The sequence below is a fragment of the Miniopterus schreibersii genome (assembly GCF_964146895.1).
Source record: "Miniopterus schreibersii genome assembly, chromosome: 11".
Classification (NCBI taxonomy): Eukaryota; Metazoa; Chordata; class Mammalia; order Chiroptera; family Miniopteridae; genus Miniopterus; species Miniopterus schreibersii.
In genome coordinates, this window is record NC_138111.1 from 46268944 (window position 1) to 46341032 (window position 72089).

The following is a 72089-nucleotide window of genomic DNA, read 5'->3' on the forward strand; positions in this document are numbered from 1 at the left end:
AGTTCTGCCTGACTCTTCCCATTATACCACACGAAAAGGCAAGTGTTAATTTTAGTATTTGTGATAAAATTAAACATATATAGGCAAGTTTTATATTGCATAATTTGAGGAGTCAGGAGGATCCATGCTCCAAATTCTACCATTACAGATATATTCCTCTGGGTCACATGATAATTTTTTATGTTACCTGGAGAAAACAATACTAAGTCCCTGATGTTTCAAGATTTGATATTTAGTGCTCTTCTAAGAAAGGATCAAGTTTCATATATCCCAAATCTTGAGAAAACTAGTAGCTGCTAGTAGTTGGAGATGGGATGGGAGTGGGAGGGTGATGCCCACCAGTGATAAGTAGAGGAGGGAACCTGCCACCATGTGACTTTTCTTAACTCCTGGAAGTCTCAGTAAATCAGGTTGCTACATGGAGGTAGCAGTTCTATAACTTCCTGTCACAAATTGCAGGAGCTCAGAGTCCAGGCCTAAAGGAAGTGTCTGAAATGCTGGCAGAAAGAGGGAGAGGTGAGAATGAATCCCATTGTGGGCTCAGAATCAGTGTGGGGGGTGGGGGGAGGAAAGGGTTAGGGATGAACTCATCCTCTCTCCTACAGCCCTCTTCTGAATTCCCCAGTGTTTGTTTATGTCACTAGCATCCTTCCAGTCACAATCAGGCCCAGAATCTCATTCATTTATTAATTCTCCTGGTCTATCACTTGTCCCCTTCCCCAATACACACACACACACACACACACACACACACACACACGTACACCTACACACATACACACACATCCTTCTTTACTGATGACATGTCAAAGTCTACCAGGATCTTGCACAACTGATTGTTAATAGCTTTCTTCAGATTTTTCAATAAATATTTAGCACTAAAGTGTCTGTAGGTGGCACTCTTAGCTCTGATTACAACTCTCCTGGCAGGAATTTAAGCAGGCTGTGGAGAAAGTACAGATGGAAGCTGAGTTTGGCAGGTTGGCTGTAGGACAGGGAGCCCAAAGTAGAGTTCAGTATCTCTTTGTTACCCAGTGGGAGCTGTAGATATTTCCTCAGGCAAACTCCTTTCACCCCATCTCATTCACCAGTACTATAGACTCTTCACTCCCTACTTCTCAGTCATTGTTAGAAGTTGTATGTTATTGTGGTTTGATCTCAGGGCCTACCCTACTAGGCTACCCCTGGTAGAAACCGTAGGTGGTCCAGTGCTCTACATTGTGATTTTGGTTTCCCAAGGAGACCCTGTGCTGGCACAGTCCCCTGGGTACACCTCTGTTCTTAAGAGAAAAAGTTGAGTAAGCACAATTGTTGTGACTCCATACTCCCAACACCACTGGTGACTGGGAATATTTGACAAAACCTTGGGGGAGGTTAGCTCCCTACCTCCCCTTTGATAACAAACAAAGAGCACCAAGAAACCTCAGAAAGGAGAGAGGAAGGGGGAAAAAGCCATTTTTTTCCAGCTGCATTTGTGGTTCAAATAGAAGGAGGGGATGCTATAAATGTTCTGACAAGGATTTGGGGGTATTTTTACGTTGACAGACTCACATATGGGAGCTGCCTGTGGTACCACTTAAGAAGGAAGGCTCCCAATTGCTCAGATCATTATAAAGCCAGGTGTTCCTTCTTGCTTGAGTCTTAAGCTCTGTTTGGGGAGGAAGCTTACATTCTGCCCAGGCCAGATTGGCCCCACTGGTGAGAACAGGCTTGTGCTTTTTTGGAAAGAAAGATTTTCCAGTTTAAAAAAAAAAAAGCCTGGTGTTTATTGTGAGCTGACGACAATGGATGTGGCCTAGACCCCCAGCCCTGCTTCTGGGGGCCCGGAAGACTTTGAAATGGCTATAACAGTTTATACAAACTGCCAGCTTCCCAGAGGCCGGATCTGGAGGAAATGACTGGAATGCTGAGTGAGACAGGGTAGTGGAAGGGAGTTGTTTTGTGAGTTCAAGTTCAACATAGATAAATATGAACATTTCTTCTCCATATTTTCTACTTTCCTGATTTCTCTGTTTCTGTTTCTGCTACTGAAATTTTCTCCAGTATCTGAACTTCTGTGCCCTCCTTCACCTTCATTTCATACCCATCCAGTCGGCAGTCACCTCTTGCCAGTTTTACCTTGTCCTGTGAATGTTACTTACGTCTGCACTTCTTACACACACATATACATGCACACATGCACACACATATACACGCATGCCCCACATTTTTTCATTCTTTATCATCACCACTTTAGCTCAGGCCTTTATTAAATGGCTTTCCCACTTCAGGTATCTCTTTCTGCCAGTTCATGGCACTCTCCAGTACAAGACTGATGGTCTTATCAGGTTACTCACCTCCTCATAAGTCTTTGGTGGCCACTCAAGGGACAATAAAGTTCAGACTCCTTACTTAAGGACTGTATGCCCATTGAGGGAATCCATATTTAATTCATATTTTTTCTTTTAGGAGTGCCTTATACCTCAGAATATCTACTGATTTGAATTCAGTTGAATGGAATGCAGTCTTTGATGTTACCTCATAGTTTGGTGTTTTTGCTTTGCTCCCTGTAGCAGATGCTGCTAGTGGCTCACCTTGTCACCAGCAACTTCAGAGTCACCAGTACTGGTATACTCAAAGGCTTCTTGCCTCAAGCTCTTGTGTCTCCTCACCTGAGGGGGATTTCTCTAGCTATAGGAGTATGCTCAGCTGGAAGTAGAATTAACATCCCTGAGGCAGTAATCTTCAACCATTGATGGATTGTAGTTGGTGGATAATTACCTCAGCTTTCTAGTCCCTTTGGAAGACAATTCTGAACTGTGTTCTACTGGGTCTTTCAGTAGGTCTCCAGTGGGAACCCATTAACTCACCCTTCATTGGCTTTTCCTCCCTGCCCTGGCTGATTTCCCTACTCCCTTTCTTGGGTGTTCTGGAATCACTCCAAAATAAACTATATAAACCCAAATTCTTGTTTCAGGTCTGTGTTTAGGGGAACTCAAGTTTCCCTAGACAAGTCTAGCCCCACCTACTGGGCTACAAACTATTGTCTGAACAAATCTCTTGATTTTTTTTCCACCACTGCCTGAGTTGTTCCCTCTGCCTGGACCACCTTCCTTTTCTTTCTGTGGATGAAAATTCCATTTATTTTATCTCACAATTTATACTTTAAGATGTGAAATATATCCTCCCTTATATGATAATATTTATGAATTTTCTTTTTTCTACTGTACTAGCAGCTCATTGGAAATACGGTGCCTTTATCTTTGCATTCATCGTAGTGTCTGGCACCAGTAGGTGCTCAGTAAACGTACATTAACTAATACTTAAGTGGGTCGTCAGGGATGGAAGTCTTTCAGTCTCCACATGTCTGGTTTCTTACAGTCTGACTCACTGCAGCTAGAGCATTTCTAATTTTCAAGACTCCAGTGGATCAAGATCTGATTCTCTTTCCGTTGGTGTAATGATTCCAAGCATTTACTGAATGCCCCTGCTCTGCAGTTCCAAAAGCAGAGCACCAAAGTCTGATTATTTTTTCAGGCTTTGGACCAAGTAATTGCTACACCTTCTCCGGTGCCCGTAGCCCCCTGTGTAATAGCCAGAGCTGACCTGTAGAAAATTTATTTTTAGTGATCTTAGTGCACATTACCACCTCATCTTTCAACTATAATTCTTTCTTACCATCTTGAGTGATCCAGAGTGATTACTAAAGGTATTAAAGAGGGAAAGCTAAGTGGGGTTAGATAAAAAGGGCTGATGGGATACGTGTGACCTGTGCATGTCCCCAAGGGATCTGTCGTTACAGATACTGTCCTTCCTTCTAAAAGCTAGGATCACGGATGTGGCCCAAAATTGCTGGGCTGCAATATCTCTTGCTGGAATAAATGTCTTAGCTGGGCCCCTGCCTTGCAGTTTGGGCTGCATTAATCACAAATGGTAGAGTGGAGGTCATACTCTTAGGGTGAATAGTCAGAACACAGTAGCTAACTCTTTATAGGGTCCCAGATCCCTCAAGTTTGGGGGGAGGTAAACTTGAACCCTTGACAGTCTATCTCCAGCTTTTGGTGTCTTCCATGTACATGAAGTGAGACTGTGTGTATGTGTATGTATGTGCACACGTGTGTATTCAATGTGGCATATGACCCTAAAGCCTGTTGAGACATAATAGGGTTATAGTTCTAAATTTTCTCAAAAGAAGTAAAATGATGTCTGTAGTGATTTTTGTCCACACATCTACATACCAGTGCCAAGGGGAGGCACAGTTTTGTTTTGCCTTAATTAAAAAAAATTTTTTTACTTTAACTTACGCATGTATACTTCTTAGGAAGTGAAAATTTGATTCCCAGCAAGAGTAGGAGAAGAGTAGGAGTCTTTCTTCTACCTAGACTTGGACCCTGTAGCCAAAAAGTAGTCTTCATTTCATAATAATGGGTCTGTTCCCTTCTTCTTGAATATCTGTAATTTAATTTATAAAGTCCAGTTACTGCATCATGGTCTATGCAACCTGTATACCCCCCTCAACTTTATTGACATAAAATTGACATATAACATTGTGTAAGTTTAAGGTGTACAACGTGATGATTTGATACATGTATATAGTGCAAAATAATTACCATAATAAGGTTAATAATACATCTATACCTCACATAGTTACTCTTTTTTTGTGGTGAGAACTTTTAAATTTAAAGTTCTCTTAGTAACTTTAAAATTTAAAATCTCTTAGTAACTTTCAAGTATAGAATATGGCATTATTAACTATAATCAGCATGCTGTACATTATATCCCCAGAACTTACACATTTCATAACTTTGTACCTTTGACTAACACCTTTTTACTCTTGATGAAAATCTTCCCATTTCTCCCAGCCTTCAGCCCCTGGTAACCACCACTCTACTCTTAGTTTGTATGTGTTTGGTTTTTAAAGATTTCACATATAAGTGATATCATACAGTATTTGTCTTTCTCTGACTTATTTTACTTAGCATAATGCCTTCAAGGTTGATCCAGGTTGTTACAAATGTCAAGATTTCCTTCTTTCTCATAGCAGAGTAATATTCCATTGTATATATGGCACATTTTCTTTGTTCATTCATCTGAGGAGGAACACTTAAGTTTTTTTCATATCTTTGATACTGTAAATAATGCTGCAGTGAGCATGGGGGTACATATATCTCTTTTGAGATAGTGATTTCACTTTCTTCTAATTATACCTAGAAGTTGAAATTGCTGGATCATATGGTAGTTCTCTTTTTCATTTTTTGAGGATCCTCCATATTGTGTTCACAGTGGCTATACCAATTTACATTCCCATCAAGAGTGTAGACGGTTCTCTTTTCTCCACTTTCTTACCAACACTTGATATCTCTTTTTTGTGGTAGCCATTGTAACAGGTATGAAGTGATCTCATTGACTTGTATTTCCCTGGTGTTTAGTAATGTTGAGCCGTTTTTCATGTACTTGTTGGCCATTTGAAAATCTTATTTGGAAAAATGTCTACTCAGGTGCTCTGCCTATTTTTTAATTACATTAATTGTAGGTGTTTTTGTTTTGTTTTGTTACTGAGTTGTATGAATTCTTTTTATATTTTGGATATTAATCCCTTATCAGGTATATGATTTACAAATATTTTCTCCCACTTGGTAGTTTGCCTCTTCATTTTGTTAATTATTTCTATTGTTGCGAAGCAGCTTTTTAGTTTGATGTAGTCCCACTTGTTTATTTTTGCTTTTGTGTCCTTTGCTTTCGGTGTCAAATCCAAAAAGTTATTGCCAAGACCAATGTCAATGAGATTACTGATAGTGTTTTCTTCGAGGAGTTTTATGGTTCCAGGTCTTACATCCAAGTTTTTAATCTATTTTGAGTTAGTTTTTGTGCATGATATAAGACAGTGGTTTAGTTTCATTCTTTTGCATGTGGCTATCCAATTTTTCCAATACCATTTATTGGAAAAATGAAGAGACTGTCCTTTCCCCATTGTATATTCTTGGCTCCTTTGTCATCAATTAATTGACCATATATACATATGTTTATTTCTAGGCTCTCTAATCTGTTTCATTGATCTAGGTGTCTGTTTTCATGACAATACTGTACTGTTTGATTGCTATCAATTTATAATATAGGTTGAAATCAGAAAACATAATGCCTCCAGCTTTGTTCTTCTTTCTTAGGATTGCTTTGACTATTCAGGGCCTTTTGTGGTTCCATATAAATTTTAGAATTGTTTTTCCCATTTCCTCTAAAAAATGCTATTGAAATCTTAATAGAGATTGCATTGAATCTATAGATTACTTCAAGTAGTATGGAAGTTTCAATACTGTTAATTCTTCCAATCCAGAATCACAAGATATTTTTCCAAGTTTTTTGTGTCTTCATTTTCTTTCTTCAATATCTGATAGTTTTTAGTACATAGATCTTTCATCTTCTTGGTTATATGAATTCCTAAGTATTTTGCTGTTTTGATGCTATTGCAAATGAGATTGTCTTTTTTATTTATTTTTCCAATAATTCATTGTTAGTGTATATGAAGGCAAATAATTTTTGTATGTTGATTTTGTATCCTGCAACTTTACTGAAATTTACAAGTTCTAACAGTTTTTTGGTGGAGTATTTAGGATTTTCTATCATGTCATCTGCCAACAGAGATAATTTTACTTCTTTCTAATTTGGGTGCTTTTTATTCCTTTTGCTTGCATGATTGCTCTAAGACTTCCAGTGCTATGTTGAATAGAAATGGTGAGAATGGCACACTTGTCTTGTTCCTGATCTTAGAAGAAAAGCTTTCAACATTTCACCATTGAGTATGATGTAGGCTCTCGGTTTGTCATATATTGCTTTTATTATGTTGAAGTATATTCCTCCTATACCTTAATTTGTTAAGAGTTGGTGATTTTTTTTTTATCATGAGTGGATGTTGAATTTTGTCAAATGTTTTATTTGCATCTACTGAGGTCATCATATAATTTTTATCTTTTATTATATTAATGTGATATATCATATTTATTAATTTGTTATATTGAACCATCCTTGCATCATAGGAATTAGTCCCACTTATCATGGTATATGATCCTTTTAATGTGCTGTTGAATTTGGTTTACTGGTATTTCGTTGAGATTTTTTGCATCTATATTTATCAGGCATATTGGCTTGATGTTTTCTTTTCTTGTAGTGTCCTTATCTAGCTATGGTAGCAGGGTAATTCTTGCCTCATAAAAGAAGTTTTAGAGTGTTCCCTCTTCAATTTTTTGGGAGAGTTTGAGAAAATGTGCCATTAATTTTTCTCTAAATGTTTGGTAGGATTCACCTGTGAAACCATCTGGGCTTTTCTTTGTTGGGACATCTTTCATCACTGATTCAGTCTCCTTACTTGTTATTGGTCTGTTCATATTTTTATTTCTTCATGATTCATTCTTGGTAGGTTGTATGTTTCCAGGAATTTATTTTTTTTTAGGTCAGCCATTTGTTGGTATATGGTTGTTTATAATAGTCTCTTATAATCCTTTGTATTTCTGTGTCACACACTGATGTCTCCTTTTTCATTTATAATTTTGTTTATTTGGGTCCTTTCCCTCTTTTTTCCCCTTTTTGTTTAGTCTAGCTAATGGTTTGTCAAGTTTGTTTATCTTCTTCAAAGAACTAATTTTTGGTTTTGATAATCTTTTTTTATCATTTTATTATTCTCTACTTCAAGGATTTCTGCTCTAATTTTTATTATTTTCTTTCTTCTGCTGGGCACTCAGTGAATGCTAGCTTTCTTCTTGGACATGAGGGAGACAAAACCTTGAGAAGATATGACTATGATCTGAAGTCCTGGGAGAATTTTGAAAGTCATTTGAGGATTAAACTTTTCTAAAAACTTCACAAAATGATTCTATAGAGTTAAATAATATGGACTTCATATTCTGACCACAAAATGCTGTTTTAGGCCCCCAAATTATCAAAGATGAAAATGTTGCAATTTATAATGGGATTTTCTGGTTGAGCTGGAGCCCAACATTATTTTCAAATGACAAGAAGCAGGAAAAAACTGACATTGTGAAAGTGTCAGCAATTTTTTGTTTTTATAGAAGCGTAGATTTGAATTTACCTTTGAGCACAGAGTCCTTTCTTGTTTTAGGAGAACACCAGTAACGAAAACAACAAAATCAGCACTCTCCTGGAACTTGATTGTACAAAGGTAAATATCAAAGATCTTTTTCAGATATGGAGAGGCTCTAAGTCAGAGGTCTCAAATAGATAGACCACTCCCATAAATATTTTTGATCCATTGATGATGTTTAAAATATGTACGCAACCTATAAAAACTAGGAGATATCAAATAAAGGTCCACACTTTTTTCTGAAAAATCAAACAGTTTGCTCATATATCCCAGTGCTCTTACGTGGAAACAGGGACCATGAATCTGAGTAGGGGGCCACCCCCATTTGGTTGCTTGCTAAGGTTGCATGGGCATTACCATCCTACTTCACTGGTTTGTGTTATCTGTCTTGACTTTGTAAAAATGTGAGTTTGGATTTTAGATCTATACAAGAAGTAGCTAAACTGTTTTGTACAATAATATAAAAGGTTATCAATTAATTCTGCTGAAGCATAGCTCTAATCCCTCTGAAAACCCTCCAAGTATCTCCATTGCCTATCAAATAATGCCTCAAACTCTGTCTCACCACGCCTTCAATGTACTCCATGATCTGGATCCTTCCTTCCTCCCCTCCCCTCCCCCCCCCATTGATCCCCTCCACCGTGTATCCCTCCCAGGCCTTCACCATCACTTTTCATATTTTAATTGAATTCCAAATGTAAATATTATTCTGGTCTATAACTATACCAATTTATTTAACCATTCCCCAAGAACAGAGTATTTAGAATTGTTCCAATTTTTCATTAGATTAAATAACTTTGCAATAAATATCTCAGCTTATAAATCACAATCTCTTTTCCTGAGTATTTTCTTAGTATTGATTCCTATAAGTGGTTACTGGAAGGGGAATGAAGGAGAGTTCTGAAATGCTAGTAATATTCTGTTTCTTAGTCATTATGCTAGCTACACTGGTGTGTTAATTCTTTGAAAATTCCTTGAGCTCCATGCTTAGGATATTTTTTTTCCCTTTTCTGTATATATGTTAAACTTTAATAAAAATTTACTTAAAATATTATTGGGTTATAATTTTCATATTCAGTTTTGTTCCTTTTGAGACTTAGCAGTGTTTTATGGGCTGATGATTTAAATCAAATCATTAAACTTTTCTGTACTTCATTTTTCTCATCTTTAATATGAGACAGTGAACATCATCACATAATCAAGTGAATGAAATGAGATAAAACACTTGAAAATATTTTGAAGATTTGGAAGTTGTATACAAATATGGGTAACATTTTTAAAAACATGTTCGTATTGATTTTTAGAGATAGAGGAAAGGAGAGAGAGAGAGAAACAATCAACTGCCCCTTGCATACCCCCTACTGTGGACATGTGCCCTGAGTGAGAATCGAACCTGCAGCCTCTCAGTGCACACCAGTCAGGGCAATGTGGGTAACATTTTTTTTATACTTTGTGTCAATTTGATTCACACACAACCCTGGGTAACATGAAACATCTGCAAAAGAATGAGTCCCCCAGAGAGGACAGAAGCATTTGAACTTTGGGAAAATCTGGAACTAAACATAAGAGTATTGACGCGGCACAGTTTTGCATCAAAATTTTCATTTATTGTCTTTGGTATCTCGGAATCTCCGTCTGACTTCAAAGCCAATGCTCTTACCACGCCTCCCTGCTCCTTATCTCTAGCAGAGAGGGGTCAGTCTGGAACAGCAGCTGCCCTGACTCCTGAGTGTAAAGTGCTGCCACTTTATTCATTATTATTTTGTTTGCTTCTTGCAAAATGGTGGTTTTATTTGGCACATTCACATTGGTTATTGGTAAAAATGAATATAAACATCAAAATCCTGGTAAAGGGGTACACATAGGAGTAGGTTAACCTTTCTTCTAATGTATTTAATGATCATTTGTAAGGAATTAGAATGAATAAACCCAGGTAAAATTATCAAGTGCTACATCTGGCACACCTTTCACCTTAAGTCAACAGGAAGTCAATGCTCTTCTTTTCTGTTCTTTCCCAGGATCACGCTTACTTTTGTATCAGTGGAAATATGCTTCTTAGAGCTCTCTGCCTAGCCTCCCTGCCCTAAAAAGAATTCCTGCCAGTTAACTAACCATGGGGGAGGGGCAAAGTAGAGGGTGCCTGGTAGTACACCCTGCTGGGAAAGGACTATGTTCTACAAGCTGGTAAAGTACTTTTGAGCACACTCTTCAGAATGCACAGTGCTGAGTGTAAGGTATCATTACTGTAAACTCGAGCAAAGTATAGCCTAATCACAGTTTACAAAGGAAAGGGGAGGAGAAGGCTGCAATTCACTTTTTAAAAATCGATGGTGTTTTCCCTGAATGACACTTTTTTCTTGCCAATCTTTTCTTGACTATACTACCTTCTCAGGGGCTGCCACCAACATTATTAAATATCAGAATCTTTGCTCTAGAAGAATATTTAAAATTTCCTTTAGGCGAGTTTCTTGACCATCTGTTTATAGTAATGGAGATTATGTTGTCTACATTTGGTGGCTTGATAATGTTTACCAACCTTCCAACTTTGAAATTGCTTCTTGGATTCATAAATGAGAAGAGTTAGAACCTTTGAGATGGTTTAGTTCAGTGTCTTCATTCTTTAGATGCTGTACCTGAAGTGCAGAGGGTTTAAGTCATTGATCTAATGCCTCTGAGTCAGTTGGTGCCCAGGTATAGAACTCAGGTCTAAGCATTTCTGATCTGGGGCATTTTCTTGGACTGGTAAAAAAAATGCAGTCACTTTATTGGTGATTATATTAGTTGGCTCAGGTTGCCATAACAAATTACCACAGACTGGGTAGTTTAAATAACATAAATTCATTTTCTCATAATTCTGGAGTCTGGAAGTTCATGATCAAGGTGCTGGAAAATTCAGTTTCTGATGAGAGCACTCTTCTCCGTGTGTACTCACATGGCCTTTCTGCTGTGTGTGTGTGTGTGGAGAAAAAATTTGAGAGCTCTCTCATCTCTCCTCTCCTCTTATTAAGGACACTATTCCCATAAGATTGGGGGCCATCTTATAACCTTATTTATTCCTAATTACCTTCCAAAGGCTCTATCTCCAAATACCATCAGATTGCGGTTTAGCGCTTTAACCTGTGGATTTTGGGGGACACAATTCAGGCCATAACAGTGATGAAAGGCCACTGTTTTTGTCAAAGTGGAAATCTAAATGCTACTGTACAAGGTGAAGGGCCTGGATCCCTAACCCACAGACTCCAACTATGGAGGGCTAACATGAGGTTGGGTATTAGAAGTATTTGAAGGATATGCAGGCGACTCTGAAAAGAGCAATAAAAGTGTAAAATGAAACAGAGAAAAGGTTAATAGACAGAGAACTGTACAGCAGGTCTAGCAAATGATTGAAACAGATGCATGCCAGTTCTGACTTATATTCTGACATCTCTGGACAGCACTACCTCATTTTCCTTGGTTTCCTTCCAGTACCACTGGTTACCCACCTTACACACTTAGAGAACTGAGGCTACCCAGAGGAATCCCCCTTTTCTACCTCCAGTTTTGTTTTCTGTTCTCCTCTGATTGTGCTCCTTCTTGCCAAGATTAACACCTCTACCTATATGCTATTTTTATACTTATTTGCATTTCTAATTTTTCTCTAAACTAGCCCTTCCCTTTTGTCTGCTCCATCTAATCAAATGTTTGCTTCCTTTGCTTCCCATTTCCTTACAAGCTTAGAGCACCAGCAGTGAGTTAAAGACTGGGAACCCAAAGATGGACAATGCACAGTTACAGCTCTTGAGGCATTCAGGGGTGAGTGTGAGATCTTCATATGAAGACACAGATAAGAAAGCTACAGGTTGTAACAAAACCGATAAGAAAAAGCATCAGACTTTTCTAACCACCAAGCTAATTTACCCTTTCATTCTGCTATTATCTTTCTGTTAAAAATTTCTCTCACATGTCACCAGATGCCTTCATATCACCTCATAGAACAGGCTTTTCTCACTCTTCATTTTACTTAACTGGCAAGCAGCATACCACATGCTTTACCTCACAGCCTTATCTTAGAATACTTGCTGATAGCTCCCGTTAACTTTGCTTATCCTTCTGATTCTCTGTCTTCTTGTTCATAGGGTGTAGATGCCACCTGAGGTTTTGTATTTGGACCCTTCTCATCTCCCTCCACTCTCTTACTCTCTCCCTGGCAAGCTCCCATTGATTTAATTCTCACCCCTCTCCCAACTCTCACACCTGAATTCTAACTGCTTGCTGGGAGTTTCCATATAGATGCCTTAGAATTTTGAAACTGAACTCATTTATCTTTCTCCTCAACACCTTCCAACCAACTCCCACTCCTGTCTTCTCAGATTCTGAGTTATTTTCAACTTTGCCTTTATTTCCTGCTTATGACCAATCACTCAGAAAGTCCCATAGACTGTACCTCCTCCATGTTTCTATTGTTGTTTTCCCCTTCCTGTCACCCCATCAAATTTAAGGCTTTAGTGCATTTCATCTGGTGTATTACTTTCGTTACCTAACTGATCTCTTTTCATTCCAAACCATTCTGAAAATGGTTTCCAGATATATTTTTCTAAAGTAATTTTCTTATTATTGTTTCTTTTTTGTTTAAAAAAACCCACTTTTCAATGATCTCCAGTCAACTAACGAATTAATTTCCTTGCCTTGATAGTGTGGCCCAAACTTATCATTATTATTGTTTCTCCCATTTCCCTTTACATCTACGTATATTCTAGGCTCCAGGCAGACTCAGATACTCACACTTCGAGCTTTTCTCCCTCAGTGCCTTTATTCTTGCTTTTTCTTCTTTCAGAATTGTCTCACCTCTTCCCTTTTTTGTGAAATCTTATTAAAGAGGTATTGTTGTTGACTCTCCAAGATCCATTGACCCTATAGTATAGCAAGGAGAAATGTTTAGAATAGGTGGAATGGAGAGTAATTGGTTCAAGGACAAAGGCTGAAGTTGACCATAGTGGGTACAATGTGATCCACAATGGCCTAATAAGAAGGAAATAAATAATTTTGGCCTTTGATTGGGGTAAAAATACGTATCTTCTACTGTGAACAAGAAAGTGTATTACCCCAATTGCTGCTAAAATTATATTATGGTCATAAGGGGAACCAGATTTAGAAAGAAATGATAGGGAAGGCTGTGGAATAGAAATATTATTGAGCAGGAGATATCATTGAGCAACAGCCAACCAAGTGAGAAGCCTGCTTTACTTCTGGATTTTTGTTGATGAATGAATAAGTTTCCTGACTGTTTAAGCCAGTTTGAGTAGTGTTTTCTGTTGCTTTCAGTTAAAAATAACAAAAATATACCTATCTAATCTTTTAGTCTTTATTGCCTCTTTGTCCACAGAACATCTCTGTGTACAACTAAACTGAACTCTTTACTTTAGAAACTCATAGTAGTATTTATTTTTTGTGAGATGGCACATGTCTTGGTATACTTTTAATTGTAGCCATGTGAGTTCTTGATATACTCATGTTCAAGGCCCTGGGAGTTAGGGAACATGTTTTTCTTATCCTTGAGTCCCCTGCAGGACCTATTGCAGTACCCTGTGACAGTTGTTTAACAGGAGAGACTTTGGTGCAGCAAAAATATCCCTGTATAACCTTGGGAAAGTTGCCCCAATGTCTCTAGGTTCCAGTTTCCTTATATGTAAAATTAAAGGATTATACTAAATGATCTCCAACGTCCAAGATTTTCTCATTTAATGAAAAATTTTAAGCAAAGACAAGAAAGAACAAAAGAGTTCATTCCTTTTTCTGATTATTCATATAGATTAAGATATAGCTATACATTTCATAAACACTGCCTCCCCCTAAAGAACAATTATTTTTCTCAAGAGGAATTCTTCTGTCTTCTAAGAACAACTGGTTCAAGGAACAGCCAGCTTTTAAAACAGCATTTTCCCCTGTGTAATGTGAGGAGGATAATTGCTATAATGTGGACTCAGTATAAGGATTAAATGAGATATCAGTAGTACTAGCCCAAGTGAGAGAGCAGGTCAGATGGCCATGTAGACTTTGCTCATAAACTAATGAGACTCTATCAGGGATTAAAAAAGGATACCACAAGTGCCAGTTACTTTTTGGCATGTCTGTGTAGTTCTGCCATAAACATTGGTGAAATTTTGTGTGTATACGATTTACTAATGATAACTTGCCTTTTCTGTAAAATAGAGATTTGCTTTAGAACTATTGTGAGGATTAGATGAGGTAACTTATATAGTGTTTAATACAATGGCTTGCATCTAGTAAATGCTCAATAAATTGTGATTACCTTTTTACTTTTACTGCCTTTATACTTGAAGGAAGGGGACAAATGAAAAGACTGAGATGGAATCAATAAGATTCAGAACGCAAAGAGCCAATATGATGCCAAGAAGCCACCCAAACAAATAATCCAACCTTAAATCTGCCTCAAGGAAAGGAAGAAAAGAGAATATTAGGAAAACCTGGCTTAGGATCTATTGCACGGAATGAATCATGGTAGTCAAAAGGCTTTGTATTTAGTAATGAATGGAAATCCTTGCTGAGTCTGGCAGATGATCAAGCATAGCCTGAAACTAAGAAGCCACTTATCCATCAAGCAGCTGATGAAGAACCCAAACTCATTCCTTGAATGGGAAAGAGAAATGTTGGTGAACACATGTGACTTATTTTACACTTTACAAAGCCCTTCCTTATTTCATTTTGAGTTTCACTCAGCTTTGTGAGCTAGATAGAGAAGGCACTAATACTATCCTTTTGCCATGCAGCAAAAGTAGCTATGAGAGGACAAGGGACTCTGCAGTTTTCATATGCTGGTAAAATATGTTTGATCACAAAAGTCAACTTGTGATTTATTGGTAGACACTGTTCTTCATCACTTCTGGTTCCTGGGACTTGCCTACTTTGAACAGAGAAGGGAGACCCAGTTGTTTCATCCTTTTTCCCCCTTCCCTTGGCTACCTTAAAGTTCTGGTTGAACTTATAACAGCTGTTGGGGGTAGAGTGTATGTTTGCGTGTGCGATTTAGAGACAAGCTATGCCATTACTTCCCATAGATACTAACCCAATCCATTTGTTTTTTCTTCTTGTTTTCTCTTGAGCACAGGGACTCTTTTTCTCATGTCATGGTCTTTAAATCTTCAAGGAACAGCCCTGCCGAGAGTGGCTCAGCGGTTGAGCATCGACCTGGATTCCAGGCGATCAGGGTTCGATTCCCAGTCAGGGCACATGCCCGAGTTGTGGGCTTGATCAATGACTCTCTCATCATTGATGTTTCTATCTCTCTCTCTCCCTCTCCTTTCCTCTCTCTGAAATCAATAAAGATATATTTAAATAAATAAATAAATAAATCTTCAAGCAACAGACAAACTATCTCTTCCACTATTCCTTTTAGGAAACTTCCTAATCTTTTTTAGGAGAAGATGCTTATTCCCTAACCATAGATTTTTCTTCCATGTGGAAAAATCTCCACTCTTTCTAACCCTGTTTATTCTCTGTAACACCCTCACTGACTTCTCACTTGGTAAGGTGGAAAAAGGCTGACTTATTCAGCTGACGATTTTAGAAAGAGAAACTGGACATGTAGAGCCCAGCCTTTTCTTTTTAGTAGTGAGCTTCCCAAAGTATACATGTCACTTGAAAGCAGCTGATCATGTGGGGGGATATTTTCAGTAGGGTTGATGGCCATAGGGTACAGGATATATCTTGAAAGTAAGTCATATAGGTATAGCTGAGATCAATATTAGTATATATAGAGAAGCATCTTTTCAAATTCAGACCTTTTAGGCATTGGAAGCAGAACAGTATTTGCTGTTTGTAAAGCAAAAGTCAGCTGAGACTATATGTGCTGAGACTACCAAAGAGGCTGGCTTCAAACTCTCAGTGCCCGTATCTAGGCAGACAGCACAAGACTGGCTTCCCAAAATTTCATTCTGAATTTAGGGCTGAGAAGAATAATGTGATAAGACTACAGTTGGATTCAGGTGGTTTGTATTCAGGCTCCAGTGTCATTGACTATCACTGTGTTCCAAGTTGATTAGGTTAGTTAATTACAAGTGAAGGAAAAGCATTATCTAGCATTGTGTTTCTTAGGTCTAAGAAATTCTTTATTAAGAGCCAGATTTTATATCTCCCTCTGTGTGTGTGTGTGTTTATTTACTTATTTGAAAACCAGTGTGATACAACACTGAAACTCACTGCTCACAAGAAACTGTAGGTGCTATAGCACTAAACAGAGCCTATACTCAAGGCAGTCCTGGGGTGCCAGAGTATGGGGCCTAAAACAGGAAATGGAAATTAGGAGGCTTTAAATATACCATATGGAAGAGAAAGCTTCCTCAAATAACATCTGGTGACAGTAGTTTCTGCTTTTCAAAGAAAACTGCATTATTCTCTGAGGGAAAATACAGTATATTTTTTTCCTTAAGATGTGGTTGAATATATAGTGCCAAAATTAAAGTCTTGTTGAATTTATAGTCCAAATGTGGTTAAGTTCATAGATCACGTACTCTAGACACCTGGTATAGATTAACCGGCATCTTGGCAAGACCAAAAACCAGTGAAGAGAGCGTGGTGGATAGGAATACATGCTCTTGGGACAGACTGCCTAGGATTTGCATCTTGGTGCTTCCTGACTAGCTACGGTGTATGATGTTGGGCAAATTACTTGAGGGGACTGGCTTGTTTTCTAAATGTGGTGGGTTGCAAGTCCAGTGCACAATTGAACTTTAAGAATTCAAGTACAGTCAAGACTTAGCCTTGAACTAACTTAACTTTGGAAGTCTTGAAGAAACTACATCTATTCCAGTGAGAGACCACTGTGCTATTGCTGTTAAAGGACTCCTAACTCCACCCAGGCATTGAGAACTCCTCTGAGACCCAGCAGATCAGAAGAGGAAATTGGGGAGAATGAATTTAGACTTTAGCTTCTTAGAATTTTTAACTCACAAGGGAAAGATAATGTAGCTTGAAACTTTAATTACTCATGGCTTTAACTTCCATAGAAATTTAATATTTGAACTCTAATTACTCCTTAATAATTTGGTAATGGGAGTTTGTATTAAAATTTGGGGCATATTATTGCTGGCATTTTGATATTGTAGTATTTTATTTTATTATTGGAGTATCATGCTAATAGGACTTGGGGAGCAGGAAGTGGCAAGTGTTCTGGATGCTCTGGTCAGACACATGCACACAGCTGGGTGGGAAATAGACCCTACCCAAATGATTGGGTGTACTTCCTACCTCTAAGTGATAAACATGAACTTGGTAGGCAGATTTTAGAGAGAGCTCAGACTACATTTGGAAATATTGTTCCAACTCATTTATCATGTGACTCATAGCTTACTGGTTTTGAATGGGCTACAAAGAGGTTTCTACAAGAATATCAGTTTTCAGTACACGTTCACTATGGTTGATTAGGCCATATGACTCAGCAGATCCCAAATTATTAGAGGTGTCTGTGATGGGGTCTCTGGCAAGCCCCAGTAGGAGATTCACAGCATGGACCCCTGGAGCAAAGCCCATGCCATCTGCAGCAGACAACTATTCATTGTTTGAGATGCAATTCCTGGCATGTTCCTCAGCCTCATGCAGGACATTTAGTGATTATGTATTGGAGCTTCTCATGATGAGTTGGACATTGTCAGACCTATTAAGTAATAAAGTTAAAAGGACACAGCAGCAGTCTATTGTAAGATGGAAATTATATGCTCAGAATTAGTCCTGAGTGTGTCCCAAGTGCACAGCTGAGTGAACAGGTGGCCCAGACTCCCATGTCATCTATCCCTGTTGTATTAATGTCTCTTCTTTAGCTGATGCCTGGCTTCAGGGGGTTCACAATGACCAACTGACGGAGGAAGAAAGTATCCAGACCTGGATTACAAATGTGTTGGTGCAGTATGGGCTGTTACTGAACTGTACACTTGGGTAACCCTGGAAAATAGTGGGGAGGGGAAATTCTCTCAGTGGACAGAGCTTTGAGCAGTATAACTGATGACCAGCTTGGTGGGCAGGGTCTGAAGTAAAGATATACATAAATTCCTGGAAAGCGGTTAATGGGTTTGCAGATTAGTCAGGAGCCTAGAAGAAACAGGATTGTAAGACTGGGGACAAAGAGAAGTAGAAGAGAGGCATGTACATAGTCCTATGTGAGTGGGCAGATCTATGTGTCTCACATTGATGTCCACCAGAGAGCATCCACCACACAAGTGTCACTGAACAAACAAGTCGAATAGATAACTTGTTCAGTAAAGGTCAGCAACATTTTGTCTTCTTGGCCACCAGTACTTGCACAATGGACTCATGACTAAAGTTGCCATGGTAGTAGAGATAGAGGCCCAACAACTGCTTCCTTTTACCAAGGCTCATCCGAATGCTACTGAAAATTGTCTAGAAAGTCAGCAGTAGAGACCAATGCTGAGCTCTCATTTTGATACCATTCTTTGAGGAAATCAATTAGCCACTTGCTGGCAAGTTGATTACATCAGACTATTTCATCTGGAGAGAGCAGCAATTTATTCTTCCTTGTATTGGTGCATATTCTAGGTATGGGTTTGCCTGCTGTCTTAATCTGTTTGGGCTACTATAACAACATACCACAGATTGAGTATTTTATAATCAACAGGAATTTATTGCTCACAATTCTGGAGGCTCGAAGTCTGAGATCAGAATGCCAGCATGGTAAAGTGAGAACCCTTTTTTTGTTCATAGCTGGCACCTTCTTCCTTTGTCCTCACATGGTGGAAGGGGCTAATGAGCTCTGTTGGATCTCTGTTACAAGAGCATTAATCCTATTTATGAGGGATCAGTCCTCATGACTTAAGTTTTTCTTAAGTTTTATTAGTAGGCCCCACCCACTAATAACCATCACTTTTAAAGGTTAGGATTTCAACAAATGAATTTTGGGGGGACACCTTCCCTGCCTACAATGGCTTGGTTGGCACGTCTTTCTGAAGCTCCAGAGTGATCATGTGCATACTGTGTGCTTTGATAGGATCCTGTATCACCTTGCACCAAGCAACACATTTTTTAGGGAACAAGATGTTAAAATGAGCATATGACCACCGTGAGATCCCCTGGCCTTAAAATATAACACCCATTCAGGACATGCTACCTGGTAGAGTTATTATAATGGTCTCCTAAAACACAGCTAAGGAGCCAGCGTGGTACTGGGCTACTATCTTTCATGATGTGATATATATTTTGAACTGATGTCCATTATATGGTTTTGTGTCTTTGATAACTAGAGAGCATGAGTCTGGAAACCAAGATGTGGAAGTGGGAATGAGTCCCTTATCATCACTCCCAGTGATCTATGTGGGACATTTGTGCTTCCCATCTCCACAAATGTAATCTCTACTAGAGTTTCTGGTTTTCCGTGAGAGTAGGTGGGAAACACTTCTATTGGGAGATACACTATTGGTTTCACTAATTCCAAGGCCATAATAGCAGCCTGGACATTGTGGGCTTCTCATGCATGTAGCCAAGCAGGCCAAGAAATGAGTCATGCTATAGTAAGTATACTATACTGTATTGTCTGTACTATACTATACTATACTGTACTGTACTGTACTGTACTGTACTATACTACAGTAGTTTGTATGGAAAAAGACATGCAGGTTATGACTATTACAATAGCTTTATTAACTCAAAAGAATGTCACAAAGGCACAGTGCACTTAGGTACAACCTCACAACTGTTTAAATTGCTGGCCTTTATTATTTACACATTCTTGTAGTCTTTGAAAATCAGTTAACAAACCTAAATTTCAGTCACCAGGGTTAGCTCCACTATCTCCTGAGGTGGTTGAATTCAAACCTACTTTTGCCCACCCCTGTATATATACTATACTGTACTATTTAACTGTGCTATACTACACTGTTAAAGATAGATGACTCTGATTATCGTGTAGAGATAAGATTTCTGCTATGTAATGGGAACAGAGAAAAGTATGTCTGGAACTCAGGGAACTCACTGAGTTGTCTCTAGGTGTATTCAAGACCAGTGTTGATTGTGAATGGGCAGGCAATCCTAGTAACCACAGCCTGTCAAGGGTATATTTACCAGGAGCTTAGATTCTAGAGAATGAAAGCAACCTAGACCAACAAAATGCTAGCTAAGGGTGGGGAGGCTCTACTGTGGGTGGTAGAGGGGAGAGATGAAAATATCATTTGTGGAAGTAGAGACTTTGGTTTCTCCTCCCAACTCTCCTGTTGTTTTGTTTTAGAAATTGGATGGAGGTGTTAACTAATTCTATGGTAGTGATCATTTTGTAATATAAATGTATCATATCACCAGTTGTTCACCTTAAACTTAGTTAATGCTATATGTCAGTTATATCACAATAAAGCTGGGGAAAAATTGTGACCACCTTTAAGAAGTAGTGACAGTATGATGTTCATTTAAAATGTGGGCTGTTACAAGGAATGGAATATAGCAGATGTTCTCAGTGCCCACCAATATCTCTTCAAACGACTGACATTTACATATCTTTGCCTGAAGGCTTCCTCTAATGACTGGAGGCCACTCTGCTGGTATGTCCACAGGCTGGAAGTTACAGAATTAGTTTCTGGAAGCAGCCCTCAACCAAGTTTGATGGGGTTTGATGTGTCAGTTCCCTTCCTCCCTCACCTTACATGTGGAACAGTTCTGAGATGCCTATGCCATACTGGGTGCAGCTCTCCCGAAGGTTGAAAATTTACCCATAACAGGAAACTTGTATGATACATCCTGTATTGACTGCTTCCTGTCTTATTCCCCCACCCCCTAGTGTTTGCTTGAATCATCTCTTAAATAAACCTCTTGCCCGTGAATCTTTGTCCTGTGGTCTGCTTCTGGGTGAACCCAAATTAACTCAAAACCTGAAATATATCTCAAAATAAAAAATGAAACAATTTTCATCCATTTTATGTTTTGTTGCACTGTAATTTGTCTAAGGAAAGATAAATGTTAACTGTCTTTAGACACTTGATAAGGACCTAAAACAATGGAGAGATGTCTATTTGCCTAGATGAGGGGTTGGCATATTTTTTCTGTAAAGGGCCAGATGGTAAATATTTCAGGCTTACAGGACATATACATTCAGTGTCACATATAATTCTTGGTGTGTTTTTAAATTTTAAGTATTTTTTACAACCCTTTAAAAATATAAAAACCCTTCTTAGTTCATAAGCTATACAAAACAGGTCGTGAGTCAAATTTGTCCCACAGGCTATGGTTTGCTAACCCCTGGCCTAGGGAGAAACAAATAGAAATAAGGAGATGCTAGTTTCACAACATAACCTTGTCTCAGATGTCAGGATGTGAGTTTCAAACAAGTTCTCATTCTTTTGATTTATATTTATATAGATAGCTAAGGGTCTTGACTGTAGGACAAGAAGTTCCTAAAACTTGTAATGATGTGAGTTTAAGTAAGACAAAAATTGTATGGATTGAATTTTGTTCCAAAACCACATGAAGAGAGAGAGTGCTTGGCACTGCTTTTCCTTGGGGGGAGGGAAGGGTTATTATTTTAACAAAAACATTTGTGAAATAGTTCTGGAGACTCAAACAAACCAAGAGGTGATTGACTTTGCCCTTAGGAGTCATTCTGCACCTTAAGCCTACACCCCAAATTACGTTGACATTTCAAAGTGGAATTTTTGCTTTTATAACCTTCACCAGTGTGTTCCCAGCACTAAATATATTGAGAGAAGAAAGTCCAAATGGGGTGATTTATTTGAGAAATTCCCACATTGGGGGAAGGTGTCTCTTGAAATGGTGGCCTAAGGGAAAGAGTATATTATGATATATTTAGTAAATGATGTTAAGGGAAATTGCAGAGGACTATATAAATTGGGGGTTGGAGAGAGAATAGAAAGAGAGAAAAATATTTTCCCTGGATGAGATTTATGAGCCAAGAAATAGATGGTTTGGGAAAGAAAATTTTTCTTTTTGTTCCCTTAACCCTGGTAGACTAACAGCCTTCAGAAAACTGAGGTAGAAGATTATTTTCACTTTTTATGCTTTTGCATTGCTCTTCACAATTTCTCTATAGTACATTGCATGGCAGTATGTTTTCCTGTTTCCACTTCTTGCTCACCACACAAAATAACACAAATTTCCAAACTCTGTTACTTGCAGACAAGTAGAGTTTGAAATCACATCCATTCCTCTTAGAAAGTGTTTAGCTGTATTGGTCCTCATGGAAACAAGTATAGTTGTCCACTGCCTAAGTAAAAAAAATATGTTTCTGCTTAGGAGTACAGGCTTCTGTGGTAAAGGGAGTTATAACTCAGTATCCTTTTACTGGCAAGGCAGTCTGAAGAAGCATCAGTTCTCTTGGACTTTGAAATGCTTAGCTTACTCAGTTTGCCCATAGTAATGGGGAACTAGGAGAATATGATGGCCAAAATTCTCAGCAAGTGCAGAAATTGCCAGTGAGTCTGATATGCCCTCTTTCAGCTTTTACCTCAGAGCTGTTAATATGTAGCAAAATGGTTGAGTAGGACATCTGGCTTTTAACTGATTTTCTGGTGGAGATGATATGATCAGAGAACAAGACAAAAAAGAATAAAAGAGGAGAGAGAACTGCAAAGAATATGAATTTCTCATTACTAGATAGTTGACCTTTGACTGATTAAAGATTAGCTACATGTGGCTTTGGGAGAGGGATTTTGTGATTTCTAAACATTCTTTTGTCCCAATTTAAGAATTTGGGCTCTTTGCAGATTGTGATAATTACTACAAGTCACTAGGGAGAACTATTTAATGTTAATATATCTCATATCTGTGAGCCTCAAAATTTGTTACGAACTATTTATGGAGAATTCTCTATATGCAGCCTTGGATAAAGTGCACTAAAGGGAAAATAAGAAATATATTATCCTGGTGGAGTTTATGGTATTCCTAAGGAAAGAGACATTCATATTTTTGTGCATTTGCAAATGCTGTTTCTTTTGCTTGTTTCTTTCCACCTGCCCACCTGGAAAATGCTCACTAATTTTTCTAGATTGAACCTTCATGTTCGTTTCTTTTTGAAGCTTTCCATAACCCTCTCAGAAGTGAGTGCCCTCTCATTTGTGCTCTTACAGTGCTGTGAGGACCTGGTTACATGGTATAGTTATTATCTATTTTCTTAATTTCCTTTGAACTATAGGCAGTTTCCTCTGCAGGCAGGAACACTGTTGTATCTACCCCAGCACCTAGCACAGAGCCTGAAATATTCTGTGTTCAGTTAAGAGCCAACAGCTTGGAGGCATAGCATCACCCACATACTTCTTTGGTTTTGCCTAAAGTAGTGTGGAGCCACATAGTGCTTTAAACTGTTCTTAAATTAATTGCCAGTTCAACACAAAGATGCAAATGTATGGTATTGTTTGTAAAATTGAAAGATATGGAATAATTGGCTGGAGCTAAGGAGTATCAATTCCATGTGAAAAGAAACAGTGCTTTCCAGCTAGCTAACCACAGTTCCCACTGCCCCCCAAGACCAGCTTGACATAGGATGCCTCCTTTATTTACATTACCTGCCTTGTCTCTGTAGATATTGGAGATTGCACCCTGTTTCCTAGAACTACCCAACACTAAACTTATCACTTCCTTTTAATGTCATCCTGGTCCCTACTACCCCATCAAGGAGGAGATCTACATCCTTTGAACAACTAGTCCAGTGGTTGTAAATGGGCGAAGGGGTGTGCATATAAAAGTCACTTGGGATGCTCATTTAAAATACTATTTTAAAGTATTAAATAGTAGAAACATATTTGAAAAATATTCCACATATAAGTCTCTTACCCACTTTAAGAACCGCAGGATCTGGTCCTTTATTCTCTTTCTTCTATTACAGTTATTAGGCACATGGCTTATTTCCTCTAATAGAGAGTAAACCCATAGGAGGCAGGATATTGGTTATTTCATCTCTGTTCTATAAAGTATATTGAACATAGCAGACACTCAATAAATATTTTTTGAATGAAAACCTTAAGTACAGTAGAAACATTCAGAGAAAGGAGACCTTGAATTGGCAGAAGTGATTGTGCATGGCTCCATGGAGTGTGGTAGACTTGACCTTTACCAAAACTAACCTTGTGGTCAGTCTAAAGGACCATCCCTTTTGGATGTATATTCAGTATGGTAGTCTGCCTACAAGACCTAATTTCCAAAGGGAGTTAAGGCACAGAAATAATCTTACTTCCTCAAAGAAAAATACTCTATAAAAGAATCTTCATATCATCCCCCTCCCCCATATTTTTAGTGAAATATCTGTCTTTACTGAAAAAGAAAAAACCACCAAGTACCAGATGTCACTGAGGGGAAAGAATGTACTAGAATGTTTTATATATATTCTTTTTGTTAATATTGTTTATGACTAAGACCTTAAGGAGACACAGATAGCTGAAACTTGTTGAATTAATATACTTAAAACCACGTGAATGTTGCAGTTTTTTTAAAATGAAGTGTGCCTTGTTTCTATTAAATTCTAATTATGACTACTGTAAAAGAAAATGAAGTCTCTCTAATTACCATAAGAAGGAGATATATAAGTAACAGTCTAGGCACTTGACTTGCTTCTGTTTGGTACTTCAGCTTGATGAGTTTCACATTCTAGAGTCTTCTGAGAAAAGAGAGCAAGAGAGAGGTTTTATGCTCTATATTACCCCCTTATTAGGAGATACCAACTATCTTTTTTGCTCTGTAATTACTTCATTCTGCTCTAATGGTTTCAGCATTCATAACTGCTTATAAATTTGTTAGTATATATGGGTCTACCTCACTTTGAGCAAGTCTGATTTGAAAGAATTCTAGTTTTGCCTAACAGATGCATTCCATCAATATACATCTGTTGAATATTTTAGACCTTGGGCTAGGTAAGGGGATATAAAAGAAATGACAGTTTTTGTCACTGGATCTCTCAGTCTAGTAGGGGTGTACTAACACTAAAACATAAGATGAATAGGTTTAGTGGTAGTGATACACAATAAATGGTTACAGGATTCAGAGAGACAGAATTTGGTTCTGACTGAGAACTTCAGAGGTGGTGAGTCTAAAAATGAAGAAAAGGCCATTCCATGGATATTGTAAGCAAATGGAGAGGGATTCTATAGTGTTTAGCCTTCTAGGAGAAATACAAGTTGTCAGCATGGCTGAACTGAAGGATGCTTGGAAGGAATAATGGGGAGAATGAAAGAGAAGACTGGAAAATTACAATTGCATTTTTCAAACATATAGGGAGTAGTTATTTAATTCTAATCTCCTAGTGAGCCTTTCTCTACCTGTGAGTCTGAAAACCTAAAAATCTAACTTTCCTGAATGTCTTGTTGCAGTAGATAGACTCAACCAATCATATGCTCTTCCAGGAGATTTAGAAAGCAGAAGTGAGGTAGAGCCCATCTTTCTGCTGCTTTAAATACTATCTGTTTACAAGCATAGTGGTTAAGAATTTGCATTTTCCCTGTGTCTAATCTCTAGCTTTTGTGGGTGTTGAGAGGGTGTTGAGGTCGCAGTGATTTCCTGACCCTGAGATTATGACTACAGGAATATATTTTGAAGTCAACAGTTTGCATGGTAACCTCCTGACTATCCATGTTCTTATTTGTGGTTGAGACAACAGTATCTTTGGTGGGCAGATTCTGTTGTATTGACTTGGGAACCGTTCCTGGAGATCTGGCGTAAAGCCTACTCCTTCAGACCTTCCAACTAATTTGTGAACCTCTAATTCTGTGGATTAAAACTCTTTCTGCTTCAACTAGGCAGTGTGGTTTCTGTTTCTTAAAACACTCATGCAGTTTTATCCTGAGGACAAAGGGAAACCATTGAAGGATTTTTAAGTAAAGTAATGACATGACCAGGTGTGTGTCAGAAAGCTCAGGCCATTGACAGACTGGAGTGTAGACTGAATGGGAGCAAAATTGGATATGGGGTTATTAAGAGGTGGTTGCATATCATGAGGGTAATCAAGGGGATGCAGTAGAATATTGACACACGGTTTGACTCCAGAAAGGGCTAGCTTCATGGATTTGTCACAGAGTACTGTGTGCATAGAAGGGCCCCAAGTTTGGAGTTTAATATTGTTATCACTGTCATAAAATTTTTAATTTTTATCTTTGAAGATTTGTTTTATAAGTGAAGCCTGATAAGATAATGGAGTATAAAAACCTCAAAGGGCACAGAGCCTTAGTTCATGTGGGTTTCCTTGCTTCCCTGGGACAGGTCTTTGGCTGCTTGATCTTCCTGCTTCCTGGTACCCCAGACCTACCCATTCTTTGCTTCCTCATAACTTCCCAGCTACTGCACCTTCCTCGCATACCCACCTAGGCAGGGGCCTGGGTTCAGGGAGGGTGGGATTCTGGCATGTGCAGTGTCATGGCAGTATGGCAGGGAACTTAGCCCCCTGGATACCCCTGATTCAGGTACTGATGTATCCTGTCATAGAGGGTGCAATCTACTTCTGTGGGAAGGAGAAATTGCCTTCTTTGCCTGCAGCCCAAAGTCAGTCAGTGGCTGGCAGGAGGGGAACCCAGCAGTTGTGCTGGGCACTGATTCACAGGACAGGCTTTTGGGAATCTGAGGGTTTGCACACTGCCAGCAAGTATCACCATGCCTAAAAGGTGGTAACACTATATAACAAATAAGCCCTATCATAAAGGTCAACAGAAAAACCACTGAAGAAAGCAAAAGTTTTATAAAGGGGTGGGCAAAAGTACATTCACAGTTGTAATATAAATAAATAATACAACACTTAATAAATAATAATACAGAGAATAAACTGTTTCATGTACTCACAACTATAATCCTACTTTTGCCCACCCCTGCATTTTACTACTTTTTTTTTTTTAAATATATCTTTATTGATTTCAGAGAGAGGAAAGGAGAGGGGGAGAGAGAGATAGAAACATCAATGATGAGAGAGTCATTGATCAAGCCCACAACCCGGGCATGTGCCCTAATCGGGAATTGAACCCCGATCGCCTGGATCCCAGGTCGACGCTCAACCGCTGAGCTACACCCGGCCGGGCTGCATTTTACTACTTTTAATGGCACTTTCCCTCTGCCTTTTCAACAAGGTGCCCACATTTTTATTTTCTACTGGGCCCCGTACATTATATATCTGGCCCTGCCTCTAGGTAGAGCATATACAACAAAATCAGACCTTTAGCACTGGAAAAAGTAGTCCCGTGCTCTTAAAGGACCTGAGGCTTATTATGCTAAAAGTATGGTGGTCTCCTCTCCAGATTTGGGTTACCTTATATGCTATGTTACTAGAAAGAGTGGGACAAAAGGAAAATATATATTTTTTTCTAATTTTATCCGTAGACTCTATATGTGGAGAGGTAAGAGTAAGGGGGGAACAACAATGAGAAAAAGATAGAATGTGAGAAAGAAAGTGAGAAACAGGTAGAGGGAGAGATGATAAATAAGAGAGAAAGGTCTATCTCTGATACGAAGTTATAAAGGAGAAAAAAAGGGACATTGACCAGGAGCATGGGGGAAGGGTTTGCATCTGGCAAAGGCATGGGGCTGCTTCTTCAGAGAAGGAAGGGAAGTGGATGACAAGAAAAATATTTTTAGAGGTACCCCAGACCTACTCCTGAAAATGAATAAGGTTAAAAATTAGTGGATAGAAGAAATACTTAGCTGTGGGAAATGGGAGAAGGGACAAACTTGAGTCAAATTAAAAAAGACTGGAAGGCCCTGGGCAGTGTGGCTAAGTTGGGTGGAACATAGCCCTGTGTACCAAAAGGTTACAGGGTCGGTTCCGGGTCAGGACACATACCTAGGTTTCCGGTTTGATCTCCAGTCTGGGTGCATACAGAAGGCTGTTTCTCTCTCACATCAATGTTTCTTTTCTTTTCTCCTCTATTCTCTCTTCTCCTCTCTGCTCTCTTCTCTCTAACCCTCCCTCTCTCTATCTCTCCCCCCTCCCTCTTCCCTTCCTCCTCTCCCTCCCCCCCTCCCCCTTTCTGTCTCCCTCTCTCTTCCTCTCTCTCAAGTCAATTACAGAAAAAAAACTGGGAAGGATGATTTGCTATTTGAGATCATTCCTTGATGTTAAAGAAGGAGTCATCTTAGGCATACCTATGAAGAACCAGCACCTTTCATGCATTGACATGATTTTATTTCAACAGATTCCTTGTGACACTATTCATTTGGCATATCTATTGCTAAAAGCAAGAAATATTTTAATTTTAACTTTCTTTGTAAATTTCACTTGGCTTCAGTGGATTCCCAGTTTGCATTCCAGGGCTTCAGCTTTTCACTTTGCTTTATCTTGTCTTTTCCTTGCTTGGATTTTCAGGGAGTGCAGGTCACAGCATCTACCAACAGCTTTCTTTAGCTCATAGGGCCTGCTTGTTAAAAACAAGCTTCAGGGGCAGGTTTTAGTTGATGTAAGTGGGTAGAACCTCACCCTGGCCTGACCCATGCTGGGAACCATATCCTGGAACTTTCTTATTTGTCATCACTGTGGCATTGAACATTCTTACTGAGGCTATATACCTGAGTGACTCTTATAGATTGTTTCTGCAACAAAATAGCCCTTAGCATGTTCTGTTAGGATCTCTGAACATTGCTCTGGAAGAGGGCAAGCCCCTGCCTTTTGTGGTCACTTAGTGCTTCCCTTGGGTCCACAGTTCTCTTGGTTTTTGACCTTCAAGAAGCAAAAATCTGTGTTAGGCCAGACATTTGTTTCACCCCCCAGGTGTCAACACAGGACCATTTTTACACTGTTAAGAAATCCATCACCATTGTCTTTAAAAGTCAATATTTTTATATGATGGTAGAGACTAGTTTGGTTGTTTTTCCTTGGCCTGGGGGGATCAGTAAAGAAGATACCTTCATAGTCTGAGCCTCTGTATGGTATTAGCATATATTCATAGAGGGTAGCATGGTGTCTCAGTTAGTACTCTTTGTTTGTAAGCATAAAACCCCTCTATGATTAACTCAGAAGGAAAAAGGGTATTTGTAGCAAGGAGACTAGATAGATCCCAGAATCTAAGCATACCATTCCCCAGTGGCTAAGTCAAGGGGGAAGGGGAGATTTGTAGCAAAGAAAGTGGGTAAATCTCAGACACTAAGGCCAAATTAGACAATTGGATCTTGTCAAGAGTAGGAGCTAGGAGAGTTCTCTGAAGCCAGGTGTGAGGAACTAAAGAACAGACATACTCTTCTTCTAGAAGCTTTCATTAAAAAGACTCATGAACTACAACTTTCCATCTTTAATGACTTAGTACATGTTTTAGATTGCCAGGAGGGAGTGTGATCGACTTGACCTTGCATTACACACATAGCCACGCCTTCATCAGGCACATGGTACAGTTTGGTTGACAGTTCCACCATGATTACACCCAGTAGGAGAGGGGGCATTCCCAAATGTGGACCAACTATGTGCTAGGCATATTTACATATGTTACCTCACTTGACCCTCACTACTGGCCCACACCCTATGGGGTGTGTATTATTATCATTGCTTTTCAAACAAAGAAGCCAAGTTTTTGAGAAGTAAGTGAACTGCCCATGATGACAAAAATTAAGAGGAGTAGAATCAGGATTCAAACAAAAGGTGAATGATTATACCTATTGGGAACTTATTATCTCATGTTATTAATCATTAATTAGTAGAGATCCTGATGATGGTGATTATGGTTATTTTAGGGCAATTGAAAATGTTCTCCCCTCCTTTCAGTTTGTTTGGCTTATTAATAGGAAGTGTAGGTACAAGGGTTTAGCCTGCCCAGTTGTCCCTTATTCCTCTCAACTGAATGCATCTACATGTGTCCTTTTTCAAAGGAGAAACACTCTGAGTTCTCTTATGTTTGACATAATTCTAAGAGAACCAAATTTTAACTTCAGAAATGGACTTATTAGAATCAGCCATATCAAAAACTGATAGGAATGACAGTTGGTGGCCTGGCAGGAAAAAAAAAAAGGATCCAAGCAGACACCAGAACTCAAAAGACAGACTAAGAGGGAAACTTGAATCGTAAGGGTGAATGTCATTTGTACCTCAGTAGTCTCAGAGGGCTTCACTATATTAAATCATAGAACAGTCACCGTTGTTTAAAAGAATGTTAAATGATGCTCAATCTCTACCATCTAAAATGCATGAAAGGACAGTGCTTATTTCCACCCAAAGTGGTAGTACCACAGCAGCTCCCTGGTGTGCTGCTCTGAGTTGAGCTCCCACATGGAACTACCAGCACAGAGCCTTCCCATAAAGACCACCCTTCCATGAGTTGTGCTGAAGAGCATTGAGGGCCAAACCCATGATAGTATACTGTGGTTTCTGTAAACACACAGTGGATTTTTTAAAACATGCATCTTTCTTTAGTGTTGAAAGTATTTCGTATGAATTTATCTTACTTTAGTTGAACTGGAGGTGAGGTTTCAAACCTTATTTCCTACTATCTGAACTAACTTACTCACTATATATCCTTTTTAGTAACTCCTCCTATCTTTTAGTGAAAGCCCTAAGCACATATTTTGGCAGTCTTTACTGCATTCTTTCTAGACTATAAAGTTTCTTGTGAGGAGAAGATCATATTTTGACCACCTTCCCCCTACCCCTACTTTTCTCTCACATATTTCCTTCTCTGACTATTGCCATTATAAAGCTTTTAAATGCTGTCAGAGGGTCTCAGGGAATAATATAAGGGTGCTGTTGTTGCACAATTGTCAAATATTCTGTCATGATCTAAAGCTATCAAGCTGATTATATTAAGGGTGGGATGATGCTTTGAGGTGGGATGAAGCTAAGCAGGAACTAAGTAAAAGAAATGGAGACAGCAACTCAGAATACACTGGTCTCAAGAAAAAGGAGAGAAAATGGGCTGGGGATTCTGGAAGGAACTGTGACCAAGGCAGAAAAGAAGGAATAGGAAAATAAAAGTCTTCCTAGGTGAAAACGCACAAAGGAACTCAAGTTTAGTTGGTGAGGGAGGCTCTTATGCCAACAGCAGTGATTACTGAAGTTATGATGAGTGTAGAGTAGATCAAATTCTTTATGGCTGTAGCAGCTATGGTAGACTAAACTGCTTAACAAATAGATGCAAACACAAATTGGCCCAAAGTAGGAGCTTATTTTTTGCTTATGTAATAACAGTCCATAGCAGATGCTTGGGTAAGCAAAGAACTCTCCTTCACTTTGTGATTCAGAGACCAAGACTCCTTCCATCCTGTGGCTCTGCCATCCATCCTCTGGGAGTTTGCTATTATCTGCACCTACATGGTGAAAAGGGAAGGAGAGAATGGAGAGCCACCTGCTCACTTAGAAACTCCAGCCCAGAAGGGACACACATGACCTCTGCTCACATTCCACTAGAGACAACTGAGCCATCCAGTCTACATTTGCAAGGGAGTCAGGGAACTGTAATTCAACCACGGACTCAGATAAAGTCCAGGTGTTATGAAAGAAGTGGAAAATAGGTTTTCGTGGACAGCTTGTGGTTTCTGCCACAGAGGCTCAGGGAGTAAAAGCATAGCCATAAGGTTCAACATATCTGTTTCAGAATGCTTACCTGTGAGACTGGGCATTTATGCAGGCTCTCTACAAATCTCAGTTGCTTCATCTATAAAATGAAGGTAATGACATTACCTACCTCATAGGATTCGTATGAGGATTAAGTGGCTTAGTGTAAAGCATTTAGCATAGCACATGGCTAACCATAAACACTCAGGAAATGTTTGCTGTTATTCTTCATAGCTATAGCCCAAATAAGGGAGAGCAATAGGCATTTATTCCATACCTACTTTAGTTCCAAACCGGTGATAGGCAATTTACATATGTTTGTTATATAATTCTCAAAGCAGTACCTTGAGTTAAGTATTATCTGCTTGTTATAGATGAGTGGTTTGAAGCTCAGAGAGGTAACACTGCTGGGATGTAGTAAAACAGGATTTGAACCAAGGTTTATTTAATTCCAAACCCTGTGCTGTTTTACACTAAGCATACCTTGAGGGGAGAAACAAACGGGGATTGGGGTGCGGCAGGTGTCTAGAAGAAACAGCTGAATCTGGGACAAAAGAAAGGAAATTGTGTGAACTCAGAACAGGGGCCTTAGAGAAAAGGGACCCAAACCTTAACTGTCAACCTCATCCTTCCCTAATCCTAACCCATAGTTTAGATGAGGGACCTTTAATCTGATAAGGGAAGGAAGAGTATGTGCCTTAAGAGTTAAAACCTGTGCAAAACTAGCACAGAGTTATATTTGTGTTCATATTCTACCTCTAATACGTTCAGTCTAATCTTTGAGATTCCCAGATACTGGTCAAGTTTAATGGTGTGCTCTAAATCACATGTACTGTCATTATCAGAACCATTTCCAGAGATGAGGCACCAGAGGAAGTTTGGGACCCAGGTGTGTATTCATTGAAGGAAACATTCTCTCAGGTACTCCTGGAGGTCAATGGGTGGGTTCCATTTTCATTTATCAAAGATATACTTTCCCACTTCATCTTCAGAGATAGTAATTCATGTCAGTTTTCTGGTATTCCTATTCTATGAGGACTTATAAAACACCTTTAAATGTGTAAGTGGAACCCAAACTGAACATGTTCTTTATTGCCGTGCTTCTCAGAGACTTTGCTAGGCTGATTTGCATTCTAAAAATTTGCATTGTGAGGGTATAGTATGCAGAATTTCCCAGATCTATTTGATCATAGGCTATTTTGCCATAGGGGCTATTTTTCTAGAGAACACACTTTGGGAAGCACTGTTCTAATGTATTTCATTGGCTAATAATCCAGAGATACCTGAGTTTTGAGACCTTTGAAAGGGATTTGTTGTGTTCTTAGAAAAACATATTTTCCAAAAGCTTGTGAGATTTCTTTCACAGTCCTAACAAGGCAGATAAATCCTTTTAAACCACTTCTCAAGCTACCATATATAGAGACACTATTAATTTCCTATGACACAGTCATTTCCTCTTCTCTTTCCCTTGATAGGTTGGCAATATGCCCTCTTTCAGGGGATGAATCATGAAGGGTTTGATCAAGTATCAGCAGTCATCCTTCCTTGTGTAAGTGTTGGTCTAGGTGTTAGGCATGTGACTGTTTTGGCCAATAAGGCAAAGAGAAGTAATTTTTCTTGGATTTCTGCAAAAAATTTTTTTTAAAAGACTATTGAGGAGCAAACCTCATTTTTGCCATTTCTTTTCTTCCTGCTTTGAACATTGTCTCATAAGGATCTATCACAGGGCATCCTCATAAGGTATCATGGGACAGGTTGAGATGTTTAGGAGAGTTGCAGAAATTACATTGATAGCTTTGATATATTTTATCCAATCCTAGAACCATCTACTTGTGAGATTCCTGTCAAGTGAAATTATATAGGTCTGTATTACTTAATTCACTTTAATCTGGGTATTCTCTTATGTACAGCAGAAAGAAATCTAGCTGATACCTAAGACAATTAGATCTTACCTGGGTGCAATTAGGCATGTGGCAGTACCTGGAGCACTTACTGTAAATTCCCCTCCTCTCCTCTTCCTCTTAAAAAGCCATAATGAAAATGAAAGTGAGAGAAACACTATTGCATGAATCACTGAACTTGCTCTAATTTAGAAAACAAGAGAGTTATTTGCAAATTTTATTACTTTAAATACTACTTACAAGTACAAATGGTGTGGGACACATCTTACAGCCGAGTGATAAGCATCAGTGCTCTGTAAAGTTGTGTTTGAAACCTCTGATACAGACAACCACCCCAGAGATTTTGCTTGCCAAATTAGCCTTGTAGATAAGGATCCTAAACATCTATTCCAGAGGCTGGTGGACTTTCTCTGTAAAGAGCCTGACAGTAAATATTTTTGGCTTTGTGGGCTATATGGTTCTCTGCCACCACTACTGGACACTGCCTTTGCAGTGTGAAAGCAGTCATAGTCTGTCATCATGGCTGGGTTCCAACACAACTTTATTTATAAAAATAAGCATGAGGCTGATTTTGGTCCATTGGCTGTAGTTTGCTGTCCCCTTGTCTAATCCACCATTTTTTTCTCCCTTACTATTTTCTGGTTGATATTTGAAAAAATATTCCCATTTTATAGATCAGAAATTTAGAATTTAGTGAAGTTCAATGACTTGTCCATGGCCAAGTCACAGGCAAGTTGGGATTCAACCCCTGTACTAGTTCTCAAACCTGTTAACCCTAGCAGACACCTTCCCTGCAGATCAGAAAAGGCCAGTTTGGAACCAGAAGTACACTTTGGTGATGCAGCAGAGACACCTAAAGGGCTCCTGTGAAGAACAAAATTTTAATCAGACAACTTAAAATTGGAAGAACTGGGTCATGATCCCACTTTCTTGGTCTAGGAATTATTCTCTCAATTTATTTCTAGGAATAAGAAGGCTGTCTTTTATCCCACCTGGGACCCACCTGGCTGGTAATGGTATCTTTTTAAGTTTATCAGATGCTGACATTGGCTCTGCCTTGGAGTCTCAGCCCAAGGAAACCAGCTGTCCTTGCATGCTAACAAGACAACATTTTTCTTGGATCACTTGTTCTCCAAACTGGGCCACCTCTGAGCCCATTTCTGTCAAAGACGCTCCTTCCCCACAGGCCGACTCCTCTCCTACAAATTCTGAAAGGCCTCCGAAGCCAACACTGTTTACCAATTTGTTCTTAAAAGTGTCAGAACTGTAATCAGATGAGGTCAAGCAACAATTTTCACAGCTGTTACAAAACGTTGCTAATTGCTCTGCGGGCTTAATAGAAAACATAGTGTTGCAGCCTGGAAATGGTAATTATTATGACTCAGGTTTCTTGGCCTAAATTCCCTGGCTGCATGTTTTCTTCCAGCCAAAGGGGGAAAAATTTCAAAATGAATAAAAAAAGAAAAAGAAAAAGAAGAGAAAAACACAAAACACCCTGACTTTAATAATAATAATAATAATAATAATAATAATACAAAACTGTAAAAAGTATTCCTAACATGAAGGTTGTTTTGGCTACTAAAATTGGGATCCTTTGTCAAGAAGGCAGTGTAGATTTCACAAGTGAAAAGAAACTCTGATGGTTTGAATTCTTTACCTCATGTTAAGAAATACTGATTGTAGCCCGCAAGAAGACTTTCACTTTACCACATTTTAAAAAGCTTTCATAAATATTGCAATAAAGTGAAATTCATTGCTATTTAAACTCTAACACCAGAATGAGCTTATTTATCATCCAGGTGACTGAGCTGCTGGTGAGAGGAAACAGAGGGACAGTAGGGGATTTATATAGCACATCTTGAAATATCTTCCTGCAAGGTAATAAAGGCTGTGCTCCACATTTGAATCTAATGGCCAATAAACAATTTTCTGAAAGAGAAAAAGAAAAGTGGTGGAAATACAGTGCACTGGGAAATTCCATTTATAATATAGTTAATTACTGCAGGGTTCAGCTTTATTATAAACTTTTTTCCCATTAAGCCTAGCTTGTCAAAAATCCTATATCAAGGGAATAAAATGTCAGGATAGTGTCCAAATCATTATAGCATGTTTCTCATAACAGGTTTTTACTTAGAACCTCTAAATGATTTGTGACAGTGCTCATGGCATTTGAAAGTAAAATTAGTCAAGTGATACAGATATATATTTAAATATACCTTTATTGATTTCAGAGAGAAGAAGGGAGAGGGAGAGAGAGAGATAGAAACATCAATGATGAGTCATTGATTGGCTGCCTCCTGCACGCCCCCTACTGAGGATCGAGCCTGTAACCCGGGAATGTGGCCTTACCAGGAATCAAACCTCGATCTCCTGGATCATAGGTGGATACTCAATCACTGAGCCACACAGGCTGGGCTCAAGTGATATTTTTAATGTAGAATTTTTGATAATGTGTGAGTTAAGCCTGCTGACACAAACCTGAATTTTTTTCTGCCATGTTTTCATTTGCAAAGTGAAAAGCCCTGTTAAATCTATGCTTACATGTGCATCTTTGACTATGATACTGCTTTAGTAGAGTTTATATCCCTATAGTCACCAAAATAAGGAGAGTATAAAAAGGAGAGGTAAATTTATTGTTGAAGGACTGGATGAAATTCCGTTGTCATTTGAAGGGCCTTTAACTTTAAAGGTGAAATGAAATATAGACACTGAGGAAATTAAGTTAGAGGGAACATGAAGATGGAAAAATAAAGAGGGAAAAGAGAGAGAAGTTGAGATACAAAATGTATATACTGTTCATTCATTACCTAGAGGCTACAGATTTTAGTCTGAGCCCCTTAGGTCCCCCACCCCCATAAAAGGTAAGTAGTCATATGATTCTGGGCCCATAAAATAAACATTATATAAAGCAGTTGTTCAGGATAGACATGCATTTTGGTACTGAGACCAAATGATGAGAAATTTGTCCGATGAGTTCTTATAAAGAGAAAACTATGTAGATGAGTGGATAAAAAACAAACAAACCTGTGGTACATTTGCACGATGGAATGTTTCTCAGCTGTGAAAAGAAAAAAAAAAAAGGAAATCTTACCCTTTGTGACAGCATGGATGGCCCTGGAGAGTATTACGCTAAGTGAAATAATCCAGTACCATATGATTTCACTTATATGTGGAATCTAATGAATGAGATAAACTCACAAACAGGATAGAAACAGACTCATGGAGACAGAGAATGGACTGATAGCTGATAGAGGGGAGAAAGGTTGGGTGTCTGGGTGAATAAGGTAAAGAGACTAAGCAATGAAAACCAAACACAAAACTCAAAGACACAGATCACAGTATGGTGATTCCCAGAGGGAAAGGGGGCTGGGGAGAGGTAAAAGAGGTAAAGGGGGGATAAATGGATATGGAAGGAGCCTTGACTTGGGTGGTGCACACACAGTACAAGATATACATGATATATTATGGAATTGTACACTTGAAACTTACATAATTTTGATAACCAGTGTCACCCCGATAAATTCTATTTTAAAAGATGCTCTTTAGTTAAGAAAAAGAAATGAACTCAAAAGGAAGGAGCAGGAAGCAAAAAGAGACAGTAATCAAAACAATGATAAATATGTGAATAAGTCTAATTAAGCATTCACTTTAAAAATAGAAATCTTGTAGAAGATACTCATATTAGGGGTGGATTGTTAAAACAAATGGAACTGAAATGCTAAACAACAATAACATGGAAGGAAAAGGGGATGATTTAAATTAAAGTATGCTTGGGTCCTGTATTATTTAAGAGGGAAAAGGAGGTAATGCTAGTTTTAGCCATTGCTGAGTCAAATATACATGGTAAAAAATTTAAGGGTAGCTCATACCAATAAAAATAGAATGTCCTCTTTGATACAAATTGAGAGGGTCAGAAGAGGAGGAATAAAGCTTTATCATTCCAACTGGAGAATGAAAAGAGAGAAAATAAGTAAAGAAAGAAAAAGTGAATAGAAAACACAAAAAAGTTGTGGAAATCAAATACATTACGCACCACAACACAAATGGTATGAATTCGTATGTGAAAAGAAAATTTCTTAGATTATCCAATAATGGATCAAAAATAGAAACCAAATCAGTAGTAAAATACCCCAAGCTCATGACACTGAGAGATCAGAACAAAAGGGATATAAAGATCTACGGGAGATGACAAAGTCTCATGATTGTCTGTTCAGCATTCATTCTAGATGCCTTTCTCTGCCCTTTCTTCTTTATGGCAGAGCCTGTATCGCAGTCTAGAGGATGAAAAGACCAGATTTTCAGGTGACCAGTCTTTTTTGAAACTAGCACAGAAGTGAACAGGTCTCCTGGTCCTTGTGTTTTTGTCTTGCCTAGATTATTCAGCAACCTCAACCATTTTAAAAGGTGACGTTATATGTGATCTATGTTATTTTACTACTGGAAAGTTAACTTATTTGGCCTGATAATTTAATTTTCTCTTTTAAAATTAAAGTATAGTTGCCATACAGTGTTATGTTAGTTTTAGGTTAAACCATAGTGATTCTGCATTTATATACCTTACAATGTGATCACCATGATATGTCTAGCAATCATCTGTCACTGTACAAATTTATTATAATATTATTGACCATATTCCCTGAGCTGTACATTATATCTCTGTAACTTATTGATTTTATAACTGGAAGTTTGTACTGTTTATTCCCCTTCACCTTTTCATCCCCCTCCCTACCTTCTCTGGCAATCATCAGTTTACTCTTTATCTATGAGTTTGTTCATGTTGTGTTTTGTTTTTGTTTTTTAGATTTCAAATGTAAGTAAAATCATATGGTATTTGCCTTTCTATGCCTGACTTCTTTCACTCAGTATAATACCTTCTAGGTTCATCCATGCTGTTGCAAATGGCAAGATTTCATTCTCTTTTATCATTGAATAATATAACATTTATTTTTAACTATGCTATTTGTTTCATTTCAATTGTTGTTTTCATTAATATTCTGGTCTAATACGCTTTCTATTAGATGGAGCTTTCAGGAAAGCTTCTGTTTTCCTGATGTAAAGTCACACATTCAATAGGCAAAGCTTCTTCCCGTTTGGAACACAAATGTCTGTAGATGGGGTCCCCATTTTCCACCCTGTGAGGGTGAAAGCAGCATGCCAAGGGTAGTAGAAGAGGCAGTTAGAAGGAGCCAAGGTCTTTTTGAATTCTTCAAGCAATGAAACCAGCCTTGAGCTGCCTGCCTCTAGATTTAAACAGAAAAAATAAAATAAAAAATCCTATCTGGTTTGAGCCATACTGGTTGAATTTCTCTTATATTCAATTGAATATAGTTCCAATACAAGCTATGTATTCTGAATACTATTGGGCATTAATGAATAACAATAATTTGCATTTTAATAGAGTTCAAGGGCTTTTGCACCCCCTTTTAAACTTGATCTTCCCTAGAACTCTTTGAAGTGAATACAAGAGCTGGTGTTACTCTCATTTTCTAAATGAGATCATTGAGGTTTTTGCAGATTAAGTGATTTTTCTCAGGGTCACATAGCCAGTCTTTGGCAAAGTGGTATATGAGCCCCAGAATCCAGGTTTCTAGCATAGTTCATTTTCACAACACCAATTTATAGGATAGTATGCACATTTGTGGTTAGGCAGAAATTTACCCAGATGCTCATACCGACTCTGAGGTCAAACCCACTGAAAGGTACAAGGTTCATATGACTGTTGAGATTGACTTTTCATAGTGAAATATAAATCATCACCCAAAATAATAGGTTCCATTGTGGTCTCTCATTACTAACAGGGTCTTCCTCTGCTTGGGTGGGCTGATTCCAGGGTACAGCCTTAAGGTGGTACATGCACCAAGTATGTGAACTTAGGCTGGGGCTTCTTTCTTCTCTCCTTCCTCCTAGAGGTTGTGGTCTCAATTCAGGGGGGATAAAGATTCTGCTTAACAGGATATTCTCAGTGTGGTTTTCTAATAAATCAATACTTCCTGTGGAAGGAGAAAAATGAGTCATGAAGAGATTTTTGTGTTTGCACATGTAAAATGTGCCATTGAGATTTAAAAAAATCAAACATCCATAACTTTTTTTTGAAATTGGAAACGTTTTATTTAAGAGAAAAACACAGAGTAGATCAGTGCTTTTCAGACTTTAGTGTACTTCAGACTCTTCTGGAGGATTTGTTAAGAGAGAATGTTGGGTCTTACCCCCAGATTTCCTGATTCAGTAGGCCTGCAGTGGGCCCAAGCAGTTGCATTTCTAATAAGTTCTTAGAAGCTGCTGCTGCTGGTGGTCCAGGCAGCTCTGAATTAGACTAACCAAAACCAGCAAATATCAGAGCTGGAGGAAACATAAACTTTTATCCAGCTCCTCTCTTAGATATGTCAGGTAATTTGCCCAAGATTACATGACAAGTTAATGGCAGACTCTATCTTAAATTATAAATTTCCTAATACCCAGACCAGGACCTTTCTACATTTGTTGCTCTATTCTTGAATGATCTCATGGATTTGCTTTGCTCTCTTTTGAATATAATAATTAATAACAATAATAATAAATATATAGGGGTCTATGTTTATGTTTCTAGCACAACTTATGATTTGAATTCAATTTGAGCACATTCTATTAACAAGGTAAACAAATAATACAGTGGCTCAGAATAAGAGATCCAAATTCTTTTGTGCTTCTAAACTACTTAGTAAGAACTATCTAGTCCTCCACTTTTATTTCCCTCACTGTACATCTGAGCTATGCTTACCTCTGTTTAGTGCCACTCCCTTGGCACTAAGGGAGATTTAGTTTATCCATGCAGTATTAAGACCAATTATATCTCTGTGTAGTATTAAGAATATTAAGAGTAAATTTTTTTCTTGTTTACACTTTTCCATTTCCTTCAGGTTTCCCACAATGAGTATATATGACTTTTAAAAGCTAAGAATCCTGAAACACCAATCAGAAAGAATATATGAACCCCTATGTTCATAGCAGCGCAATTTACAATAGCTAAGATCTGGAAACAGCCCAAGTGCCCATCAGTAGATGAGTGGATAAAAAAGCTGTGGGACATATACACCATGTAATGCTATGCAGCTGTAAAGAGGAAGGATCTCTTATCCTTTGGGACAGCATGGATGGACCTGGAGAATATTATGCTAAGCAAAATAAGCCAGGCAGAGAAAGACAAATATCGCATGATCTCACTTATATGTGGAATCTAAAGAACAAAATAAACTCATGAACAAAATAGATCCAGTGACATAGAAGCATGAAACAGACTGAGGAATCTCAGAGGGAAGGCACAGTGGGTGGGTGGGTGGGTCAGGAGAGATTAACCAAAGAATCTATGTGCATATATGCATTACTCAGGGACACAGAGACAATAGTGTGGTAAAGGCTTGGGGCTGGGGGTGGGTGCGGGATAGAAGGGGTCAATGAGGGGAAAAGGGGACATCTGTAATACTTTCAACAATAAAGATAAATTAAAAAAAATAAAAATAAGTAAAAAAATAAAATCAAGCAAGATTATAATTAACAAATATGTAGAAATTGAGAAAAATTCCATAGAATAATTGGAGTCAATATTTTCTTTGCATTTAGCTTTTTTGTTTTGGGTTATGGCCAGTGTCAATCTGAAGACTTCCAAATTTCCTGAATTTACTTTATCCCTTTGGTGCATATGTGAACCTCCCAACTTTTTACACTTGCTTTTCCACTTTGATGTCACTTGTCCCATCTTCACAACTCTGCTTTAGTAATTCCTATTGGTTTGTGGTAGGAAACACCTTTTTCCACCAGTGGTACAATTCTACTAGGAACAGCATTCTCAGTTTTTCTTAGTGTTTTTACTTCTTTTAATTTGGACTGGTTCCTTCATTTTCCATTTCTTGAGGAAACCAAGTCCCCTGATTTTTGGGTCAAGGAAAAAATGTAAGTATCCACATAGTGCTTCATCCAAGTGATCTCTTCCCTTTACAATCAAACATTCTCCCTGTACAAACATGGGCTTCTCAATGCACTTGTGGTATAGGGTACTATACCAACCAAGTTGGAACCTTCCTGGGAGTTAGGTGGCAGCCTTTGCATCTCCTCTTTATATTCCCTCCTATTTTATTCTGTTCTCATATCTGGTTTGCTCAAGAGATGTTAGGTTTCCATGAAAATGAGTCCCTCAAGGGAATAATTGAATAAAAGAGTTGGAAAAGACTTTAAACCATTGTTTTCTAACATTTTTTAACATTATGGCATATGTATAAAATGAAGATAATTTTACAACACATTGAAATAAACAGAGAAGTATGCTTATGGCTGGAAATGCTTGACCTTGAGGCTCTTGCTGTTCAGGGCAATGCCCACTCCTCATGGAATACTTGTAATATATTTGAGACACACCAGTGTGCCTTGGCATAGTGGTTGGGAAACTCTACCTTAAAGATTACCTAATTCATTCCACCCTCACTCCATCTGCTTTATAGATTAAGAAAATGAGACCCATTCCCAGACCTCAGTGCCACCATGCACAAGGCCAAGATTTTGAACCAATGATCTTGGGAAATGGAAGAGTTGGGGACTGGAAGGCATTCTGTCTCCCCACCTGTACTTATTCATGTAGTCTCCTACTTAGAATTTTTAAATTCTTTCTTAAAAGTATTTTTTCCCTAACAGATACTTGTCTTATTATAAGAAGAAGCTCCAAGCTGCATTCAAAAGTAAGTTGGGGGAAAGTAGATCTAACTGAAGGTTTGTTAAATCCTATAAATGTTCCTCAAGTTGGCATTTTTCATAAAGTTGTCCTTTTTTCTTATAGATTTGGGAGCAGAAACTAAAGATTTGTCTCAGTTGTAGTACATGGGTGCTTATACAAAATACAAATTTTATGAAAAATACTGAGATGAATTTCTTGTGAGAAGAAAAAGTTAAGCAATCACTCACTTAGGATTACCAGGCTCAGATGGTTAGTTAAAAGAGATCAAGTACCCACTGTCCCTGATCAAAGTGCCTGCTGTCAAGGACCTGAAGGAAGGTACCCAGAGTAGCTGAGATAAACTGCAACTGCAATTCTCAAGTGGCCATTACCTTTTTTTCCTGCTTGATATAGAAGAGACAGAAAACAAAGCTAAAGCACTGACTCTCCTCTCTGGAGATCCAGTCATTGAACTAGGTGCTTTGGCTTTTATGAGCATCAATTGAGTTTTTTGAAGTACATTTCAGATTCCTCACCTTTAAAAATATACAGATGATAGGCAGAGGGGCAGAGGAGGAGGTGTGAGTCTCAGGCTTCAGGTGAATGAGATCATTCCACAGCCTTCCTATTCCCCACGCTGCAGATGTCACAAGGTGAGAATGAATCCTCAGCTTGTTCTGGTTTCCACATTACAATCCCTCTGCTTTTTTCCTACTTCCCTTAGGAAATCTGTGGAGTCTGCAAAACCACTTGACAGACAATCATTCTTACAGACAGCAGACACACACATTACCCCACTGAAACTCTCTAACTCAAGACTTTAAAGCTCTTGTGTATAACAGGTTTAAGTATAAACATGTGCTTTTGCCATTCATCATTTTTTCCCTCTTTGAGGAAGCCATATGTGATCATATTCTGGGAGGCAACACAATCTACAGCAGGTGGGCTCTGTAATTGGCCTGCTTGGGGAGTAGCAGAAGTTGGTTTCCAAAGGTACTGACCTTATGGGTTTGGTTAGTAGGAGTTTGTGAATGGGGTTGTAAAACCTAAAGAGAGAACTGGGCTGCTTTTCAGACCCGTAGGGGAACAATGGAAACCAATGTGAATATATCAGGGGACATGACAGAAAGAATGTGAAGAGGTTGGGCCGTTGAAGGTCAACTATATTTAGCTGCAAAAATACTCATATTTATCCCCACAACAATCTTATATATGGCCCTATCTGCAAAAATACACATTTATTCCTACAACAATCTTGTGTACGGCCCTATGGGCTCACTCTGGACCTTTACATTTCTTCATTCATCTTTCTTCCTGGAACATATTAGGGCAGGGCTGACAGTGACAGAGCACACTGAGGCTTGGGGGGTGTCCGCTAAGCCACCAAGGTTAATGGCAGAGCCAGCACATTCTTGCTCTCATATCTTGGCTATTCCTATTTCGATCAGAAACTAAATCATAAAAAGATAATGTCAGAGCACTGTCTACACAGCAAAGTAGTGATAAGGTGATAGCTGATAAATTTTATCACAAGCAAACTATATAATTCAAGTCCAAATTATCCATTTAGGTAGCCTTCAACATTGAAATTAAGTAGAAGATGAACAATTTGCTTTGTATTCTTGAGGAATCAGTTTATTTGTTGTGAATGCTTTCAAGATGGGATTTCTAAATTCCACTAATATTTATTGAGTGCCTGATGTATCCAAAGTGCTGGGAACAAAACAGTGAAACAGACTCAGGCTTTCCTCTCAGCAGTTCCTGGTATAAAAGAAAAAAATGATTTGTTAACAGGTCATCTAAATTCTCTCTGATAGTTGTTATGGAAGCACATAGGGGGAACATCAAAACCAGCTTTTCTGTCGTCAATGGTGGGAGGGGTGTTAGGGAAGGTTTTCTGGAGGAATAGCTAAGTTGAAACATGAAGGATAAAAAAGAGTTATTTGGTTGAAGAGAGTGAAGAATATTCTAGCATTAGGAGTTTGTTAAAATGTTTGGGATAGAATAGAAAAGGATGCCTCCCAGGACCTATCGAGGATTCACATATGTGAGGCAGAAGCAGTAAGGGGCAAAATCATAAGGGATCAGTGCGTCTAGTGGTTAGTTCCGTTGTAGTTAGAATGTATACTAGTCCCTCTTGGCCTAGAGTACTTAATTTGGGGTTTACTACATTTACTTTCTATTCTGTGTTTCTAATGCTCTGTTCATTATCTTAGTACAAGGAGATATGCATTAAATGGTTTGAGAAAAGGGATATCATTGACCACTTCAATTTTATTGTGTTATGTTTTCAGATTACATGTTCATATCAATTTCTAGAGGAAAATATTATGGATAAACCATAATTTTTCCAGATGGTTATAACTGTAATTGGCATGAATTTTATGCAAGTGGACCACATTTTTGCAGGTTTTTTTCCTTCTGCCTTTGTTAGTACTTTAGGAACAATAATCATTGTTATTGTTGGCAGATTTCCCAGATTCAACCTATAGTTAAACAATACCAACAACAACAATTCTTAACTTTGGGAAAACGCTTACAGATAATACATTTCTACAGGCCAGCATTCTAACCTCTCCTGTTTCCATGATATCTGTCACATACATGCACATGTGATTAAAAGATAAATTCTGGCTCTATTTTCTCATAAAATGTCCAGGTCATATAAAAATATTCAAACATGCCTTGGATTTAAAACCAGGTCCGTGATTTTTATTTTCTCACCTGAAAGTCTGTTCCCAATTATGACAAATTGTTGGCTTCCTCTGTTACATCTTTGAGAAGCATTGGTTTCTACTACACCACTTTATTTGCAAAACCTCTGATTTATCCAAGAGGAGTGGAAAGAAAAAAGAATGTGCGACCATCAAAAGAACAGAAATAAAATGAATTGTACCTTGTTATTACTGTATGTGGACCACTTATTGAACTACATGCTAGGCATGTGAGAGAGATTATTTTAATTTTCACAATAAACCTGCAGGGTAGGTTCTATATTTCCACTTCTAATGAAACACTTTCAGAGAGATTAAGTAAATTGCCAACATCTATACTGCTATTATAATTGACACGTGTGATTTCCAAGCCTCCACTCTTTCTACCATACCATCCTCAAAGGTTTCCCACTCCAAGGTGACTTGTTTCAAATCATCTGGAGCAGTTGATGTGCTAAAAACTTATTCAAACCTCTGAACATCAGGTTGGAGGCTGCAGAACTAAAGCAAAAGTAAGTGTAAAATTGCACTATTAAAATGACAACTATTCCAGATGTAGCTAGTTAGTATAACCTATGCATAAAAGAGAATTGTAAAATTAGTGCGATCAGCCTTGCAATTTCATTAACCATATTATAACTCTTCACTTGATCTTCTCCCCACCATGGAATGGTCTTGCAAATGCCTGATGTCAATTTGCCTTATATGGTGCAGCTCATCAGTGCTACACACTACTATGAATACCATGGTTTTCACAGTGGAATATTTTTTATCTCTGCAAATTGGTAAATTAAAATTATTACACCTACGGTGATTCTGCACCAAAAATATACTGGCAACTTGGACAACGATTCTGCATATTTTCCTGCTCACTTGTTTTTTCATAATTTTTGTTTCCATTTCTGCTCGGAACCACCTACTTAGGATATAAAGATCCAGGCAGGTTAAGAGGCCAGTCCTGTTTATCCGGAAAACTTTCACTAAGAGCTAGACTGCTGGGAAGGTGGAGAGTTTTATTTTCAGATGAGGAAATCAACAAACAGCAGGTTTGAGTTAAGCCATTACAGTTCTAAGAGGGAGCACTTGTGGGCTAGCGGGTTTGAAAATTTCTGAGGCACAAATTAGGTCACAGGTTAGGCTATAGTCAGCACATTCAATGGTTGCCATGAAACTAATAAATGAAACCAGAACGAGTGAAGTCAGTTTCTGTGATTGCAGAGAAAATGTTTGGGGAAGGTGGCCAGTTTGATCAGGTTTGTGTCAGGAAATGACAGCACAACTAATAAACTCTATCTCTTCACTGTTCATCTCTCATTTGAACACTCCCTTCCTCCATTTTGAACATTTTTACCTTGAAGCCTTTAATGGTAATTCCCTGTTTTCCAAAAGGACTTCAATTTTTTTAAAAATTAACTTTTATTTTTATTGTTGACATTATTACAGATGTCCCCCGTTTTCTCCTTCTTTGCCCCCCTCAACCCCTGGAAAGCACAGGCACTGGAGGCAAAAGTTTCAGTTAATGAACTTAGGCCTTGTGAAGTGCATGTTGGAAGAGGAATTGATTTATATAAAATATATTGTTAACCCATGATAGCCTGTGATGTTTGCAATCATGTTACATGCTTTCTGATTTTACTTTGAGTTGAATTTGGTTTGTCACAGTTCAGAAGGACAGAATCTGCAGTGTCTGATGCATAAGGGACTCTCAAATTAATGAAAGACATGAATAGATAAATTGATGCATGCCTGAATTCAGTTAAGGCATGAGCTGACAAAAGATCTTGTCTTAATCATAAACTAAATAAAACATGATTTTCAGGGGGGAAATACAGGAAGCATTCATTCATTCAGTCACAAACTCATTCAGATCTAAGCACTATGCTAGATTCTGAATATGGAATAGTAAGTGAAACAGAGATGGTGCTTACCCTCAAGAGTTTATATTCTAGTGGAAACAATATCAATTTATAAATTCATAAAAGTGAAAGCAATTTTTTAGGGTGGATAATATTTAGAAAGTGCAGTTTTTAAGGAAGGCTTTGAGCAGACTTGCAGGAGAGAAAGGAGCCTTGCCAAGAGCCGTGCCAAGAGCCAGAGGCAATGCTCGATGGCAGGAAGGAGCTTTTGATGTCTGAGGACTGAGAGAAGAGAGCATGACTAGAGTGGGTGTAGTGAGAGGAGGCTGGCCTGAGGGGACTGGACAGCAGTACGCACCCCAAATTGTGCAGCGTTGTGTAGAAAGACCCCACTTAAGAGCAAATTGTATGGTCAAAACTCTTTTTTGAGATCATTGCAGGGAACATGGAAGACATTTATTCATAGAAAAAACATCATATATGATTCTTAGCTGGGAAGCCTGCAAAAATCCACTTAACTTGTAATATCCCACAGCCAAAACACCGAAGATTACGGGTCCAGTAGGCAAAGGCATTTTACAGTTTATACAGCAAGGAGAAACCGTCTTTCTTCTTCCACAAGCTCCAGCACAAACTCCCTCAATGGTGATTTCAAGTGGGGCTGACTTTTTCAGATCAATGTTCATCATGCTGATCATGCATGCTAAGACCTCCCATTCCTATTCTATCAGGAGTGTTACTTTTTTTGTTTGTTTGTTTTAAATTTAATTTTGTTTTTAATCATCAAGAATAGATGTGGAATTTTACCAGATGTCACTTCTGTAATTATTAAATTATGATGGTGGGAAACTTTTTAAAGAAAATAGTGATTGTGGGTTATTTTAATAACTATCTGCTCGGTTCCTTGTCCCTGTTCCCCCTTTTCCTTCATAGCTGGGTCCCCGATCTCTATATGTGGTTTACTTTAGGTGTGTGAGCTCAAGCATTAGGATTGCCAGATGTAGAAAATAAAAATACAAGATGCCCAGTTTAATTTGAATTTCAGATAAAGAAACAATACTTTAATATATGTCCCATGCAGTATTAAAGAATTACTAAAGGTAAAAGAAGTTCATTGTGTATCTGAAACTCACATTTAATTGGGCATCTTTTATTTTATCTGGCAACTCTAGATAATCACACCCTCGGTTGAAATGTGTAACCTAGGATATGAGATTGTTGGCTCAGCTTCACTCTTGTTCCTTCTCTGGCTTTCTTTCCAGGATCAGTACCTGGACCACTGCCTTGTGCCTTCTTTCCCGAGTGACTGTTGATTCTTTACATAACATCCTAGTTCTTCCAAAGGCTGGGGGTTTGGCCTTTCCCTACCTATGCTTCAGACCAGAATCTTGTGCTCAAAGTACCCTGGGTGAGTCCCTGCCATTTGCTTCCAGGCCTCCCTGATGCCAAAGTTCTACCAGAGAACTTTGGTGCCAGTTCAGTGCAGAGGGAGGGCTGAAAAGGTAAGCTGAATTCCTCCTGCCTCTTTTCACCTGTGAAAACTTGTGTTTAATATCTCTAAGCTTCAGTGTTTATAATCAGTACAATGGAGGAATAATAATAAACTTACAGGATTGTTACATGGGTTTCACATTGTAGTTGCTCAGTGAATGTGAGAGGTCTTCCATCTGCCACAATTAGACACTGGTTCACTGCTAGTCCCCTTTATTCTGTTTTCCCATTGAACCTCTTCCTATTAGCAGATGTTGGGGATTCCCCCCAATACCCAATAGATTTAGGGCTCTGTGAACTCTTCTATGGGTCTGCCTGTATTTCTCAGTATTGACAATGTATTTGTTAAATCAATAAACAAAATATCTGTTCTACTTACCCTGTTTGTCTGCCTGGTCTCCAGGTCCCAGCTATCTAATTCCTATTTCCAGTATGGTCTCACTCAGCCCCCTAATATTGCAGGCTCCTATGGGGGTCCCATAATTTCTTTCCTTCTCCACTAGTCCTTAGTGGCCAGTGGGGTTGTTGATTCTTTTGCCTTCCTGCAACAGGAGTGATCCTTACTGCACGCCCCCCCCCAAGGCTCTCTCCTGATCCAGCACAAGAGTTAAAAGTTTCCCCTCTAGGCAACTCTACCCAGAGAGAGCTTCCAGCTAAGTGAAGCTGATAATTTACATGTAAAGACTTATTTTAATTACTCCCTAAAACCTGAAATTTCTACAAATTACCTCTGACATAAAATGTTACTGTATCCTATTGCAAAAGAATTCCTGTGAATCTAATTCTAGGGAAATCAGTGTCCTGATCAAGAAAGAATTTCCCACATAAATATTGACCCACAACTGCCAAATTCCTTTCTTCCTTTTAAGCTCTTCTGAGCCCCTTGGATCACTTTTTCTAGGACCTAGTAAAGGGTTTTACACCTAGAGCAAAACTCATTTACTATTGCTTGGATTGGATGAGGGCCCTCTACTTTTACCCATGTGTAGTGTGATCATAGTTTATTCAGGGCCCCTCAACCTCGGCACTATTGACATTTAGAATTAGATAATTTTTTGTTGTAGGGGCTGTTCTACACGCTGTAGGATGATTATCAGCATCCCTGACCTCTACCTACTAGAAACTAGTTTCACTCTTCCACCGCGGTGGGACAACCAAATATGTCTCCCAGGGAACAAAGTCACTTCCAGTTGAGAAACACTGGTCCAGTTGTATCAAAATTAAGTTGAGTAGGAAGAACAGCAGAGAGGAAAGGGGGAGAAAGGCCATCTTTTGATATTTACGTCCTTTGGAATTTACCTCCTGCTCTCCTTTATGCTTACTTCCTGCTCTCCTTTAGGTTGAATATCTCTGTTCCTAATATAGCAGAGGTGAGTGCCTGGAGATACTAGGACATTTGTTTTGTTTTTGCCAACCAAGAAAGCTAAATTCAAAGCATGTTTCATGATGAGAATTACAGAGTCTGGAATAAATATAGAAGATGAATATATCCTCTCAAATAATCTCTAATTTATCCACAGCTTCCCCTGGAAACCCATGTTTAGAAGAGAATTATATCCCTGTGCAACGAGTGTGAAAGTAATATGTATTAATTAAATGAGTATGTGCCATATACCAAGTTTTCTTGTCACAGAAGTTTTATTAGTTAATTTTCTCAATAATAAACACTCAGGTGAGTTCAATATTATTATGCCCATTTCACAGATGAGAATGAGGAAGCAGAAGGATGAAGTTACTTGTCCTAGGTCAGCCAGGTGGTAAGTGGCAGAGACGGATTTCAAATGAAGACCTGCAGATTATTAAAAAACAAAACAAAACCCAAACATGTTTTCCCCACTTCACCATGTCCTTTGTTTTGCTGACTTTGGAACTCTCAAGCCACAGGAAAAGATCTCTGCCATTAGGGAGACTTTTTATAAGATAGTTTTACAATATATCTTATTTTAATATGCCAGGAAATAATATGTGCATATCCCTATGCCAGGCTCCCTCTCCCCCCATTTTTGTAAAAGTGGTTTTTGAATGTTACTAAGCTTTTGTGGTTATCTGGTTAAGGACTCTTATGACCTACATAATTCAGCTGTTTTTCCGAAGTCCAGCATTGGTCATTTTTTCTGCCCATTAGCACCTCTGCCTTTAGAATAAATAACACCTAATAATGGTAACTCCATAAAATTTGCATAGAGGGTGTTTGTTTGACTGGGAACATATATTGGATGAGGTGTTCCTGCTTACCATCCAAGTGTTTGCACAATGATAATAAAAGAAACTGCTGTTATGTTACATTGCTGAAGCTAATGTTTATAATACTCATTTCCAATGGTGCATAATACAACTTTGCAAATACGAGAAGAGTATCTGCTGGCCCTTTTTCTCTCTGTAGAATTATCATGAAATTATTATTCTCCTGTCCTTTCTGGAATACAATTTTGAATAAAATTATAGAATCTTAGAAGTTCAGAACTGTAAGAGTAATTAGAGTCCTGGCCAGTGTGGCTCCATGGTTAGAGCATCGGCCTAAGCGCTGAAGGGTCATGGGTTCAATTTCTGGTCAAGGGTATGTGCCTGGGTTGCAAGTTTAATCCCTGGACCTGGTCTGGGTGCCTGTGGGAGGCAACCAATCAATTTATCTCTCTCACATCAATGTTCCTCCCTCCCTCCCCAAAGATCAATGGAAAAATATCCTTGGGTGAGGATTAACAACAACAAATAGAGATTTGGCTTCAGTCTAGATTAGCCACTGACAAGATGTGCCACTTCACTATGTGAGTCTCAATTTTCTCATCTTAAAGTTGTGATAAAATGACATACATCATAAATCTTTTAGAATGAATAATGAGTAAATGTATGTGAGAATATGGTGTAAATACTAAAATGTTTTATGGATTTAAATTGGGCAGATATATAATGAGCACCTACTATACAAATGCTATGAACTCAAAGATGAATGAGAAGAAACCTTTGACTTTAAGAACTTCTTTCTTTAATGAAAGAGGGAGATATACAGACAAATAAGAGTAATGTAAATTATGCTGCTAGCCTTATAAAAAAGGGCAGGAGACGCCCGGCCGGGTGTGGCTCAGTGGTTGAGCGCCTACCTAGGATCCAGGCGATCAGGGTTTGATTCCCCGTCAGGGCACATGCCCAGGTTGCAGGCTGACTCTCTCATCATTGATGTTTCTGTCTCTCTCTCTCTCCCTTTCCATTCCTCTCTCTGAAATCAATAAAGATATATTTAAAGAAAAAAAAAAAAAGGGCAGGAGAAACAACAGAGGAGAAAGGGACAAGGTCTGAGGTTGAAATACATACAAAGAGGAAGCATTTGACCTGGGTCTTGAAAGATAATTAGGGTTTGGACAGGCTAAGCAAAGATGGTAATCCAGTTTAAGAAAATGGCCAAAGCAAAAGCATAGGCATGTGGGAATAGATGGCATGTTTGGATTGAAATTTATTTAGTGTATTTGGGTCTTAAGACATAAACTGGAGATGGACAGAAGAGACTTACATTTAGAAACATCTTCCAGTGGCAGCATTGTATGTGGAATAAAATGGGAAGTTGGCACATGGGTTGAATAGTTGGTTGGCAATTATAATAATTCTGTTGGAAGAGGGAAATAGTTTTCAGTGGTTGTCGTGTGGGTAAAGAACTTAAGTTCTTTGAAAATATATTTTGGTCTGGCCTATATTTCTATGATCACAAATACACCTGAAAATAGGCAGCATAGTCCAGATGTACAAGGGTTAGTAGATGAGTAAGAATTAAGGAGGTGAAGGTATTAGAAGGTGAATGTGGGGTATTAAAAGGATATTCTAGGAAGAAGAAATCACATGGGTAGATCCTCTGTTGGTAATAACAAAACCACAAAATCAGCAGCAGAGCACAGGAAATGAGTAGTGTGATAAATAAGGCTAGAGATGTCAGCTGGGGCCAGATTATGTGTGGTCTTGAATGTCCAAATATTGGCTAGTCTTTGGACTAACGTTTAGTAATAACAAATAAATTGGCCAGTAAAAATCTTCTAATTTCTAAATGTAATTTCAATAGTCACTTTCCAGAGCATCACATAGTTGTATGGAATAGGTCCAATGTCCTTTTGTGTGTTCAGGAGTGTGTATTTGGAGATTATGTCACAGCCATCCTCTAGTTTCTTCTGCCTCTTCCCCACCCAAAGTCTGCTCCCTCTGCAAAATGAAAGTCAGAGAGTTGGAACCAGCTCCACGCTGTCCCCTTCCTTCCTACCCTTCTTTGTACTTTGCTGTTGTTATTTTTAAAGTGGTGCATGAGGGAAGGACAGAGTGTCAGTCTCCCCTTGGAACACATACTGAAAATGGAAAATAAGATGCATTGTGACATTTTAGCTAAAGACCTTTCTCTGGCTTTGGGAAAAGCCAGCTGAATGGGCACTCATTGTCATAGCTGGAAGAAAACCACACAGCCAAATGTCACCTCGGAGCTTGTTTGCTGTTACAGTTTCAGTGCACATTTGATTATTCTTCCTTTTCAGTTTTAAGGATAAGGGGTCAAAGCCACCCCAGCTTTCCCTTTTTTTTTTCATAAAAGTCTCTCTCCCTCTTCTAATAAAAGCCACCCACATGAGAGCAAGACTTGCATAGCTTTTTCCTGTTTCAAATTGGCAAGAGTACATTTGCAAATGTATTTTACCTGAATGGTATGATTCACTAAAGCTTATTCATATTTTTTGTAGAAATTGACCAAAATTGCCAAATAGATAAAACTACATTTTGGGCATTTCAAGTCCTTTGCTCTAAACACTAACTTCTAGTTTTCCCTTTCCTTAATCTTCTTTTACTTCTAATACCTTTTTAAAGAGGCAAGATCTTATAAATGGAAAGAAATAAAACTTTGGAAACATTCAGATCTGTTTCTCTGTTGACTTCTTCATTTACTAGCTGCATGGTGTAGGTCAACTTCCATTAAATCTCATTTTCCTTATTTGATAAACAACGATGATAATAGTACTTACCATATGAAATTATATCAAAAATTAAATAAGATAATGTATGCAAAACATCCAGCCCATTGCCAGTAAATGTTATCAAAAGACCTCCACACCTAGCTCAGGGTGATCACATGTAGACCAGAGCTTCTGACAGAAAGTGAATGACAGGGCTGGGTGGAGGAGAGGGTTCCTTTGTTCTTTGATACCACTGTGGCCTGAGGAAGCACAGGAGGGAGTGTCAGAGTCAGAAGATTATGGTTCCCACTCCAGTTCCAGGTGAAGAACTGGGGATACAGTGAGGACCCAGGCTAAAAAGGTTCCACTTGGCAACATGTTTGCTCCAGATACCGGGGAAGGAGAAGAATGCCGAGGGTAAAGGTATCACCTCTCAATTCTGGAGCCCTGGGTTTGATTCCCACTTTGCCATTTAACAATTCTGTGCTGTGGGAAGTACATTTATCCCCTTGTCCTTCAACTACCTCATCTATAAAATGGCCAGCAGATCAATCTAATAGGGTTGCTGGGAGAATTAAATGGGGGCAATATCAGCTAAAATTTAACAAGATCTAACAGTTTTCGAATGCCGACCATGTGCCAGGGACTATTCTGCGTACTTCACATGCATTAGCTCATTTTACTCAGGATAGCCCTTTGTAATTGGTCCTGTTATTGTCTTGATTGCACAGATGAGGTATGAAATATAAAGGAAATCCAAGCTATGTAAGGTTACTCAGGTTGTAGGTGGGAGAGGCAGGATTCAAACAGGCTACTTGGTTTCTGAGCTGTGCTCTTAAATGTCTGCTATACTGTCTAGAGTAGACTAGGGGTTCTCAAAGTATGATTCCTGGCTGAGCAATATCAGCATTGCCTGGGAACTTGTTAGAAATGCACATTCTCTGCTGGTTACTGAAACAGAAACTCAGTGTTTTAGCAAGCATTCCAAGGAATTCTCATATAGGCTTAAGATGGATTACCATTGCTCTAGACCAGGGGTGGGGAATGTCCAGCCTGTGGGCTGTATATGGCCCATGAAAGCATTTGGTCTGGCCCTGCCAAGGCCTCACCAAAGAGCAGTTCTAGCCATCACATTAGGGGTGAGTTAATTAAATGTTTTACCAAATATAGCAGGCTAATTTTTAAGTTGATAATTTTGTGTGTTTTTTTGTTGTTTTTTTTTAAAATATATCTTTATTGATTTCAGAGAGAGGAAAGGAGAGGGAGAGAGAGAGCCAGAAACATCAATGATGAGAGAGTCATTGATCGGCTGCAGCCCGCAATCTGGGCATGTGCCCTGACCGGGAACCAAACCCTGATCGCCTGGATCCTAGGTTGACGCTTAACCTCTGAGCCACGCCGGGCCGGGCTAAGTTGATAATTTTGTATGGCCCATGAATGATGTTATAAATATCCAAATGGCCCTTGGCAGAAAAAAAAGGTTCCCCACCCCTGCAAGGGTGGTAAACTATAGTATCACCTGTTTTTGTTTTGTTTTTTGTTATTTTATTTTGTTTTTTACTTTTTTTTTTCTTTCTATTTTTAGTATTATACCTTTTTGTCATAAGGGTTGTATTGGAACATAGACAACTTCATTCATTTGTGTATTGTTTATGGTTGCTTTTGTGGTACAGTAGTTGTGGTTGAGTAGTTGGACCAGAACCATCTGGTCCCCAAATCCTAAAATATTTATTATCAGCCCTTTAAGAAAATGTTTGCAGACTCTTGGTCTAGACAGTACAGTGAAAGCCCCTAGCACAGTGCCAGCGTATAATAAATGCCCAATAAGTGGCTGTTATTAATAAGTACTTGGGAAGCAAACCTGGTGATTCATAGAGGCCCAAAGTGCTCCAGGACCATGGTGAAGGGTGGGCTAGGTCAGTGCAGAACTGGACTACAATTAATTAATTGTTCCTTAATTATGATCCAGGTGTAGCTGAGCAATTTGGTCATGGTGCTAGTCATTTCTTACCAGGGTGGGGATAGGGAAGGAGGATTACTCTTCAGGCCATTATCCTGCTGTGTTTTTCCTCTAATGATTGTCAGTGTTTTTAGTTGACAACTTTACTTTGAGTTAGGTAGTATGTTATTCAGAAGAGGAAGTTGAGGCTCAGAGAAGGTGAGTGACTTCTGAAGGACCCGGAGCTAAAATGCTGTGGTGCCAGGACTCGACCCTCCATATCCTAAGTCCTGGACTCAGGCCTCAGCTTGCTGCCTTCCATGGTCTTGATTTTGGTTCCTGCCTCAGGAACAAATTGGCCTCATAGGAACTCCTGTGTCTTTTCCCGGAGAACTCCATCCTTTTAGGGAAAAGACTTACCTCCTCCTGAGGAACTCGGTTTTGCTGGGCTATCCTTCTCTCTGCATTGACGGTTTATAGATCAAGTTCCTGGCAGGGTATGGATCTCACACTTGAAGAGAGTTTGATAAAGGGACCAGGAGCAGCTACATAGTTTAGGGGCCCTGGTACAAAATGGAAATGTGGGGCTCTTGTTAAAGTATTAAGAGTTTCAAAAGTATTAAATCAAATATAGAGTTCTAAGCACAATCCCTGTGTGACTACACAAGCCACAGTCCTATGAAGCCATCCCAGAAAGGGACTGTTTGCAAGGCGTGGATGGGGTTTAGGAAAACCAATGAGATGATGTAGTGCCCTGAGGGTAGGAGCGGTGGAAGCCATTGATCCTTCCAGGAACTGAAGGGGCAAAAAGAAGGAAAAAATCACTAGAGCCCAGAGAAAGAGTAGCTGTATAGAAGGAACCACTAACCTTTCCGGGTTTTTCTTCCTCCACTCCCCTACATAGACACCTCTCAAAAATGACCATCACAGCATCCCTAAGGGAAGGCCCTCAGAATCCTCATGGTGTAACCAGTAGTCCCACTTTTTCTCATAAAAATGTATTTTAAATTTATATCACAAGCCATAGAAAACCAAGTTTCTTTTGATGAAAAAAAATCCCACAATTCCCCCAGCCCCCCATTTTTCAAGTATAAGTGACAGAACGAAGTGCCTTTTTTTGTGCCAGGACTTTGGCAGAACTCCAGAAACCCTTGTTGGAGAGCTGAGGTTTACCTCCTAAGAGTCTTTGTGCCTTCCCCACTCTGTGGCCGAGTGGAAAGAGGTGAGGTGTTGGAATTGAGCTGATCTGGGTTTCAGTTCCTTCTCTTCCCAGGATCATTTACTCAGTTTCCTCGTCCGTGGGATGACACCTACCCTGTGGAATTGACACTTATTAAAACTGATGCTATGTTTTACATGTGTGTAATCTCCTTCCTCTCTCGCCAAAGAATTCAGCTCTGCTGACCTCTATTTGATGCACACTGGCTGATTGCAGTTGTTTCCCCGGTGCTGAGTGCAACTCTTCTCTGCATCCGGTAGGTTCTCAACAGTGTATTTTTTGCTTGACTGCTATTCCCAGGGAAAGCTGTGGTTAAATAGTGTCCTCCCAGAACAAAAGGCTGCCTCAGGCACTCATGGCTGCCCATTGAAGCTTCCCTAGTCCCTGGCTAGGGTTTTTGACTCTTGGTCCCTCATTTAACCCCTTAGCTTTGAGAACAGGTCATTCACTGAGCTTCAGAGGGAGCCTCAAGAAGACCTTTCTCCATGCTCAGCACTGTGGCCTTTTTGGTTTCAGGACCTCCCCTGGCTGTCTAGGAATATTAGTTAGCTAAGAGCTTGGCTGCAGATGCCTGGTGGGGGCCACTGAGCAGGGACGTGGACACCTGGCAGGTGGGTTTCAGAGAATTCACTGCAGCAGCTACATGGTCTGATTGCTCCAAGCCCATTATTCATTTTGCATAATCGTTGACCTTTCTGTCTGCACACTCCATGGAGAATTTCAAGCCATTTTCCAGGGCACAGATTAATATCTGAGGTGCACAATGGCACTGGAGACTGTCAGCGTCAGACTTATATTCCCTCATGGCAGCAGAGCAGAGGCGGTAGAAGAGGTCTACTTATAGGGGAAACACAAGTTCAAATGAGGAGCTGTAGGAGTCAGGCAGCTTCAGGGGATTAGACAAAGGAAACCCACTCATGCTGTCACTTGTGGATATTGTCTCCATTCTTCTAAAATTCAGGTCAGACCGTGGCATCTCCTGGTGACCTGATGCACAAAGCCCTTCATAATTGGATTCCAACCTTCCTTTCCAGCCACATTGCTTTGTGCTTAGCTTGGAAACTCATATGCAAGCCACAACAGACTCTTGGTGATTCCCCAGAAAAGCTATGTGTCTTCGTACCACTTGACCTTTGGATGTGTGATTTGCTCCTCCTAGAATGTCTCTTTCTTGCCTGCTAAACTTCTTTACTGACACTCTTTGGCTAAATTAGTCTCTTTAGTCTCTGTCTTCCTGTAGCACCCTCTATTATCACCCCTACTGCCTTGTATTGTATATACTCCTCTATCTTGTCTTCCTAGAGGGCCAGGGCCAGGGCCAGGGTGATGTTCATTTTTCTATTCCCAATGCCTGGTACTTAAGGCATTCTGGAAATACTTAAAAAATGAGTGAGAAAATGAATGAATTTTTTTTAAATCCTTACCTGAGGATATGATTTTATTGATTTCCAGAGAGAGGAAGGCAGACGGAGAGAGAGAGAGAAAAACATTGATGTGAGAGAGAAACATCAATCAGTTGCCTTCTATATGCGCAGGACCAGGGATTGAACCCACAACCTTTTGGTCTATGGGATGATACTACAACTAACTGAGCCACCCAGCCAGGGAAAAAATGGATGAATTTTTATCTTAGATGCTACAGACCTACATTGTATTTATTAGTACTCTTTATGTGAAGAGAAACTCAGTAGTTTAAACAAAAAATGAATTTCTTGGTTTATATAACTGAAAAATATGGGGAAAGCTGGCTTTAGGATATGCTTGATTCAGGTTTCAAACAATGTGGCTAGCAGATATCTGTCAGTTCTGCTTCCTGAAGATGTTGCTTTCATCGACAGCTTGGTTCTCCTCAGAGTACTGAGGTGGCTGCAGCAGACACTCTCATTCGACCAAGGCCAGAGGAAGATATATTTTCTTTTTCCTAGAAGCCCCAGCAAAGGTCTCAAATGGCTCTGACTGGGTTCTGTGCTAATCTCTGAGCTAATCCTTGTGGTCAAAGGGCTGGGGTATGCAAACCCTCAGAACAATCAGGGTTTACCTTTGTCAGTCTCTTTCAATAGAACAATGGCAGAAAGTGAGAGAAGAGGTGAATTCCCCAAAGGAAAATCAAATTAATATTGCTGCAGAAAAGGAATCTGGATGCTGGCCAATCGAACAGTCAATTTTAACTCTATATATCTAGTCCCACAGGCTTAATTCAAGAGAAAAAATAAACAAGCAAAAACTTCTTTAAAGGTTTAGTAGCCAGATCCAATTTTTTGAAACTAAATTCAAGCCCTAAAGCAAAATGTATAGTCATGTCCTAGGCTCTGGAGTAAAAAGTCCCAGTGAAGCTTCCATTTCATAAATCACACGGTTGGGTTTTTTATTGTTAAATATTATTTTTTATTACAGTAGACATCATATGTGTCATTCTTTCCTTTGGTCTAGTGTATTTTCTGTTGCAACAGTTCACAATTTTATGACTTGGGAAATTGTGGTAAGGTCGATGAGTAGAGAATTATAAGTTTCCAGATACAGATCTATGCTCCAAATTGCTGATTAGGGTTTTTATCTTTCTCTTTTTCTACAGCAAGTATCACCAATTGGGAAGGAAAATAAATCAGGGTAACATGAAAATTTTTTAAAATCTTTTTAGCAGTAGCATGAAAATTTCTTTCTGGGGAAAGATGAGTAATGCCAAAAAGAAGTGTTGGTAAGCATGCTCTGGGTGGAGGCAAGTTGTGGTGCACAGATGCCCAGCACCATAAGAAGGAGGGGACTTTTATGATACAGGTAGGAGAGGGAAGAGTAGTCAGGCAAAGTCAGCAGAGGAAGAGGGAGACCCAAGAAAGAGAGAAAAATTTCTCTGATAGGAATTTTATTTTTTACCATGTTTTTTTATTTTGCATAGAATATAGGACTAGTAATGTGATAATCATTCTCCATATCTCCTAGGAAGTCTTGAGTAAAATTGATATTGTTCATTACACTTTGATATAAAAAATTTTAAGATAAATTCTAAGAAAGGGTGATGACTTCTTTAAGGTTGATATAAACTTCTATAGGTATATATGATGACAAAGAAGTTAAGAGTAGTTAGGAGTCAAGAGAGTGCCCAGAGAAAAGTTATCTGTAAAAGTAACTAAGAATTATTTGTCAGGGGAAAAACCCTTCATCAAAATTTAAGGGTGATAGGACACCTACCCAAAATGGTGTTCAACATCTAGAACCATTTGTATAGGGTTCATAGCTAAAAGAGAGGATTAAAACTTGGAGCAAGTCTTCGCAAGGTGGACTATTTCAACTTCAGAATCTTTATTCCATAAGCCCAGTAAAACCTTTAGGACCTGCTCACCCAGTAAACCATAGAAGGACAGGGCATTCAGTGGACAGGGACTCCCTTCCTCACCAATGGTAGTACCAGAGACATTAGACAGGTGTTTTGTCCTCATGGTTCTTGTTCTGTTTCCCAGGTAGCCAGAAGAAAGGGAAAACAAATAAATTCCTTTATAAAGAACACCTCTGCTTTTGTTCTTTATTAACCAGGACCAAAATTGTCTGTTGTTAAAAACACACACAAATAAACAAACATCTTTCATAAGAGTTTTGAAATTTAAATTCAACTCAGTGGGCTTATTGAATCTACTGAAGTATTTTGAAAAATCTCTCCAGATAATTGTACAAATAGTTACATCTTTCCATCCACTTCCAACTTACCTGCAGGTTTGAGAGAAGTCAGTTTTGTATCCCGAGAATGAAGACAGACCATATTACCCTGCTTTGAGTCCATTACCAATAATGGGTTTTCACTTTCCCTGTGGAGGGAAAATACTGCCCAGGAGACAGAAGTGCATTTGGTTCTTCTTGGATTCACTGTTCATTTGTTTGCTTCATTTTCTTTCAATGCCTTTAAGATGTCTCAACTTTGGTCAGCTTTGCACTGAGCTCTAAGCTTAGAAAGCAGTGTTCCCTTGACTATCCCTCCAGGTGGGGGGATGAAGCTGCTACATTTGAATTTGGGGCTGAAGCTTAAATCTTCTCACAGGCCAGTTAAAAGTAACATTAAGAGAGAAGTGCTCCAACAGCCTTATTTGTGTTCGTAGCAAAGAGATTTCATTTCATTAAACTCTAGAGTTGACTCTCTCTCAGCAAGGTCGGGAAAATGTTACCTGTAGCACTATTCCTCAGTTCCACTAATGCCACCAATGTTTGATTTATTGCAGCTGAGACTTTGTGAACCTCAAAAGGGACTTGTTAAGGAAAGCCTGCTTCCTCTGAAATTAAGGGGTACAGACAAAAAGCTGGATGTGAGTTTGTGAGTGAGAAATGGAAACCTCCATTCATCATTTGAACTGGGACTGGGGAGGCTGCTCTTTTAAAAGACCAAGGAAATGTTTTATAATTTTGGTCTGTGTGTGTGTGTGTGTTCACAAATGCATATTATATTGGTGTGTGTTAAATCTCAAGCCTGTGGTGGTTTTATTATTTAATAGACTTTATTTTTTAGAGTTCACAGCAAAATTGAGTGGAAGACACAGAAATTTCTCATTTATACCCTGTCAGCACATGTGCATATATAGAATATATTTTAATAAAATGATCCTGAATTCTGACTCCAGGTATCAGATAATTGGCCAAGGAAACCGTGAGGACACTTGTGGGATATGGTGTATGGTTCTAGGGACATTGGGCTTCAGATTTCAAGGCTATAATATATCTCCAGGAACCTACCATTCAAGCTTCATAGAACCCAAGCTTTATTTTGACTAAGGACTATACCTGGATTTAGCATTTGTGAATTCCAGATAGATGTCAATCTTCAGAATTTTGAATGAGAAATCAGAATTTTGGAGCATTTTCAGGTATATCTGAAATCATGTTGTTCTTAAAATATATCTGATATTCCTCATACTATTTACTTGTTATTAAGGATACCGGACAGTTTAAAAAATAAGAAATATTTTAGTAGCATTTACCAAAAAATATATAGTCTATAATGAATATTCAAACACTGGAAAACAACAGTAACATAATTAACATGTAGGGTCACTACATGTAGTGTTCACATAACTTAGTACTTGTATTTCCTAGCAAAGTAAACAGTGATTTCCCTATTAAGGGCATTTTTATTCCAAAAATTGTTATTTCTCTGAACACCACTCATAGGATTTGTATAAACTACACTTCCCATATAAAATTATTAATATTTTTATGCAAGCATAATTCACTTTTAGCAGCTAGACAGGGACACATACACATTCTGACCAAATGGTCAACACCTACAAGCGAGATCAGCAGGTTAGTTCGGGATCATTTCTTTCCTATGTATTCCTCCTCTAGTTCCTGGAAATGCCAATCTTGACTTTTTATCCCATGTGTTAGTAAATTTCTCGGAGCCAGTAATGCCTCTAAGTTAGTTGTTAAGTTTTAATCTCACAGGAGAATTATAATACCTTCTTGCATTTCCCCAATTTCTCAACTGATTTTTTGGGGGATTTGAGATTCAGAAAAGCATAAATTTTCTAAGCAATGCTGGGAAGGAGTTCCCACATGTACACACTACCTGGGTTATACCTGCTTTCTCTGTTTGCGCCTAGAGCAAAGCCTTGTAGAATCAGTTTTATAATGTGACATATGCATTTCTAAAAAAATCACTGTTCTTTGCAAAATCACATAAGAAAACACCACAGGGTTTTTGTGGGAAAATGGCGCTAGTGATATAACACTTAAAAACTTAATTAGTGACACATAAAGATGAGAGGTAGATAAAAATGGTAGTACAGTTGCATAAAGAGTTAAAGAATGAAGACATATATAAATACTATAATAAATATGACACTTTACCTTAAAAAAGACTTGGAATTTGCTTCAGGAATTGGGTGTTGGAAGAGTTGCAGCTTGTGAGTTATTGTGATGTGGTGGAAGGAGTGAGCTCTGAAATAGGGTGGAAAGTTGTAACACCGGATGTGCATGGCTGTGGCTCATAACACATGATGAACTGATGAAGTGAGCAGATGTTTGAGGTGTGTGTGTATTTTGTGTATTCTTCTGCTTACATTAGCTAGTTGCCATTTTCAGCATTCACCTAGTGTTATTTGCATGCCAACTCACACATAAGTAAATGTGAGATTCGTGTTATGCTCAAATTGGTCCTGATTGTATCAGTCACATTGGAACAAATTTGAGCGTTCACAACAAGGGTTATAGCAGAAATGATCATACATGTAGAGTTAACTGAAGTTGCTGAATGAAAGAATGGCTCTTCAGGCTCTTTTCCATTTATTCTCAAGCTACCCTTTGGGCTGGTTAGGCGGAGACACATTCCCTAGGTGGAGATATTCATCTCATGGGTGCCTAGTTGGGTTGTGCATGTACTAATACCATGTCCTTGATTTCTCTTCTTTTGCCTTTCTCCTCAGTCTCAAGCATCAGAGATATTCCAGGGACCCTAGAGAGAAGGCTTATATGTAGCCAATGAGGTTCCTTCCCTTGGGGTATAATTTAAAGGGAACCCAGAGTCCTGCTTACTCAAGAAGAGCAGTCCTGCCAGCATCATACTGTAACTGTTCACCATTATTGGAAAACAGGTAATTATGTCCTTTTGTCAAAAGAGATAAATGCCCTGGCTGGCATGGCTCAATGGTTAGAGCATCAGCCCAAACATTGAAAGGTTGCAGGTTCGATTCCCGGTTAAGGGCACCTACCTGGGTTGCAGGTTTCATCCCCACCCTGGTCAGGGCACGTGTAGGAGGCAACCAACTGATGGGTCTTTTTCACATCAATGTTTCTCTCCCTTCTACTGTCTCTAAAACCAATAGAAAAAATATCCTTGGGTTAGGATTAACAACAAAAAAAGAGAGATAAATGACATTGGAATTGGGCACATTGGTACTGCCTATAGCATCTTATAAAAGTATCTACTGTACTCAGCAGTGAAAACAGACTTAAATGATAAATGTTCCTCAGTTTATGTTTTTAAAATTCATTTTATATTTTAGCCATTATGAAAAATAATATATAACCATGAGAGAACATTTTGAAGTACCTAGGAGAAACAAAATTATATCCATCTCCTTTGATAACAATTCCATGCATTTCCTTCTAGTCTTGGAACAGTAGATTTGGAGGTGGAGAAAGAGAAGAAAATGGAGTTGGTCATGTAGCAACATTCTTTGCTGGTTTCTTTACTCCAACATTGTCTTCATTCATGAATGTAAGGGCTGAATGAAAGAAAGCTTGAGGCAGCCTCAAAATGACTCCTGATTTCTTGGCTCCTTTTTCTGGTAGAATTTTATTGCCCATGAAAATCTAAACTTTCCATTGAGCTATGGACTTCAGCTGGCTTTGAGCACAGTATTGGTTTGTCAACTCAGCTCCTAGATTTATCTTCTCTGCTCTTGAATTTGGCTTGTGTGTTTTACTTGGCAAGTTGTTGAATTTGCCTCTTGGTTTACGAACCTGACTTCTACTAGTTGCCTGCCTTGCAGATTTAGTGTATGTGTAGACTTGGTTTTGGTTTTGGAGCATGCCTGCAGTGAACTGGCCTGCACTATACCTATAGTTATGAGCTACCTGACTGCTTGACTGGGCAAGCCCACCACTGGGCCCCATTGTTAAGGAAGCAAGATTATTAGTTCATTGTACCCCATTATCTGGAAGAGCAGGTGTTCCTTGGGTACCACACAAAGGACCCTGGGAAATCTCAAGATGACATACACAGCCTTCTAAGGTCAGTGCTAAGAGGCTACTGACTCTCAACATTCCCTGAAGACTTCTTCAGCTTCTGGGCTTCATTTTGGCATCTTGGCTAGGGACAGGAGGAAATAGGGCAAGTTTTTTATTGTGCTATTTGATGACCCCACTGTCTTTGCAGGTACACCCTATTGCCCATTGACCAAATCGCTTTGATTTCTTTGTCTAAATTTACCAGGACCAGATCCTTCTGGAAGACCTGAGTCACAGGACACTTCTAAATGGAATGGCCCAAACCAACTGGGAATTCTACTGATTCCTCTGTTAATTCAGCAGCCTCCTAGTCCCTGAGTAGTGGCTGCCACTCTGTAGCCATGATTATGCCTTGTCTATCTGCCACTTTTAGACTGGCAGCTTCAAGACTCAGGAAATCATCCAAGGCTGAGTTAGACCGAGCTATTAACGTTGTGCTATGCTAAATTAAAATGGAATGGTATCAAGGACATTATGTAATCCAGGCTTGGTAGAAACATTGTAGGGTGCTTTGGTGAGTCACCCACACCAAAGAAAATGATAATGATGATAGTGGAATCTTTCATTTATATAGGGCTTTGCAGATTACAAAATATGTTCACTTTCATGATTGTATTTGATGACTACCAAAACTCTGAGGAGTAGGCAAAATGAGATGGGGGTGCTCAGGAAGGTTAGGTGACTTATCAGAAGATGCACAGCTAGAGGAAAGGGATCCAGATTTCTGAGTCAGGTCTTCTGAGTCCTAGTCTAGGCTTCATTCTATCATTGTATATTACAGAATAATATTCAATTATCCCTTAATATCAGGTCAGAGTTATAAACTGAGGATTAAGGCAATTTCTTTCTTTCAATATGTATACTCTAATGTAGCACAGAGAGCCCTGTGAGGGTCTACTTAACTACTTATAAACTTGCTTATTATTTCATTTTTTAAAATCTCAATTCTTTTTTTCTAAGACTCAAAGAATTTTAGAAGTAGAAGGAACTGTAGACATGTAGCTTTGTCATCCCATTTTATAGTTGGAAAGATTGTGGCTCAAGACATCTAAGCCAGACTGTAAGTGCGAGAAGTCCATCATTTTGGCTGAAAATTATCAAGAGAGGGGAGGAAAATAGAGAAAGATAAGAATGAATGAAGTTGGAAGCAAGAAGTAATGAAAAAGGATGGTATTTATATTAAGGGTAAAATAAAGCAAAGAATAGTTTAAGTAAGGGCATGATATGGTCTAATATATGGTTTTTTAAAAATTGCTTTGGCCATTTTGTAAAGACTAGACTGAGGGAGCCAGTACCAGAAAATAGGGACACGAGTAAGGAGCTTACTGAAGTTGTACAGGTGAGAGATATTTAAGGCTGCAAATGGGATGATAGATTTGTTGATAGATTTGGTAGAGGAGAAAAGGAAAGGAGCCAAGGTTGACATTAAGGACTTGAGTCATTAAGAGAGATTACTGGGAAAGAAATATATTATTTAAGGGGGAGGGTATCAAGACTCCTGTTTGGCCATGCAAAGTTCGAAGGACTTGTTAGAAACCCTTCAGGTAAGTACTATAATCAAGAACTTCTAAAAGCCTGGGATATTTCTCACCAACTAACAGTTAAGTTGGTAACTTTATTATTTAAAATGGATTACACAATGGAAAAATGAAGGCTAAAAACAGAAAAAAGAAAATAATAAAAGCAACGCTCCCCCAGTACCCCCAATTAATAAAAATAAAAAACTGAATCGCACCATGGAGAGAATAAAAACATAACAAAGAAAGAAAATAAGAGAAAAAGGTCAATGAGTGTGGGTAAAGCAAATTTTTCTGATGGGACAAGGTGAGCACATTCAACAAGCAGATCTAGAGCTGGCCCTGATGCCTTTTCCAGAGGCAGCTCCTCATGTGAGGCAGGAACCAGGACAGGTTCGAGGGAGGGTTCTTCAGTTACATCATGAGATGCTGCACAGATTGGCCCTGGCTCCAGAGCTGCAGCTGGAGCAGCTGCTGTGCATGGCACAACCGCTGGAGGTAGACACCCCTTCAGCTCTGCATTGGCTTCCTTGGGATGGACGACAGCTCTTAAATCAGGAGCCTGTTCTGCCTCCTGGGCTGGTGCTAGGACTGGGAAAGAAGAAACCATCACCCATGTGCCTGCATTTCCATGTACTCCCCCAAACACAGAACACAGCCACAGCCCAGGACCCACCACAGGACGGCATCTCCACCGGCGGTCCAACAGATGGGTGGTCTGAGGCTGGTCTTTGCTCCTGGCCAGCCTCTGGGAGTGCTCCCTTTGTGCCTGGCACAAACCCCTCCTCATTAGCTCCCATGCATCTCCACCCCCATCCCACCCCTAACTCCCTCACCTTCTCACCCTTGAGCTCTGCCTCCTTGAGCTCCAGTTCAACCAGCCTGGTACATTTGACATAGGCACCGTGCTCCAGGTTGTTGTTGAAAACTTTGCTCTGCCTGTGGGGCCTAGGCAGCTTTGGGGGAGGAGTCCCTCTCTGGCCATCCACAGGCCCTGTTTCCCCAGACCTCCAACTGGCCACACTTACTTCAGGACTCCTCTGGCCCTCAGTGATGTGGCTCACCAGCCCCTCACTAGTGGAGATGGGACAGGGGTCTTCGTCAAACATCTACTGCTCCTCCACGTCGTGGGTTGAGCTGTGCAATGACAGTGACTGGAAGCTGGTCTGGAGGCCTTAAGCCCTGACCAGCTCTAGTTCCTCCTGCCTCTGCCCACTGGACCTTCTGCTCCCGTATCAGGCCCAGCCCTGTGCCGGCATAGACCTCCACCCAGGGGAGATGAGATTCACCTCTAGGGCTCAGGATTAACCTTGGGCAGAGGGCGCCACCCACACTCTATGTCCACCCAGCCAGCCTTGACCTGGCTGGGGTGTGTACATGACAGGTCCACCAAACTTCTGACTCCTTCTCAGCCTGTTTCTGCTTGGGGCAGGCCCTCCCCATGTGAACTGCCCTTCTATACACACACACACACACACACACACACACACTCACTCACACGCACGGGGAGGGGTCATAGGGCTGGTGAGGTGGGGTCAGAGTGGTGGCCTGTCCTAAAAAAAACGCCCTGCGCCGCCCTGTGTTGCCTCTGTGTGCCTCCTTGAAAAGGGCCACAGGCATCTGTGCTGAGTCCGGACCCAGTGGCAGCCGCGGCAAAACATATTCTCACCATTGCCTTTTTTGTGGCCATGGCCTCGGGACATTGGCAGACAACACGAAAACATGGTGTCCTCTCCAATGTCTCTATCTAAATGAACTGGGTAGGGGCTGTTATAGAATGTGGCTGCCTGGTTACCAGGGTTCCGAGTTCTTTTGGGTTCTCGGGCTCTGTCATCAGGAAGTGATGTCACTGCTTGGTGTAGTGAGGTCACTGCTCCTTTCAGGAAGTGAAGTAACTGCTCTTGTCTGATGAACATAGATGCTAAAATCCTCAACAAAATATTAGCAAACCAGATCCAGCAATACATTAAAAAGATCATATACCACAATCAAGTGGGATTTATTCTGGAGGTGTAAGTTTGGTACAATATTCACAGAACAATAAAGGTGATACATCACATAAACAAAATGAAGGATAAAAATTACATGATCATATTAATAGATGCAGAAGTAGCATTCGATAAAATTCAGCACCCATTTATGATAAAAACTCTCAGCAAAGTGGTAAAAGAGAGAACATGCCTCAAGTTAATAAAGACCATTTATGACAAACCCACAGTCAACATCATACTCAATGGGCAAAAACTATAAGCATTTCCCTTAAGATCAAGAACAAAACAGGGATGTCCACTTTCACCACTCTTATTCAACATAGCACTGGAAGTCGTAGCCACAGCAATCAGATAAGAAGAAATAAAAGGCATCCAAATTGGAAAGAAGGAAGTAAAACTGTCATTATTCACAGATGACATGATATTGTACATAGAAAACCCTGAAGACTCCACCGAAAAGCTACTAGATCTAATAAATGGATTTGGCAAAGTAGCAGGATACAAAATTCATATCCAGAAATTGGCGGCATTTCTATACACCAATAATGAACTATCAGAAAGAGAAACTAAGAAAACAATCCCATTTACTATTGCAACAAAAATATATAAGGAATCTGCGAATAAATTTAACCAAGGAAATAAAAGATCTGTACTCAGAAAACTAAGGACATTGAAGAAAAAAATTGAGGAAGATACAGATAAGTGGAAGCATATACTGTGTTCATGGATTGAAAGAATTAAAACATCTTTTAAATGTCCACAGTACCCAAAGCAATCTATAGATTCAGTGCAATTTCTATTAAAATACCAATGGCATTTAGAACAAAAATTTCAAAAATTTATATGGAACCAAAAAAGACCTGAAGAGTCTCAACAATCTTGAGAAAAAAAGAACAAAGTTGGAGGTATCACAATACCTGATATCAAACTATACTACAAGGCCATTGTAATAAAAACAGCCTGGTACCATAAGAACAAGCATATCGATTAACAGAACAGAACAGAGCCCGGAAATCAACCCACACCTAAATGGTCAATTAATATTTGACAAAAGAGGTAAGAATGTGGCGTGGAGTAAGGACAGTCTCTTCAATAAATGGTGCTGGAAAAATTGGACAGGTATATGCAAAAAAATAAAACTAGATCTTCAGTTTATACTATACGCAAGAATAAACTCAAAATATATAAAAGTCTTAAATGTAAGTTGCAAAACCATAAAAATCCTAGAAGAAAACTTAGGCAGTAAAACCTCAGATGTCTCTTAGAACAATATTTTTGCTGATATTTCTCTTAGGGCAAGGGAAGCAAAGGAAAAAATTTAAAAATGGGACTATATAAAACTAAAAAGCTTCTGCACAGCAAAATAAACTATCAACAAAATGAAAAGGGAATCACTGTATGGGAGAACATATTCGCCAATGATACCTCTGGTAAGGGGTTAATCACCAAAATATATAAGAAATGTATACAACTCAATACCAGGAACACAAACAATCCAATTAAAAAATGGGCAAAGGACCTGAATAGACACTTCTCCAAAGAGGACATACAGATGGCCAATAGACATGAAAAAATGCTCAACATTATTAATCATCATAAAGAGGCAAATTAAAACCACAGTGAGATACCTCATATCTACCAAAATGGCTACCAGCAATAAATCAACAAACTGTGCTTGCGAGGATGTGGAGAAAAGGGAACCTTAGTGCATTGTTGGTGGGAATGCAGACTGGTGAAAACACTGTGAAAAACAGTATGGAGTTTCCTCAAAATTTTAAAAATTGAACTGTCTTTTGACCCAGCAATCCCGCTGGGAATTTATCTTAAGAATCCAGAAACTCCAATTTTAAAGAATATATGCACCTCTATGTTCATAGCAGAGTTATTTACAATAGCCAAGATCTGGAAACAGTCAAAGTGCCCATCAGTAGATGAGTGGATAAAAAAGCTGTGGTACATTTACACAATGGAATACTTCATAGCCATAAAAAAGGAAATCTTACCTTTTTGCAACAATATGGGTGGATCTGGAGATTATTATGCTAAGTGAAATAAGCCAGTCAGAGAAAACAAATACTGTACCATCTGATCTCACTTATATGTGGAATCTAATAAACAAAATAAACTGATGAACAAAATAGACAGAGAGACATGGATACATGGAACAGTCTGACAGCTGTCAGAGAGGATGGGGTGGGGGATATTGGATGAAAGAAGGTGAAGGGATTAGCCAAAGAACATATATGCATAACCCATAGACACAGATAACAGTGTGGTGATGGGTAGAGGGAAGGGGGTTGGGGCTGGGTGGAGGGGCAAAGGGAGGGCCAAGGGGGAAACCTGTAATAGTATCAGTAGTAAAAGTAAAGAAAAAATAAACTGAAAAGACAGGAAAAATTATCTTATAGTTGCAACTTAAGCCAGCCTGTAAGTGGGAGGGCTGATGATTTAATCAATTCCAACCCAGCAATTTCTTTTACCTTAATCTGTATCCTGTAACTTCACTGAATTCATTTATTAGCTTTTACCGTTTTTGGTTGAATTGTTAGGGTTTTCTATATATAATATCATATCTCCTGTAAACAGAGATAACTTCACTTCTTCCTGTCTGATTTGGGTGCTTTTTATTTCTTTTTCTTGACTAATTGCTCTGTCTAGGACTTTGAGTACTATGATAAATAGGAGTACCAACTATGTGTTTGAAGCTAAAGTACACTGATGGTGCCTATGGACCCTAAGGAGTCTGCTCCACAGCAGTCATCTGTTGTTTCTCAGTAAAGACTTATGCCTCTGGGATATCCAAAGAACTTCTCTCTTTGTTACTTGGATGGAGACTTGCTTATGTTCTTGGAGCAGTGGATTCATCCCAAATAAAGGGATATGCATTGAATAGAAGGACAGATACATCCACTGCATCCTCACCTTTCCTCTCAGCCTATTGACCACCAGATCATGCCTGTCATTCAAAAGCAGCCCTTAGTCTTCTGCTGCTGATGAAAGGCCAGTGACCAGAGAAAGAAAACACTGGAAGAGGAAAAAACCCTTGTCAAACTATCCATCCCCATTTGGTCCTGCTGCTCTGCCCCTGTAACAGAGCCCATTGCTACACTGGGTATTGAAGCCTTTTGATGAGCCCAAGATCACCGACCCTTCTATCATCAGTCCCCACTCCAGATTTGGGTGGTGTTTATCTGAGGCCTACTGTTGCAACCATTGAGAGATGTGAGAAAGAGTATGAATTTCTCTTCCTCCTTTGTTTTTAATCTCCTCCCAAGGATATTTTTTCCATTGCTTTTCAGAGAGAGGAGAAGGGAGAGAGAGAGAGAAAGAGAGAGAAACATTGATTTGAGAGAGACATATTGATTGGTTGCCTCCTGCATGCACCCTAACCAGGGCCAGGATTGAGCCTGCAGCTGAGGTATGTGTGTGCCCTTGGCCAGAATCGAACTGAGGGCCCTTTAGTCCGAGGGCCAACACTCTAACCACTGAGCCAAACTGGCTAGGACTCTCTACCTTCTTTTATTCCAGCTCCCCCAGTCTCTCTTGCCTTCTTCTATTCTGTCTTCTTTAGCAAGATGGCAGGACAGTATAAATCTTCCAACCCATGATGCTACAACCCCATGACAACACAGGAGTGAGAAATCAAGTGCAAATGAAGGTCAGGTTCATTCAGTCATATTCATTCAACAAAAAAGTTATTGCTTCCTATGTGCCAGGCTCATAGATGTTGTGAATACAACTATGTACAAACAGATTTACTGTTCTCATGGAGCTTCTTGCATTGTAGTGGGGGATATAAATGCTAAACAAATAAATGTATAAAATATATTTCTGTCTTGGGTCTCCCAAAAGAAGATCCTGAAACAAGGATTTGGATGCAAATAGTTTATTTAAGAAGTAACCTCATGAGGCACAATGAGGAAATAGAGAAGTGAGACAGAGAAGAGAGGAAAATCAATAAAGAGTGCATTAGTGAGTGGGTTACTACTGTGGTTACCTGAGGCTGAGTCCCACTGAGGACCCTCAGAAATTCCGTTCAGGAGGCTACTCAGAGTTACCCTTTGGGAGGGGCAAAAAGTTGGGGTATTTATCCACAAACTCTCCTTGGTTTCTAGGGTGCTAACTGCTCAACATTTTTGGCCTGCCTGTGGATAGTACAAATATGTTTCCATTGCTAGGGGAAAACAATAATGTCATTAGTGAGAGAGACAAAGGAAGCCATAGGCTGTAAGGGAAGTATCTGTGGTGACCTTTGGGGAAAACTAATGGTATGATCAAGGATATAGGTAGGGCATCATCAGCCAGTGCTGTATTCAGTGGGAATAGGTGCTGAAAAGAAGAATAAAGAAGGATCAAGAGTAATAGTTGGGAGATAAAACTATTGTACATAAGGTCAGCAAAAGCCCTTCTAAGGAGGTGACATTGGAGTAAAGACTTGAAATAAATAAGAGAATGAACTATGCACATATCTGGAGGAAGATTATTCCAGGCAAAGAGAACAGTGGATGCAAAGACTTTAAAGCAGGAGGGGGTTTGAATCTATTTTCAAGGTAGATCTAATAGGATTTGCTGATGGATGGATTGGGGTGTAGAAGAGTGGAGTCTTGAATAATTATAGATGTTCTGATTTTGTTTAGAATATAT